This window comes from Colletes gigas, unplaced genomic scaffold, assembly GCF_013123115.1.
Source record: "Colletes gigas isolate AHSC1104 unplaced genomic scaffold, ASM1312311v1 Colletes_gigas_Sc00029, whole genome shotgun sequence".
Taxonomy (NCBI): domain Eukaryota; kingdom Metazoa; phylum Arthropoda; class Insecta; order Hymenoptera; family Colletidae; genus Colletes; species Colletes gigas.
Window position 1 is genome coordinate 2305386 of NW_025106658.1, and position 71011 is coordinate 2376396.

At 38.4% G+C, this 71011-nt stretch overlaps 5 protein-coding genes across 17 annotated transcripts in view; 4 read left to right on the plus strand and 1 right to left on the minus strand.

The window, feature by feature from the left end:
* Positions 1-21305: 21305 nt before the first annotated feature.
* Positions 21306-24878, minus strand: LOC122401857. 2 transcript variants are annotated; one of them, XM_043404271.1, is made up of 5 exons: positions 24735-24876; positions 23505-23634; positions 22870-23431; positions 22399-22704; positions 21306-21825 (listed from the first exon to the last, which is right to left on the minus strand). In XM_043404271.1, the coding sequence occupies exons 3-5, from the start codon at positions 23383-23385 to the stop codon at positions 21424-21426; spliced, it is 1224 nt and encodes a 407-aa protein (XP_043260206.1). In that variant the 5' UTR covers positions 23386-23431; positions 23505-23634; positions 24735-24876; the 3' UTR covers positions 21306-21423. The 2 variants fall into 2 exon arrangements, with proteins under 2 accessions (XP_043260206.1, XP_043260205.1); XM_043404270.1 differs by lacking the exon at positions 23505-23634 and having other exon boundaries at positions 24735-24878.
* Positions 24879-38054: 13176 nt separating this feature from the next.
* LOC122401872 (peroxiredoxin-5, mitochondrial) lies at positions 38055-39464 on the plus strand. The gene is made up of 4 exons (XM_043404291.1): positions 38055-38296; positions 38498-38632; positions 38789-38920; positions 39068-39464. Exons 1-4 carry the CDS (start codon positions 38195-38197, stop codon positions 39257-39259), a joined length of 561 nt encoding a protein of 186 aa, XP_043260226.1. The 5' UTR covers positions 38055-38194; the 3' UTR covers positions 39260-39464.
* Positions 39465-39729: 265 nt separating this feature from the next.
* LOC122401834 (structural maintenance of chromosomes protein 1A) lies at positions 39730-46030 on the plus strand. Of its 4 annotated transcripts, none has more exons than XM_043404217.1 (20): positions 39730-39923; positions 40011-40131; positions 40706-40805; positions 40894-41072; positions 41394-41532; positions 41658-42122; positions 42258-42686; positions 42766-42977; positions 43075-43243; positions 43318-43440; positions 43520-43651; positions 43738-43803; positions 43894-44051; positions 44176-44273; positions 44374-44678; positions 44765-45040; positions 45132-45311; positions 45383-45561; positions 45686-45863; positions 45950-46030. In XM_043404217.1, exons 1-20 carry the CDS (start codon positions 39812-39814, stop codon positions 46016-46018), a joined length of 3690 nt encoding a protein of 1229 aa, XP_043260152.1. In that variant the 5' UTR covers positions 39730-39811; the 3' UTR covers positions 46019-46030. The 4 variants fall into 4 exon arrangements, with proteins under 4 accessions (XP_043260152.1, XP_043260153.1, XP_043260156.1 ...); XM_043404219.1 differs by having other exon boundaries at positions 39907-39923; positions 40039-40131; XM_043404218.1 differs by lacking the exon at positions 43738-43803.
* Positions 46031-46200: 170 nt separating this feature from the next.
* Positions 46201-58861, plus strand: LOC122401833 (collagen alpha-1(I) chain-like). Of its 2 annotated transcripts, none has more exons than XM_043404215.1 (33): positions 46201-46475; positions 47034-47144; positions 47260-47430; positions 47501-48792; positions 48891-49041; positions 49228-49761; positions 51025-51081; positions 51353-51457; positions 51591-51637; positions 51716-51781; positions 51865-51978; positions 52178-52316; positions 52391-52515; positions 52584-52790; positions 52881-52979; positions 53052-53160; positions 53236-53423; positions 53519-53735; positions 54245-54333; positions 54438-54599; positions 54677-54838; positions 54918-55115; positions 55222-55366; positions 55433-55693; positions 55773-55906; positions 56017-56286; positions 56464-56679; positions 56840-56929; positions 57019-57400; positions 57482-57700; positions 57807-57979; positions 58132-58353; positions 58455-58861. In XM_043404215.1, the coding sequence occupies exons 6-33, from the start codon at positions 49566-49568 to the stop codon at positions 58599-58601; spliced, it is 4539 nt and encodes a 1512-aa protein (XP_043260150.1). In that variant the 5' UTR covers positions 46201-46475; positions 47034-47144; positions 47260-47430; positions 47501-48792; positions 48891-49041; positions 49228-49565; the 3' UTR covers positions 58602-58861. The 2 variants fall into 2 exon arrangements, with proteins under 2 accessions (XP_043260150.1, XP_043260151.1); XM_043404216.1 differs by having other exon boundaries at positions 48542-48792.
* Positions 58862-61617: 2756 nt separating this feature from the next.
* Positions 61618-71011, plus strand: part of LOC122401849 (sialin-like) — a 35675-nt gene continuing 26281 nt past the window's right edge. For 2 of the 8 annotated variants that reach the window (XM_043404249.1, XM_043404250.1), the window contains exons 1-11: positions 61632-61910; positions 65706-66058; positions 67154-67350; positions 67565-67695; positions 67853-67958; positions 68309-68393; positions 68462-68682; positions 68990-69136; positions 69208-69340; positions 69450-69691; positions 69892-70117. In XM_043404249.1, the coding sequence (XP_043260184.1) occupies positions 66034-66058; positions 67154-67350; positions 67565-67695; positions 67853-67958; positions 68309-68393; positions 68462-68682; positions 68990-69136; positions 69208-69340; positions 69450-69691; positions 69892-70113 (1509 nt within the window). In that variant the 5' untranslated portion in view covers positions 61632-61910; positions 65706-66033 and the 3' untranslated portion in view covers positions 70114-70117. Of the gene's footprint in view, positions 61911-65705; positions 66059-67153; positions 67351-67564; positions 67696-67852; positions 67959-68308; positions 68394-68461; positions 68683-68989; positions 69137-69207; positions 69341-69449; positions 69692-69891; positions 70637-71011 lie in introns of those variants that run through there. The other 6 variants (XM_043404251.1, XM_043404252.1, XM_043404253.1 and 3 more) reach the window with 6 other exon arrangements.

The following is a 71011-nucleotide window of genomic DNA, read 5'->3' on the forward strand; positions in this document are numbered from 1 at the left end:
CCCGGGGGCCGATGGTGGGGAGCGCAGCCGCAACTATACTCGTAGCTGCGAGACCAGCGTATACAAACAAATCCAAACGCGATAGCTGCGTTTCTACGCCCTCTTAGGATACGCGTGCGCGCGCGCGCGCGAATACGCTCTCCGCCGGGGACCGAATTGCTCGTCCACGCGTGAACACAACCCAACGAGAGGAGGTAAATGCCCTTTGTTGTTGCTGCTCCAGCCGCTACCAATGCTCCTCGATCGAATCGTAGAACAGTTGAAATAGAGATGCCACCCTACTGCTACGCGACGCGACGCGACGCGACGCGACGCGACGCGACGCAACTACCGCAACGCCGAACGAGTTCTCGCAATTCTCGAGACTTCCTCGAGACTGTCTGAAATTGTTCTCGCACGGTTTCTCAGACGACTGAATCGATTAACCCTCCAATTCATTCGAGAATGCACGGTTTAAAAAGTAATTTCGAATTTAAATGGAAGCTGCGCGAATTGTCGATGCATGGGAACCTGCGAGACGGTATTCTTCGACTCGAGTTCGAAACTACGATTCAGGGGATCTTTGGTATATCATTACAAGATAACAATATGAATACATATCATTCCAAGTACATAGATATCGTATTAAAAAATAAATTCTAGAGGGATGATCAAACTTGAGCCCCTTTTTCTTGAGTAACTTTTAACCGTTTCCAAGCGCCAATTAAGTACAGGTATCGTAAACAGGTATCGTTTCACATTCCCAATAATAGTAATTCTAGCATAAATATTGCAATAAACGAGATCGTGCAAAAATTCTTACGAGACCCCTAAGCGAAATTGAATTTCGAAGAACAAACAGTACCTTCTAAGTGGCGGTAATGACCTTCCCCGTAACTAGCGTCTAAATTACGGATATTCTAAGGGCCAGATTACGAAGCGGCGGTGGACGAAGCAGAGGTCGTATAATCCGTTTGCCTAAATCGGATAAACTTAGCCTGGGGCCATTGTTTCCTGGCATTGTGGTTTAACAGGATTAATTCGTCAACATCGAAGCTACGCGTCGAGGTTCTCTTCACCTGCAAGGACGACTGCGACCCTTCCGTTCCTGGGTCCATTGTTATTTAGCCTTTAAGCTCGATCTTACATATCGGTCAGCTTTCGGAGGTAGACGGTACTCGTGGACGTAATTCCCGAATTTCCAGTTACGATACAATGGTTCGGAAATACATTAAGATTTATTAGAGTTACGTCTATTCAATATCAACTTTGAAGAAATAAACATTAACGCGTCCACTGCCACGGATCAAACCCGTATAATATTTTGCAAAAGTAAAAGTTGCCCTCGGTAATAATGCAATACAGAATGTAATTTGCTGTGTCCGTGCGTGGGTGGACCGGGATTATATTATCGCGACGCGAACTGCGAATCAATGGCCGGAATGTTTGCGCGCAACGGTCGTTACAATTTCGTCATTGTACCGTGGCGACCAGTTTAAATTAAAGATCGTGTTTAAGGCATTAATGCGGTTGCAGACAATCGCTTACGCGGCTCAATTGAATCGTCTGGACGAGATAATAGCCACCTGTGAATGCGTCCAAGCATAGTGTCGGCGCGTTTGATGTGTGCGCGTATGCCATTTTACGGGCGTAGCAGCACGCATGTTTCGGACCGTAGATCGTTAATCCTGAAAAAGGCACCGATGTCTCCTCGAGAAACGATGTCTTTTCAGATTTTCATCTCTCGATGGGAAAAACTGTTGGTGGTCGAGGGGAAAAAAAAAACAGAACACACAGGACGTGAACGTTGTTTGAAAGAGGACCCGGTCCTTTCGACAAACTTCCAAACGTACAAGTGCCATTAAGTATCAGCGAATTAGAAACTAACGAGACACGCTGTGCTTTCGAAGAGTGTCGAACCGTGGTCGAATATAAATCAGATTCTTATTTCTGGAAAGGTGGTCTATCATAATCAGAGACCCTACGCGTCGACTCTGCATTGTTTTATGTAATGAATTACAACGTTCGCCCGCTATTAGGGTCGCCCGACACTGGGGGAATTTCCCCTAACTAAACACTCAACATTATACGAGCCATTCATTATGAAAATGGTGTAACTCCGTTTATCTCTGATTCGAGATAGAAAAATGCACTTCGACCGAGAAACGTTAATAGGCGGTAATTAATTTGTCCCGAGTTTTTCATGATCGTTGATAAGCCAATTTATCAGACGTTTAAAGTATACATATATTTTATGCTCGTTGCACTACTATGACTATTGAATTACAAACGTATCAAATTGCAACATCGCGGAAGAAGATACATATCACGTTATGTTCACATAAAATTCTCACAAAATAAAGAAGCTTCCACTCGATGGTAAACGGAAATATAATACCAAAGCACGCTTTTAGAATTAATTGACCATGTTGAATTATAATTTCAGATTGCACAGGACGATATAAATTAATACAAAATGTTTCCGACCAAACATAGAAATATACATCGATGGAAAAGATTTTAGACCTTCGGAGGGCAAGTAGGAGGGCGTGACCTAATTTAATAGCACCAACTCGGTCACATAATTTAATAAAAAAATATTACGACCGTATTTTCGGTCTTCTTCAGGTATACGTTTCCAATTAAAAAAGAAAACACGCATAATCGATAATAATAAACGGGTATTGAAAGAACCATTTAATTTGGAATGTGTAAACAGTAATTAAGGGAATCCCCACTGTGACGCTGCATTTTTACAACAAATATCCACGTAACGGAATTACGTATAAGCCCATTTTACATGATTCGAACAAATATTTAAGATCGATTTGCTCGAAAACGAAGCTTCCGGTGACTTTTTAATTTCGAAGCAGGGATCTGGTAGGTGCAAAACGGAGTGCATAATGACTAGATTCGATTGTCGGGGGCAAGGGAATGCGGCTGGAAAGGGACACGCGGCGGAAAGAGGCACGTGACAAACGCGAAAAAGGGACGGTGTGGAAGGACGGTGCTGTGGGTTTCCAAAAGGAGGCATCGGAAGAAGCAAAGAACATTTCTCGGGTCGCCGGTAGGACATCTTTATACGAGCTGCTCGACCCCCCATTGCGAAGACGTCGTCACCCCGTGGCGAACCATAGATTTAGTTGCATCTTTGCTTGCGCCCACCTTCGCGGTACTTTCGTACTTTCCGTGCTCTTTCTACCGACAGACTCGACCGTCTCTCGATCCTCCAAACAATAAACACGGCCAAACTGATTACTAAACTATTACTAGGATTAGGATTTACCAAATCCCGTCGCAAAACCGGGACGTTGATCCTTTTAAATATAACGCAATTGTCTACCGCAGAAATGATCGTTCGGTTCAAAACACATTGATTCGCTTCACCCATCGACTATTACAGCCCCTTTCCAGCCAGTACAGGTACCGTTTTATGATACCGCTTCTATTATGCGGCTGGTTGTTTTGTTCGTTCAATTCCTGGGATCTTGTCCACGTTTAATTAAATTATAAATTAGGATTAAGTCGGGTTAGGTCGTAAAACAGCTTCGTTCGCTGATCCTTTCTTCGTCCTCTCGCTCTATTTGGTATATTGCTTCGGTTACTTTGATGCAAGTTTCAATTTTAACCGTTTTCGAGACTTTTCGTATTTGTTCGTGCCTGAAAGTTTCTCTAGATTCGTTCGAAACCATCGCTAGCCGGGAAGTTGGACACAGGTTGGACGAGCGTATCAAATCGTAGTCCCAGAACGTTCATTACTTCGTTATCATAGACGAAATTCGTATTCGTCACGGTCTCGGGGATCGACTGACTTGTTACTTTTTCCTGCCGGTCGGAAGCCTCGTCGACGGAATTTCTTAACAATATGGAAGAAGCTTGGCATTTTTATAGATAAACAACCTGTGAATCTGTTATTTGTTCAATGGAAATTACAATCTTTATTATATAATATATACATAAATTGTACCAATTTATTGCACATCTGTTTAATAGCTGAATAATTTAATCGATCCAAGTGATTCAACCATGTTTGTACTTAGGGTTTTGCATTTAGGGGAATAAATAAAAATTATTCCTCGAACCTTTTGTAGCGACTCGTGCAAACAATAATATTCGTTACTTTGAAAAATGCCATTTTCTTTCCTTTTATCCGCGTTTCGGACATTTTTGCGCACTGTTGCAGGGAGGAAGGAAACCGTAGAGTCGAAGACTAAAGGACGTTAGTTCGTTTAAACGGTTGGACTGCACGGAATCGGTCCGGTTTTTTTTTTTTTGACAGACGGCGCGAACTGTAATACGAACTGCCGTGGCGAATCGCGGGCAGCCTGTGCCACTCATTACGTCATTATTGGAAGAGTGCGCCTAAGGTTCCGAAACGTTACCGTCGCCGCTGCTGGACGCCGACCTCCAGCCGCGCGTTTCTCCTCTTCCGTTTCTGGACTACGCGGCTCCACGGGTCTCTCTTTTCCACGGGGCATAGGAAATCGGTTTTCCGGAGCGTTTCCATTATTTCGTCCTCTTGTCGGGTTGCCGCGCCGGGGCCCGGGGGACCGGGGGACCGGGGGACCGGGGGACCGGGTGCCCCCGGATGGCGAACGCGCAGGTACCCGGGGAATGGACCAACAAACGACTCTATTTGCTCAACAAAGCGGGGCTGGCGTGGTGACGAGCACTCCGCGCGAGTCACAGACGACTCTGCGAAATGACAATCCGACCACGTGTCCCCCGCAGACTAGAGACGGCGGACTTGGTGAATCGATGAAAGTCCTATCTATTGTCCGTCGACGCTCCCCTTACGCGCGAACGAACATCTGAAACCTCCCATGGCATCAAAACGCTAACCGCAACATATTTCCGACGCTTCGATCCCTGTAAATAATAAAGGAACCGGGGTTAACCATGCTCGACGTTGCCGCGGAAAATAAAAGAAAAAAAATAGAGGGTGGTACTTTTACTCGCGTGATAATGTCAATTTAATATTATCCAAGTGGGAATTCAATACGTTTTTCTTTTGTATCTTCCGTCACACCCACTAAGTATCCGTACGTTGCAATTGGTGATTCATTGTGAATTTTTTTCCCGTTTATTTTTATCGAATGTTGCTCGTTACACGTACGAATAAATTGACAGAGAGTTCTAGTTCCAAGAATCGAGAAAAAGAAAACAGAAGAAGAACAATAAATTCTTTACGAGGATGCATTTTCCGATATTTCCAACCGTAACGGTACATCGCGATACAAATTTTCCTTTTCCACGAAACGCTAAAATTCGACGTTCGCTTTCACTTTTCCGCGAACAATTTGGTTATTAAACGCTATTGAGACGTGACCGCACCGATGACCCAAACAATTTATAACTTAGGGGCGAAACGGTAGCATGTATTGCAGGCAATGATACTCCGCACATTGGGTCTAACGCTATTGTTCGAACCACGAGGCTCGCTAACCGACGAATAAGTCAGACTTTCGCAGATTAACGGTCGGGTTTCGTCGGGTCAATGTCGCTTAACTTTTCAAGCCCGACAAATCGCATTAAGTACACAGCTTGATTTCGTGGCTCGAGCAACGTTCGATTCCGCTTGACTTTTTTGAGAAACATCGGGCTCTCGGAGCTGGGTAACCACCTCTGGGGCTTTTTTCGAGGTTTCAACCCGTTCTCAGGGTGGAGGGATGATCTCCGTGTCGGAACCCCGTTCCTCGAAACGGTCCAAGATTAGCTTGGTCTTATTTCCCTCTTTTATTCTTCCAAGGCGAAGTTTCGCGCTGCTGTTGCCCTAAGCTGCGATCCACGGATTTTCTTTGGTTTTTCGACACTTTCCCGGGGCCTTGGACGTTTCCCGGGAAAGATCATCCGTTTGACTTGCTGACCGCGGGATCGAGAAACTACCAAAACAGTCATTCTCCGTGGCGTTCGCAAATGGGACAGTTCATCTCGTGACTGGACGCTCGGCAAACAAAGTCGAGACTTTCCACGGATTATCCCCTTGACTCTGCATCGAACCGATCGGATGAACGTAAAAGAAAAATGTGTGAAAAGCAACCGTATCGTTTGGTGTATGTTGGAGAACGCTCGACCTGTTCGTACATTCTCGATATCGAACGTTCACTCGCGATACGTAACTCAAATTCGTATTTCCAAGTATTCGTCGATTCGTGGCTGGAGTATACCGGGTGTGGGAAGCGACACGGTACTGTTCCGTTACGGTACCAACTTCCGTTTCCCGAACCGTCGCGTCGACCCGAATGCATTCACGAAATTCTCGAATTTTCGGATTAGAGAACCAACGTTCTGCCTCTAATCTGGATTAGTTTGTCTCGACTGCTGCCACGGCACAGTCCAAGTGGTTTATAAAAATAATGCACCCGGAGATGCCGAAGGGGACGTCGGTGAATGCCACGGGGGTGGTCTGTTGTCTGGTTACTTTAGCTTGTCTTCTAAACACGGGGCGCGGTGGGCTTTTGTAAGAATTAGGGAGGTTTTATTCGTTCTCGTTTTCAACATAACTCCGGGAATGGCTAGATCATCGGATTCCCGTGCAAACGAGACCCTTTCGATCTTCGAAAGAAATCTATAACCCTTTCACTGCACCGGGTCTAAGCTGGTTATGCGTTAAAGTCAGGATTTCGCTGCTTGGCCGATGCTTTGTCGATCGGCCGAGAAAGGAAATCGAATTGATCCATCGACGCGTTCTTATTTTTCCATGTGAATTTTACTGTATTTTGCTCGATAGTGTGATTCGTGTTACGCGTGACCGATCATTGCGTTCCGTTTATCCTTATTTACCGTACGGAGGAATATTATTGTTAGTAAAAATAAGAGAACCATCGTCCGCTCGTTTCCTCGAAGCTTAGTCTGTGGGCCACACTAGACGCTTAGCCTTGATGAACTCTATTGACAGACAAAGCACTTAAAACGAGTCTCGTTGAGGCTATAAAACGATTGATTCTAATGTAGCCAACTGGCTTGACGAAAGAAAGCCAATATTTGCACGCACAAAAGATGGATCATAGAATGTCGTCCGACTAAGTGATTCAATTCGCTCAACGTCCGGCAACATCATATTCGAACACGTCCACTATCTTTTTCGTATCTCTTTGGTAAATTCTTTTAACGTGTTTTTTATATGGTAAAACTATGGCCACGAAAATTGAGCGTACACGTACGCCAATGATGCGATTCCAATGCACTTTGCAACCCTTATTTTACGAACCAGATAACCCGAAAGGTTCAAATTGGTTTCATTGCACTTGGCGCACCTTTGCTCTCAAATAAAACGGTGCACCGTTCGAGCTTCGAATTCCTTTTCCTCGAATCCATGGCGCGGTTATTACGGATATACACCCTATAGAATATCTGCGGCAAGAGCTATTACACGAAAGCAGGTAATTCAAGGTTCTTCTCGAGACGTTGGCGGGAAGGGTCCGTGCGAGTGCTGATTGGGATGGGCTTATAAATTTTTTCCCTTCGTAAACCAAGAAACGACGTCGTAAATTTTCGTCCCGGGGTTGGTTTCTTTACCGGGGGTCATATTCCCGGCGGTCGCACGGAAACCACAGACCGTCCATTATAAATATGTGACCGATGACCGCGATATCGAGCTGATTTTCGAAAATACCGAGGTAATAGGCTTGAACCGCTTTAAAATTGTGCGATACGCGTCCCAATACACATTTTGCAATTCTATCAAGAATACGAATAGTACTTACACGTTTCATCATTCCGACTACGTCCTTCACTTCCAACGTAACAAAGTGAGTTTGAAAAAGAAATGAAAATTGATCGTTCGAAGAAGAGACGCCGTGAAAATGAGAGTTACGATTCCTACGCAATTTGGGTTGGAAAATGGACGATATTATAGAAATATTGCGACCAGCTCGGGCTTTTTTTACGGTTACGTAGCGAATATGATTCCGGATCGAGCTCCTACGCTGTAAGGTTTCGCGTTTCTCTTCTTAGTGGTGTCGATAATTGGCGTTTGGTTACATCGATAAAAATATACCGTGGCACATTCTCGTTGAATTTATGTCTATGTACATCTCTTGCATCTCTAACTGGTATCAATATTTATAGCGTGCCATTAATTCTGGAATGGATCAGCTTCGCCTCGATACCGGACACTTGTTCGAAATGTGTCAGACTTGCGATAAATGCGAGAGATAGTTTAACTCGAACAGTAATTTGCCTTTCGAATGCAATTTCTATTACCGTTCTTGGGTTTGTAATTAGACGCATTTACAGACGTTTGAACAAAAAAATTAAGCCGTTTTGCAGCTCAAAATATACAGTACGCAACCTCTTTGATCGTACACATATCTTTGTTCGCGCGCAATAAAAACCTTCCCCGAAGCATTTAGCAACCGCGGATGAAAAATGGATTTTATACGACAATTCTGACGAAAAAAAAAAAATTGTTGGATAAAAAAGAGAACCGCAACGCGTACCCCAAGCCGTTTTACATCCTCGTTAAGTTTCTCTATGCGTTTCATCGTCAAAGCATTTTATATTTTGAATCGCGCTCGAGCAATAAAATTATTACTGTCTCTGTATTTATAACTAGTCCGATGTATGCTATAGTCGATCGGAAACGTTCCTGGAATCGATAGGTATTAAACGTTCGATTTTATTGAATGGAAACAACGTGATTTTGAACAACTGCATTGAACAACATTTGAATGAAAATTCAAAGATTTCGATAGTTTTGTCGAAAGAACACAGAGGTGGATTAAGATTGTTAATAAAATCCGGTGGTATGTTTGAAATATTGTCCTAATAATGGCTACTTTAAAAGAAGAGAACAGTTTACCGAGGCAACCTGCTTTTCTTTTCGATGCGTCTCGTTCGCTCGCGCGCAAGGATATCGTAAGATCTGAAACAAGGATCCATTGATCGTGGAGCTTGACGAAAAACAGAATTGTATCGTTCGAGACATCGTCTACCGTTTACACACGCGGATATCAAATTACGAAGCTGTTTGAACGTTTCGGTAGTCACGAACCCGTGCATCAACGCGATCCTATCAACTAAAATCCTCTTTAAAAAATGCAAAATTATCAATAAATTTCTAATTTAATTATGCGATAAAGATAGTTTAAATAATTACCATTACGAAGGATGTTAGATTTAAATTGACAGATTCGCAGACACAATAGATTTTGAATGGTAGAAAAGGCGCGTCGAGGAATGAACGTAAGCCCGGAGGCGTGAATACCGGGGTGATTGGTTTAAAGAGGAAGCAGCCTTCGGTGAGGTTTAATACGATTCTCGGCTTCTGAAGTTACCGGGACAAGCCGCCACAATGATCCACTCTGCGAACACATACATCCTGCTGCGGATCTTACGAAAAGGGAACGCGGTCGTGCGCCTTTTTCGCCCAGAATGGCCGGTTTCGCCCTCAATAGGAACCGAATAGGACATAGGACAGCAACGGGAATGACAACGGAGGATGAAGTCGTTAAATTCGTAGCCGTCGTCGCGCGTACAAAACCGACCCAGACCCTCTCGAATGGAACACAAAAATACAATCTAATCTAAAATTGTTAATTATACATTTCAAGAGTTGGTAGAAATGAAAATAGGAACAAGTTCAACCAGAATATTACGTACGCGTACAAAATCTCGCGCAAATACTTTAGGGAACGTTTCGTTGATTCGAGCATTAACTTTGAAAGTTCAATGGATAAGATTGTTAAAAGCTTTGACAGTTGATCAGCGATGGTTCGCTGTTCTCTGTTTGTAAACGTTCCACAGTAATAGAATAATGAATGCTTGAATCAACTAATCGCCTCGTGAACACATCGCTCCACTCATAACTCAGCTTCTAATCTCGTTAAATAAGATCTACGTCCGTCGACTCGGTACTTCTGCGAAATCTGGCTCAAGTAACAATCGGTGACTATCGCTTCACCGAGCTACGCCACTTTAAAAGCCACAACGTAAAAATAAACCGTAGTACAAACTCGTTTGTTTAATCGAAGAGCATGTTTACACGATACGTTCAAGTCCTCTCGAGTATTCCTTGAACGAAACGTACCATAATAACGCCGATAATATTTTTTTTCTAATCGACCACCAGTAATATTCCATAGAATTTTTCAAACCGCTTTCAAGCGTTATTAATATTTATTGGAAATCATTAAGTGTGCATTCATCGTGAATTCGTATGATACAAAACTATAGTTTTTGGCGACTATATCGAACAATTTCGAGTATAAAGCGGAGTTTGATAGACAGCGGCACACGTGTAATGTCAGATAGACACTAATACACTTGAACTGACAGTACGGCCGAATGAAAACAAACGAGGACGCCGAGTGCGAAAATCTGTTACTGAGAATATCGAAATGGAAAACTGGAGAAACGAAAATAATTCAAGAAATAGGTCGGTACAACGATGAAGTAAGATAGGAAGTAAGCATCGTGCCTTACGTATTATGTACAAAATCACTATCAAAGCTCTCGCTTTTAATCATTGACATACCCGCGATCGCTCAAATCATTTCTGTTAAGTAATTAAATTTTGATCGTTGATATAGTAAATAAAAGATATAAAGAAGAAACAAATAAACAACGATGATATACTTAAACAACAAATGAAGCTGATCGTTCTATTTCCTCGTAATTCAAGAGAAAGTTATTGAAAATAAAAGTTTGTAACTGTTGCCAAGCCCAGTGTCGACTTGGAACAACTATTCGCGTGAAAGAAGCCAATCGTTCTATTTCCTAGTAATTCGTTACGTTCCAAGAAACTCTGGTTCCTCTTTCGAATGAAATCGAAGAAGAGTAACAGTTCTTTGGAGTGTGTTCGCAAAGGGCGATCGAGGCGTAGGTACTCGTGTAGCCGAAAAAGTGTTCTCGTCGGAGGAGAGGCGAGGAGACGGTTTACATTGGTGACTCGCGGTCGGCGGTGGTAGCTTCAAAGCAGCCGCGATGTTTTGTTAACATCTCCGAAAACAAAGTGTAAACTAACTAGACGTCCAGCCGGTGTTTACTCAGCACCGAGAAGCCCGCCGCGGGGGAGCCGAGTCGTTCCCGATGCAATAACAACAGTTCTTGCATCTTTTTATCGTTCAGCCACGGAACGTCGCAGCCGAACGTCATCATGCCCCCCCCCAATTTCTTAACCTGTCGTTGCTAACGCGATCCTATTCGTCACGAACGACGTTCGAACACGTAACGAGCACTCAAAAATAACTTCCTGCCCCGTATTGCAATTATTTCGAGAACACCGTTCCTATACACGCGCGTTTGTATTCCTCGCGGAACAAATACAGTTGGCTGTCAATTCGTCGATGAATCTTTTTAGTTGTCTGGTCGTAACTCGATGATTTCTGGCATTCGTTCCGATTGCAATAAACACGAACTGTTTAAATTTGTGGATTTCCAAGTAGAGGAATATTTTGGCTGGAGAAGGAGTCAGTGTCGATATTTCTGGAATCGATTCATGTTCTAATTGTGTGTCCGAGCGCGAGGATCGACGATTCGACCGACTGGTTTTCGCCTACTGGATTTAATCAACGGCGGAGCTTCAAAGATCCGAAGAAGTTGGCCCCTCGAAGTAGTTTGTTTATCGTCGGCATGGCGGTAGTGCGGCCTGCTCGATCATTTCCCTTTTTTCTCGGCAAGAATTCGTCCGATCCAATAACGCTGGTCGAGCCGTTTCCTGGAAGCTTCTCGCCTCTATGTTCAGTCTACCAACTGACAAGCACCAGCCCTCCTCTTCTGGGGGAGCTTCCTCGTGTTTTTTTCCTTCGACCTTCCACGGTTCTTTCGTTAGACTTTCAAACGATTTCAGATGATAGATCGTAATAAAAGCACCGTTGTTGTTTCGACAAATTTGTAGAAAATAATAAAAAATTTGTACGAACGAGGAAGAATCTTTACAAGAAAACATGTAAAGGGCTGAATGTTCTGCTGGTTGGCGTAATATTGTAACGTAACCAGCCGTCGTCCTTGTCCACTTCCGTCTGTCCTCGCAGCAGGAAGTGGCGAGAGGACACAATCAATGCAGAAGCATTTAGGATGGTCATTGTATCCCGGTACGAAACGTTCATATACCCTGAAACTGCGCATAAAGCGAGATCCGCCGAGGTTGTCCATTTTCTTGGTACCTTTAGGAACGATGGCCCTGTCCCTTCGGGCTCTTGACGCAGCAGGATCGCGCAGAATTGACTATATAGAGACGGTGGTAACGCCTCTTTCCGCCGACAGCTCGATTATCGCACTTCACGCGCGCTTTCAACGCGTTTTCTCTTTCCCATCGGTTCGTGTACGCCAAATTGCGAACAATTCAAATCGATAGCAATACGGTTCGAAACATAGATGGAAACAATTCGGTGACAATGCTTGGAAACATCAATGTAGTGTTTTATACGTAAAGTGGCGGGCGCACACGCCTCACCCACGCATTACTTTGCGCGTCACCATTTCTGATATCGCGTCGAAAAGAAAGGAATTTATTTTTATCACGGTACAAGTGTCAAATATGCTTCTTGCATTTCAATTCAGCGGAAAAAGAGATTCAATGCTTGATAAGCGATTAAATTAAAGAATCAGATATTTCTAGAAACGCGACAGGAACTTGTACGTAAGAAATTCAAAACAATTTACTAGAATTATGTGTATCGAAGTAACCATAGTATTTATATGTATGTATAAGAATAGGACAGATTTTCGAGTTGATTTTACATTCTCTACGTACAATCGAGCCAGAAGAAACAGAACAAAGATGAAAAGAGAAATAGAATAGAAGAGAAAGAGACGAGAGGAGTTTGAGAATTAGGAAGGAAAGATTCACAGAATACATAAGAATGTATCGAAAACGGTGCCAGTTGCAAGAAATTGTTCCCATGGAAGAGACATTCTTCGATTCAAAGGCAATCACACAGCATTCATGTCAGACACGCATGCAAATCGTGCTCTCAAAGCCCTCTTTTTCTTTCCGTAAAATCCCTTCTATTGATCATTCGTTGATCCATCATCTCCGGCAGAATGTTTTAAAATCACCCTCTGGAAAGTTTAACGACAACTATTCGGAGCAATTTCGTGACATTTGTTTGGAAAACCGTCCCTGCCGCAGATCATGCAATATTTATAGAGATTGTATTTAATATTCGCCTGCTTTTAACTATGAACGAGTACTCGGGATTTAATATATGTAATGCCAAAGGAACATACAAAAATATATTAGCGTAGGCTACATCTTTTGAAACTAGTAAAAATTAATAAAAAAAAAAGATACAGATTTAGTGCTATTGTAAATAAGAAATGGTTGAACTGCCGGGAGGAAGTAGTTGTAAAGTATGGCGTACTATTTTCGAAACGGGCTGTACAATGCACGCTCGACAAATGTGTTTCACATTTCGTCGGTCGTAGTACGACAAATCCCTTAGATCTACGACCGAGTGTCGTAAGTGGAACGATATTTTCCACCTTGCTCTGAAAACTGAAACGCCTCTGCTTCGACAGTTGTTTTTACAAATAGACCTTCCAGGAGCCGATTACGCGCCAAGAAAGTTAATTCTTCCAAAAGAACGAACGGGTGCACCCTTTTCGGCGCTCTCGACTAATTAGTTCCTTACTATTATTAGAACCCATACTAATTAGTTTACGTTAGATCGTTCCAACGAATGGAATGCACCACGTGACCTGTCATTCGATCTTTCCATTTGCATATTTTCTTCGATCAACGTAAGTACGAAGCCACTCTCGACAAAAGAGTCTGGTGGAAGAAGATTTCGAAAGAATTGTGCGTTGCTAGTCACCTTGAAATTCCGAAAACGTGCAGCGATATTTTTGAAAAGGGAATCTCTGAAATCGTGCAACCCTGACAGCTTGAGAAATAACGATTTGGAGGTCGGTGTCGGTGTCGGTGTCGGTGTCGATGTCGATGTCGGTGTTGGTGTTGGTGTCGCGTGCTCGCATTTCTCGTGGAGACCACGCGGTGAGCTTACACCCTCATCATATAATGTAAGCATCGGCCTCGTTAAGGGGATCAGCTGCAGCGTATTGTCGACGCTAACAAGCGCTAAATAGAGTACCGGGTGAAATCCTGTGGCGACACCGAATCTCCGCACACAGATAAGCAGAAATCGTTGCCAGACAACCGACGACTACTTTGACGACAAACTTTTTAAAAGCACGGTCTACCGCGGAAACGTGGAAAACGCAGGACAATACCGGAACCAGAGACGAGCCGAGATTTTATTCGAACGATACGGACTCTTTGTGCAAATTTTTAACGATCGAGGAATTATTTAAGCAAGCTAAATTATTTTTTCGATGTAAAACGTTATTTACATTGAAATCTTTCGTCGAAGAAACAATACGTCGGATATACCGTGTGTATAGTTGATCGAAACAGTCGATACCTTTGACATAATTGTAGAAAAGAATTAAGAAGAAAACGAGTGTTTATGCTCGCGATGGACTTTCACGATCGTGGATAATCGTATTAGATTAAACGAAATCATTTCCCCGAACGATGAGAAGCAATTACAGTGTCCCTAATTGTGTCGCGCGTGGATTCCTCGTTACGCGTGTAACTCGTGTAGTAGCCCTTATTTGTCGGCGAAGAGAGAAAAATAGGAAGTAAAAAAAAGGAAAAGAAAAAGCCGCGGGGCGTCTCAGGCGTGTATCACCCCGCAGTGCTACAGTATAAAAAGGGGATGGAAGGAGGGCTGACAAAGGGAGGGTAGTTGTTAAGTTGTCCGACAGATGCCTCGCCACGTGAATCCACCGTATAAATACCCGACTTCCCCTCCCCCACAGATTTCTATTTTCACTCCTACAAATTCAATTTCACCTTAGCGGGCCCCGATCCGTTTTGACCACGACGCGATACTAATAATTTCACGATCGTGAACGACGTGTTAATAGGACTCGATTGGCGTCGAGTCTGCAAGATCTTGCTGGCTAATTGACTGAAATTTTCCAAGGATGAAACCCCAAATTTTGATCCTCGTCTATACGATTATCTCGTGACGAACACGTTAAAAAGAAAATGGCTGGTCGAAGGTGGCCCGAAAAGGGGCGTCGCCTGGTTTATTTGCATAAGACGCCGTTAACAAGTTGAACCTTTGCGTTTACGATCTACGATTCCTGGCACGCTTCGTCGTAAAAGATCCAACACGACGAAGGTGGGAGACTCGTAAGAATGGACGAGCGCACGCCCCATTATAAACGTAGGTAACGCAAATCTGTTCGGCCTTTGAGTGATCTGTAACAAACGGACTTTTACACCGGCTGCCAGGGAACTTTTTCACCTGCCGGTCCGACAACAATCCTCATCGGGGAAACCCGTCGCTAACGAGCCTTTCAGCCAGCCGTTCTTCCATCGGGAGAATATCATTTTCAGCGAGCCTACCGTACGTGACTTTGTCCATTCGAGGGAGGTCCTGTCCGACCTTTTTCTCACCCATACTGTCGATAACTTTCGATTAATTTCCACTTTTAGTACTCATTCTTTAAGTAGGGTGTCCCCCGCATTTACTCTACGATCTAAGCACAATGTTAACTGCCTAAAGATGTAAAATTGAATTTTCTGACACGTACATATGTATTTCGTTCCCAAGGGTTTCCGCGAGCATGGCTGTCGTTTACGAGTCTGGGATCAAATTTTACGATCGATTTCCTGCTTCGTTGAAAATAACTGGACCTTGGATGATTTATTAGAACCAGAGGAGCGCTTAAAATAGCTCGTAAATGATCAAGAAACTCGTAGAAAACACGTCGTAAACGCTCGTATATCGATACATTGTCCATTGTTTGTTAGAAACCTCTGGTTCTTCGAAATTGTTCGCGTTTCCTTAGAATTTAGAAAAAAATTCTTCCAAAACAAATTTCCATAGAACAAAATCTAGTAAAATCTGCGTAATAGAATCGTCGTCGTGTGATCGCGATTATCTTGATGACGAAGGACGAGGGGGAAACGCAAGGCGGGAGGGGTGGATTTTAATAGAAAAATAAGGGGACACTCGCGGACGCTAACGACTTGGAGAATCACGCACCATTGACTCGCATCCAACAACCGTGTGACTTGGCTCGTGTACCTATTTTAACTGCTGCGACAGCCGCGTGTCTCTCGCCCATCTTTCTACTGTTTTAACCGCGGGGGTCCAGGAATATTGCTACGCCGGGCACGTGTCCCCTTTTCTAGATTAATGTTGTTGCAAAAATTTCTGACCAATTTGTAGCGCCGGAAATTTTGCCAACCCTTCACGGTGAATAATTATCCAAATAAATGCACTATAGCTTTCGGTATTTCTAGCGTTGATCGAAGCAAACGAGTAAATTCAACATCGAAACGGTATTTGATAAAACCATCCCTTAAAAGAGGTTACGAGGCTTTCAACGTCGTCGGGAATGAAATACCCAGTATCGTGAAAATGTTACAAAAAATTGCTAACGCCGTTATTTTTCAACGATTCCGACGGGAGTGACCTTTTTCTTTTTTCCAAATTCGATCGTGCTCCGAGAACGTATATATAGTAATACGTAACGGGGTTAAATTTTGTCCATCGACGGAGGCGGATACATCAAAATAGAGAAGAGAGAGAAACTTTCCCCTGACATTCGTGTGTCCGACGTGGACATCGACGATGTCATTAAACTCCTCGTTACGGGAAGCCGAACGTAAACCAACTGGCACCGAGTATAGCCGAACTAACGCCGAGGGTACACGACCCAACACCCGACGGTACCGAGCTTTAAAACCAGACAGACTCGCCCCGATGATTGGTTACATTACCGATACGCGCGTCTCTCGTCACGGCGATGCTGTTACAGCAATCGCGGTGAAACCCTCTGCCCTATCCTCCGCTCGACGAAAACAATACCATGGAAACCGTCTATAGAAGACCGCGCTGGCTACGTTCTTTCCTTCGTCTTCGTACACCCGCTCGCAATACCGGATTATACAAAACTTCCAACGGGGGTAGACTAACAAAAACTAGAAATAGAAATAGTTAAGCTTTAAGGATTTACAAAAAGATAGTTTTGGCGTTAGAAATACTTTGATGGGAGCCGTTTTCTAAATTTTGCTTAAGGAAAAACAGATTCAATTACATATTGTATCGTATGGAAAACTGTATAGTTTGTGGTCCGTCATGTGGGCGAGTGGGTTATCCGTCGTTGCTCTCTCGGAAACCTTGGGAATTGACCGGTCCGGATGTCACATTTTGTCTGTGCGGCATGTTCTCACCCTTGTTGTTAGGGTTTCGTGCCCCGTTTGCACTCAATACACGCGCAACAAACGCACGTGCGACAAACGTACATAATTCCCTTTCCAGCAACCCCACCTTCCAGTTATCGCTCGTCCGTCCCCTCGGTTTTCTTTCCTCTCCTACTATTCTCTGCTCTCTTTCATCGAATCATTTCTCCCTGCGGCTTCCAAAGCAACTTTCGCTACAACTTCATCCACGTATGATTACTATTCGTCATGCTCGACTATTGTTCACCGACAATGAGATAAACCATCGGTAAGGGCCAATTGCGGTTTGCTCGTCTTTATTATCCTTACCGATAACTATTGGAACACAGGACTAAATGTTGCGTAACATCAGAGAATTTTTGTTTCGTAGAGAAACTCGACGAACCGGGCGGTCGGTCTCTTCGATCGGTGCTTTTGTGAAACAGCTGTTTCTGTCGTGGCCGCGCCTCGTTACCGGTTTTTTTTCTCCATCCTGAAACAAGAAGCTGCTGGCATCAGAGCGTCGTTATAGCGCGAGGCGTCCACTTTTCCACAGTCCTCTACGGGCTTACCCTCTTGGCCGCCCCTCCTCTTGTCCGCGGTCGGTCCTTGTGTGCTGCAAATAAACCTCTCCTGGAAACAAACAGGGCCAAACTGCACTTGCACCGGGCAAATTGACACCCCTAACGGACACGTACGATGTCAGAATCGTGACTCTCCTGTTTTCACCATTCGATCATGTTGATCCACTTTTCCCCGGTTATTTAACGACCAAATGGTACACACCGGGACCGTTATTTCTCGTTGCTCTAATATACATACATATATATCTTCGTTTCGCGCCATACGGAAATGTTGTCCAAATGAAACGTAAGCGAAAGTTAATCGACGAATGTATTAAACATTTGTCCCAAACCTGGGTTACTTGGTAATGAAAGATGAAACGAACAGAAACTGATAAACGTACGAGGAAATTTCGTAACCCCCATAGCATGGCGAAGTAAAAGTTTGATACAAACGAGTTCGGTATCGCCAACATGATACGATATACATATACTTATAAAGTGATAGTCACGTGGCAGACAGTGATACAATATCAGAGCACGATTCGCCACGTGTCACGCGACGTGAGTACTGTAACAGCTCTCTCGTTTTATTATAATACACTCACCCTTGTTCGTGTCCCCAGCGATCATAATCGCATTTGGCTTCTGCCTTTCACACAAAAATCACGTCCGAACACAAATCACGTTATGTATTCGTGTCTGTACAGTGAAGTTGTATGGCATCCGTTGGCGAAAAATAAACTCTAGACGCCTGCCTTGTTCGTTCTAATTGCCTCTATTATTCTACTTTTTCTTTTTTACATACGAAATAAATATAAATAAATATACATAGCGAATTTAATAATTTTAACTTGCGAGAAATCGAGGTTTCTTTAACTACCTTTAAATAAGGCAAGTGTTACGGGATGAATCTATGGGCAAAAATAATTCGAAAATTAAGAATAATGAAATTGCAAAAAGAAAACTACTAATTCGTGGATGAATTTTATTCAAACCTGATCAGATCTTATCAAATATACTTGAGAATGTCGAAATTACTTTTGTTCGTCTCGTTCTTGATTCGCGTCTTATTTTAGTCTGTACTTACAGTGATACTTGAAACGGAGTACAATTAGAAGCTGAACACCCTGTATGTATAATACGTATACATAGTAGTGTCATCCAGCATACAGTGTAAGTATCGAATGTCCCCGATAATACAACTAACTGCGCGGATATACGCCAACAATTGAATATTGAAAATAATAGTAAACTTGTTGTAGAAAAGGAAAGGAAAGATTGAAGGTATTCGTGAAACGTGGCGAAACGTGAAAACGCAAAGATGCAGCGGTGAAAGAGGCAACGGCGAAGAGAAAGCGCCGAATGGTCAACCATACCTTCAGGCCACACGGAATTGACCCATAAATCCGTGTTTCATGATTTACTGTCTTTACGAACAGCAGACCAAAGGAATATTCGGTCGACTTTGAATGCTGCTGCGGCCGCAGATTCCCAAAACATCGTGGAACCGCGGCAATTGCACCGTCGAATATTTCTTCGAACGTATCTACGGGCCCTACGGTCGATCCTTATGGTTGTTTGCGATTGGCCCCCATAAATTTTCGTTGATTCAAACCAAATGTTCCGACGGATCTTTCTACCTTCGACGCAAGAAAGCACGGGGACCCTTTCACGAGTACAGGGACAAAAACGTTCCGGTTCGAGTAACATTCAAACGAGGATTTATTACAATTATTAACATTCTAAAGTGTCTGAAAAAACAAAATCTTTTCAACCGTATCTGTGCTAATTAAAATTTAGTCCGATCATCTACTTTGAAAAAAAAAACCCTCTATTCGTACCGGCGTGATTTTCACGTAAAATCAGTGAGAGTTGATTTATCAGCTATCGATCGAAAAGATTGTGTTACACATTGTGATATTCGGAAAGGGCCGGGCGACGAGAGATCCCACGACCGAACCGAACCGAACCGAACCGAACCGAACGAGGCCCGCATCTTGACATCCGCTTGTACACCATTTAGCAATAATTTACTCGAGGTCGTCACGGAATACCATCGAAACGTTCAGAATGGTGTGCTCATTGACACCGAGATCGGGCTTTTAGTCCCACGGGTATATTGTTGTCCAATGGCACGTTTGTATTTACACGTCGCGCGCCAAAATTGCGTGTCTCGCCGGTGTAAATACGCCCGTATGAACTTCGAACCCATAGGATAATATTGATATGTGGTTTCTTTCTTTTGGTCCGATGCGCGGCCGCTGCTTCTCATAATGCTCGGTTTAATTTCATAGAGAGCGCGAGACAGGTTTGTAACTAATGCACCACGATCCTTTAACGAACCAGGCGCGTCGATTTTATTTCTTCTATAGAATATCGGTTTCCGTTTCTAGTTCCTCGGCCATTCACGCCCGTGAAAAAGCACATCAATTTATTTATTAATCTCACGAGAGTTGGAAAAGCTTTTTCCCCCGTCGTTTAGCGTCGTCGTTCTCCAAGAAGGCGGATAAAAAACAGACGTTATTCAGGTGACGGACATTGACAAATACGTCGTCCAACGCGTATCAAACCGAAGCACCTGAAAAATCGTAGGATTAGTTCGTGACACCCTTCGCTGTTCGAAACGATTTTTTCTGCCCATTGATCCCGAATTCCTTTATTCTCGCCGCCTAGATACCGCGCGTCTCTTTCCATTATTCCGATTACAAATGACAGTTCCCCCCGTTTTAGTAACTTAATTAATGACAATGTCCCGTACTTACAATTAATCGCGCGAGTTCTGTATCGAAAGGCATGGAAAGCAACCGGAGAAAAAGAAAATACGAAAGCGTTGAGAATCACAAGATTCGTGAGTGATCGCGGTTCGCTGGAAAGATTTTCTGCCACTGACGACCGAGTAATCCAGATGCGAACGGGCCATTTTCGAACGGGCCATTTTCGGCATTGTTCCACAGTTTCACCCCCGTCGCTCCTTCCCAATTCCCGACTTTCTCGAACCTCGTGCGGAGAACCGAAAATCGGCTACCGGATTTTTCCAATTCACCTTTCTGCCATGATTTACGAATCCTCCGGGGCTACGTGCATCTTCCAGGTCATTGGCAAACAAGAAAGAAGGAACTTGAAAGACAAGAAGCGAGAGAAAGAGAGGAGATTTGGGAAATACCTTCGACTCGTCCAAGATGCAGCTCCCTCGAGGCGAGCTCACTCTTGTTCCATCGCGTTTTTCCTTGTCTAGTAGCTGAGATTCTCCTCCGGGCAACAGCCACCCCATCGAGGCTTGCCACAACAATTTCTCTGTTCACGATGTAGGTTACCGAGACGACGCTTTCAGAGACCTTTTAGCCTAGTGGTTTACTGCCCTATAATAAATCAATTGCTACCGTCTGACCGCCAAGTCGTTCGACCTCGAAGGATCTTTTCGAAAGTTCATCTACCGCCTGGATGCAACTTGTTTTTCGTTCGTCCACGACCAACTTACCAGCTGACTGGAAACTACTTGCTACCGACAAATACATTTAGAACGTTCGACCAACGAAACGTTATACGCGAAACCAAAGTATTCGATACAATGTAACACACAAAAACATTTTATGCACAACTTTACTTTCTATCGCGGCGTATTCCTTAAGCGATCGATACAAATATTTTCGTTTACATGGTATGTAGTACGGTATAAATATGTCAAAAATAATTTCAATCCAAGTAGCCTCTTTCTTCCATCACCGGGATCATTTTGTGCGCCAGTTTCACCGCGTCTGGATTTTTGAAAACGTTCATCTTAGTTTCGCCCGACAATTTCTGAAGCACTTCCGTAAAATCCTCCGTGTCGTCAGTGTTCGCCATCATTCGTAAATAAAGTACGATTCCAGAAAAGACTGCGTACACTCTCCTTTTGTGCAATGCTTCTTTCAATCGTTGCATCGTTAGCGGTTTCTCTTTGCAACCGATGTATTCCATAGTTTCGTTCAGCTTCTTCAAATATACTTCCAAAAAGTAATCGTCCTTGTCGTATTTTATATCGAATTCCGGGCAAATATTGAAAAAATATAACAGATCGATGGCTGGAGACGTGTACACAGCCATCTGAAAGTCGACCTAAAAAATGCATTCAACATTTTTACTTCTCCCTTCGATGTACAATTCGAAATAATTAAACAAATGTATTCCTTGTTCTAAATAACTTTTGACAAAACCTAAACAGAATGCGAATGTTACGAACAAGTATCATCGAGCTTCTACGGTTTTCGTGGAATAGGCGAGTCGGGGCTATTAATTTTATGACTTATGCCCTCGGGTCAATTATTTCTCATTTACCTGCCGCTACAATGAAATGAATATTCTGGAAACTTGTATACTCGCGATAACAAGCTAAATCACCGTTCGAAGGGCTAATTAAATAAAAGGTAGGTCAAATAAAAGAATAACGCGACTGTCAAGAGAGCTATTCAATTTTACGATTCTTCTTGTTTGCGTTGGGTAAGGGTAAATTTTGAATTACTTCGAACGGTTTGCGTATTCGTTGATAAATTTTCAACGATCGTGCGTATATATGTATATGTACTTCACTAGCGCTTTAATTTACAATTTCTACCGATGAAACTCTTGTAAATCCAGCCCCTCTTTCGAAATACACCCTACATATCACGAGAGATCAAAGTAATGCATTACCAGAAGCACATCTTCGGGTTGAGCTTTCTCGTTTTCTCGAAACATTATATTATTGATCCAACAATCTCCATGATTTAACACGCAGAAATCGTTGGAATCGTACTCGTACACCTTTACACATTGCGTTCCGATAGTTTTCGCCAGATTAATTAATTTAGGCGCGGCTCTGGCACACTTTTCATCCGACCACGTTTGGATTTCATTAGCTATCCGCAACAGGCTCACTTCCATCAGCCGAAAGAAAGCTTTTGGACATTTCGTCGACACAATGCCACCGTCTTTGAACGATTCGATCAGTTTTGGATCCTAAACAATTACGAAACGTCACTAATTTTCATTTTAATATCGAATTGGATAAAATTTTATCAAACGACGAACGAAATTATTACGAAACAATTAAAGGAAAGATTTTTCAAATGAAAATTCAATAAAGTCCAGGCACAATGTAACAATGTAACTTTGATCAATTACCTTTTCACGAACGGCAACAGATCCTGCGTGAAACTTGGCAAGTAACTCGATAACGCGAACGCAGTGTTCCAACGACAATCCCTTCTGGCGATCTTTTATAAGAAATTTACGCGTTATTAAATTCTCCATGATGAGAACCTTTGGATTAGCGGAACAATACCATAGTTGCGGTCCGATCGAACGACCGACGAGCTTTTTTATTTTTGGTACAACGTCGCGTAGAACGATCAATTCCGAGATAAAAAGATCTTGCTTGCGAACGAGATACCGGGAAAACTCCGACATTGGTTCCATTTTGATAATCACGTCCGTCGAACGCTTCGATTTTGACTTTTCGTTCTTGGACGTCACCGTATACTTTATAGTGGCTACGAAGAGATCGCTCAAAAAGTTTAACCCCTTCTCGGAGAGGCATTGTTTGCTAATCTCCAATATCTTCACCGTGTCGTCCGCCACCTGACGCCGAAGAACCTTCTCAAATATATGTTGGTCGATTTTCAAATTCTTCACTTCCATTTTCTTCCACGTCTTTCACTTCTGACCGTTCGATACTTATTTACTTCTGGAAAGAACAAGGACTCGTTGTACGACGGTTGTAAGTTTATCGCGAGCCTAACTTTAAAAATACAACAGACCTCGATAAGATACACGTAATTTTTTTTATAATTAGTTACCGATACACCGTCCAATGCAACCGGCATCTATTCCTTTTCCTTTTATTATCATTCTTCGTTACAGGAGGCTATCGACATTTCTTTCAAATATCTAATAAATAGCACTGTTATTTTCAAAGCTATTGCAATTTAGTTACTTCTGTTATCTAAAGATTTCGCGAAAAGGCATTTAAACTTCCTTCGGTTGCAACCGCGACTCTCGAGACGAACGAGAAAACAATCTTAAACACGTCCAATTGCAATCGACACGTGACAAGATAATTCCAAACAACAAAAAAAAATATTCCATTGATCTACCCCATTAAGTGCTACCGAAGATCACTTCTATTACGAATATATGTATATTTTGAGGAGAGTGTTATTCTCCGGAACGGCTTTGTAAGCAATTGAAAGTAACAACAAGCGATATTCTATCTATTTTCATATTATTTTTTCCGTTGCATTCAAAGAATCGCCAGATATAGCGATATCGCAATTACAAGTTGCGATAAAAGTGATAACAAGTTGCAATAACTGCGCGTTGTACAATTTTAGTTCGAAAAATTGTTTTCTATATTTGAAATATACATATACCAAGTACGAAACATTGAAGAGACTTTACCAGAAATTAAATTAGTTTTATTATTTACGTTGCTTTTAATTAATTACTCGTCTATCGACCCAATGGAAGTTTAGAAAGAAGCATTTTTTATATAGTGGTTTCAGTTGGTAGACACAATGGGTCAATTAACAAATTAAATAAGATGTTGGTTGTAAAGAAATTCCAGTTGTGAGAAGTTAATAACGAAAAATGAATCGATAAGTGTGGAGCAGCGTCTTTCATTACACATTACACTGTTATCGGTGTCACTTCCTTATTGCGTTCTCAGACACAGCCGTTTGTAATTTACCAGCAATTATCACTGCGTGTTTTAATACGCCCACTAAAATCCTGCTCGTTATCCATTATCGCCGTAAAAAGTATTATCTTGAGACAAATTGCTATTACGTTAATTATAATAAACACATACAATTGCGTACTGGATACGTTCGATCAAACGAGTCACCAATAATGTTTCCCTACTCTGATTCGACTTTACTCGTATTGGAATATAAATTACAATGTTTTTTTTTTTTTCTAACTATACTCAACATCGAATGCACACAAACTACATATAATGTACAATATTTGAACCAAGCCCAAGCCCATACCTTGATTCTCAACACTGTACGCAGCGTCTAAACGATGAACACAACCGTCCCGCGTTCTTCGATCCTCTAAATTAAACTTGATGACAGTGTGGCCAGATTTGGCATAATTGAGTACATCGTCGTCGTCGTCGTCGGCACTGGAAACGACGAACTTCCTTAGCGTCTAACGGAATGGTGGGGATTAGTTCACGACCGTTTGCAAGTCCCCCTCTTCGTTAAACGGAATACGTAATACACACAGCGTCCCATATCGAATGATTCATTTCACGTATTTGTATAACTTTCGAACTGTAAGAGATCGTTGGATAAGAGGTGTTGATTTTGAAAATGAGAGGAGAAACGAGCTATCTGCCGAAAAGTCGAAAGGGACAGCTCTGCAGTGTTTCACCCTTTTGTCCGCCATAGAACTATCAAAGATATCGAGATAAGAGTAGAGCCTCTATTTTTATCAAACTCGACTGTTATTTTTTGCAACGAGAAAGGAGTCGCTAATTATTTCCTATTGTTTTTCAACAGCTAAACAAGCTATACAAGACGTGACGTAATCGGTAATTGTTGACCACGCGATGCTGCGATCATCGTACGTTTCTTTCCGCGTATTTTTAGCGCTTACTTCGCGCGAAACACAGGTCATATTAATCGTGCATCGAGATCTTTGATAAAACAACGGCGGCGATTAATTCTTGAAAAGAAATTGATTTCCAGGAAGAGGCGAAGGAATAAAGGGGAAACCACTGCGAGGTCCGATCCGAGAAGTTTCACAAACCGTTCAAGGACGTCGATTTTTCCAAGTCCTACGGCCCGGTACCCATCGTATAACTTTTATAGGGGGTCACAAAGCGGCTACCGTACCTCTCATCTCGCCATCGCTTTTCCTTTTTTCTATCTTCCTTTTTTTTTGTTTTTTTTTTCAAAGATTCCTTCGAATCTTCGTGAACGTAAAAACTTTTACGACACATGCGGTAAGCCAAGAATCGTTTCGCCAGTCACCGCAGTCACGGCAGACAGGAAGCATACCGAAATGCACCAGGAAATTCAAGAACCTCGGTACAATAAATCATCTTCGTCCTTTTTTTCGTCACTTTGTCTTTACTTTTACGATACTCCGTGTTTTGTTTGACCAACCGCTAGCCAGTTGTGATTTCGAATTGAGAACCCAACTCAGGTTTTACATCAAAAGAGAGTTTCACGTTTCCTTTTCGCTTCTGCTTCTCTTTTTTTTTTTTTTTTTTTTTTTACTTTTAGTTTGCACCACAATGGCGTAATCGTATTAGAAACTGTCGTAAATAAGCACAAATATTTATTTTCACAGTTTTTAGCTACATGAAAACGTGTTACAAGGAAGGGTTAAAAAGTGTCCGTAAAGTTCTAAACGTTGATTATTTAATTTAGACGTGCAATGATTTGAATTTGTGTCAGAAACGAATTAAATATCTCCTTGAAACTGATTTTTGTATTACACAAAACTTATCTTCGTCAAATTTTGTTGCGTTTGTTCTGTTACGTTTCTAATTATACCACTATCGTGTGCAAATGTTTGATTTCAAAGATAAACAGAGATTTGTATTCCTAGAATGCTTAACAATCGGCAAATATAGTGTTTCCAACGCATATACTACGCATACAAAACTGTGAAACTAGAACGCGTAAAGAATCACATTGACCTAGAACGAAGAATGGAAAACTGCGTAATATTTTCTGATCGGAATAAAAATCTAAATGATCCTGATGAATTTAAACACTACTGTCATCACGTATGCAAAGTTGAAACCAAATGCATAAGTAAAATTTGAAAGTAATTAAGTAAGAAAGGAGAAAGAAAGATAATAAAAGATGATAATGAATAAGAATAACAATATAGAAGATCTAGAAGAAATGGACAATAACACTGGTACTTATTACGATGTTTGGGTAAATCTATTGACTAGTTTCAGACGATGAGTCAAAGTTCGTACGAGCGTATGGCCATTGTTTTGTAGCAGATTGGCGATAAGATTGTTTTCCTCGTGACTGAGTTAGAGAAGATATCGTTTGCTATGGATAATTTACATACGATCCTCAGGATTTTTTATTCGAACCTATGTAACAATTCAATGTTTGATGTACTTTGATGTACTTTGCGCAGCTGTTCGAAACTTTAAACGCGAATAACTTTTTAACAAAGTCCCGATCGAGAAATTGCTATTCTTGATTTTCGTGTTATTTTGGTCTATAGAATCTGTAATTAAAATTTGTCCCCGAGGTGGGCCGAACAACCTGCGCACGGGCCGTATTAAGGCGTCAAACTTTCTCCGATCGTTTGAGAAACGAAACGCGAGAGAAGATACATATACGTGTTGATGGGAGGGTGCGAGGTGGCGTACGATGGTGCAGCGTGCGCGCGTCCAAACTACCCCCTGTGGCTCCCTGGCACCCCTACCTCGCAAGAGCCGTTTGTTCGGTTCGGTACGAGTTTACGACCCTGTTGGGCCACAAAATTTACGGTGCCCTCTTAAAAGCGATCCAAACACGTACCGGCCTATTCCAGAGTGTACGGCGCGCTTCGCCACGCGCTTTGCCTGCGAACCAGGATTCACGCTCCCAACCTTCAATACTCTAATCCTACCCACCCCTTCTCCTTCCTACCTTTCCATCTCTCCCTCTCTCTCCCTCCCGCCCTGATATCCTTCCTACATTGTTGCGTTTTTTAACCCTTTTGCCCCGTAAAATTACTATCTTACCTCGACCTGATTTATCACCGATACGAGCGAAAAGAATTTCAATTACGTACAGAGTGGTCACAGCTACAAAGCCTAAAAGACGTCACATTATTCAATCAGCGTAATAGGAGACCTCTCATGTGCATGCTCCTTGTGTGTAATCAAATTTATAGAGGGTGTCCACGATTTTCTCGGCATTCACGTTCTTTCGATAAAAAATCTTTCCAACGACAATTACTCGGTACTTCCCTGACAATAAATCGCGATAGTAAAAATCCCCAGAGAACTTTTTATCGAACAAAAGACTCGGCGCACCTTGATTTTTTAAAACGAGTTCGACGACCTACCATTCGATTGCTTTTTTAAATTTTGTTTTTTTTGTATATAAATATGAAATAAATTGTAAACTGTAGCAAGCAGATTTTGTTCGTCGAGCTGACACGAATGCTGAAAAAAATCGTGTCGATGGTTACGACGAACACCTTGTATAAAATATTGTTGGATGATCGTGAACGATGCCAGAGCAGAGTGACATAAACTCGATTACATAAAATAAATGCACGAACACGCGAAAGGGAAGCCTCTTTTGTATCTTTGTAGCCCAAGTGCCGCGGAAGAAGCCTTTTCAAGAAATCTTTACATATGCATGGACCATCAGTGATACCATACAAGATCCTCATCCCCTACATCGGTCAGCGTAGCCCTTTTTCTCTTCGCTACGTCATAACACGGTACGGTTCGTAAGAACATGAAACGTGTAAGTACATACTCTCTTCCCTCTATTTTCCTTTAACACGTGCATACGTCCTACGATCCTACTGTTTTCTCAAAAACCTGACATTTCCTAATCTTTTTAAACACGAAAATAACAATAGAATTGAAGTTTTAATATAGGATAGTTATTGTATAAATAATCACGTAAGATTTAAGAACGTTTACGAATTCGTGCGAGTAATTGTTGAGAACCTTAATTCTTAAAGATGATCTATGTCGGTCCCCGAGTGCTTCTTCGAAACTATTCGTTAGGAGCGAGAGCTAATGTTTCAGGATTATGGAAGGGATGCACGATAAACGAAAAATATCCGTAACATCCGGCAGGGAACGCTCGTCCCGATAATCCTTCTCGCGAAACTAGCTGGCTTACCACGAACATTTTCACCCACTGAGTTTTGACCAACTGTCCATAGAATAAGGTCCACTGGGTGTAAGAGAATTCGGGAAACAGAAATACGACCAACGACAATAAATTGGAAAGCGGAGGACTTTCACCCTAAAACTTCCTGGCGAACCTGACCGACCCGATAGCCTGGGAAGAAACAACACCGTCACAGACAACTTCGTTCAACCGTGCATTTTCCTCCAGGTAATGGTGGTCGTCGTTGAATTATTCGAAATCGTAAAACGAAATCAGCAAAACCGTACTGGACAACCATTGTTCCATTAATTATGTCTACAAACAATCTTTATTGACGATGCAACGTGGAAATGCGTCCTAAGAAGCGTTCGTTCGATACGTCGTAAATAAACTTTATTCTTACATACAGAGTGTTCGGCCACACCTGGGAAAAATTTTAATGGGAGATTCTAGACGTCGAGATAAGACGAAAATCAAGAATACTAATTCGTTGATAGAGGCTTCGTTAAACGGTTATTATTTTTTTTCTAGAAAATGAGTAGGATTTCCGGGGTAGGTCTATTCACCAAAAATGCTTGTAATTGACCCCAGCGAGCAAAAATAATTTTTTCAGAATGATTTGAAATTTTTTAATTTCGTCGAAAAATTTCACACCTACTCGAATTTTTTTCTCAAAAGTGGTTAGGATTTCGGGGGTATGTGTATTCACCAAAAATGGTTCTATTTGACCCCAGAATCTAGAAATAATTTTTTTAGAACGATTCGAAACTTTTCGATTTCGTTGAAAAATTTAGGCACCTACACCCCCCTTGTCGATTATTCTTAAAAATCAGTTTTTCATTTTTAATAAATTTATTTGACGCGCTACAGAAAAGTTGTTCAATACTTTTTTGTAGGTACCCATAGGCTCTACTTCAAAAAAAAAGTTTCATTGAAATATATTCACTATTATAGGAGTTATGGCGGTTTGAAAATTGGACCATTTTTATGGGGTTTTTGTCACTTTACGGGGTCAAGGATCAACTTTTCGAATATTTTTGCGATATGTACATATTCTCCACTAAAATACGCGTAGTTTGCTCTTTTAAACATTAAAATCGTCCAATCGGTTCAGGAGTTACGACGTTTTAAAGATTCGCATGAAATTTCGAAGGTGCGTTTCTGGCCTCGCATTAGATTTTCTGTAAGGAATTTTTTTCTCGAAAATGGTTAGGATTTCGAGGGTATGTCTATTCACGAAAAATGCTTGTAATTGACCCCTGTAACTAAATATAATTTTTTTGCATGATTTGAAATTTTTTAATTTAATATTTTAATAACTTTTTAACGAAGTCTAGAAATTTATATTCTTCATTTCCATCTTATTTTGGCCTCTAGAATCTCCCATTAAAATTTTTCCCAGAGGTGGCCGAACACCCTGTATGTATAATATTTGACGATTCATGAAGTGAATTAAATATCTACGAAATCTTGACCAAAGTGATACGAAAAAGATTTTCCTACGCAGCTATTAAAAAAGGAAAGAGCTTTCATAGTCTTCTTAAATGAGAAAATAATTATTATTAATAATAGTTGAGGTTTCACCGTATTGCAATGATAAATATAACCAGTCGATCATGAAATTGTTGTTGTTCAATGGGCAGATTTTTTTCGCGAACGCTAAAATCACTTAATAGCCTCATTAGACTCGTATACGGAAACTGATAATGAGCTGGTATGCTCGAATGTTCCAATTGGCTACGCAGTACATACTGCGATAAAGCGACTATTATTACTTCGAGATACTTCGTTCCGTCTTAACGAAGCGTTTTATTAAAGACATTCGTTCACATATTTGATAATGTTTATCGTCAACATGTTTGCGTTAATTGATATACTCGAGCCCTCGCCTACACGCTAATAAGTTCTATTATCCAAATTTTAATTGCTTCGATTTCTTTATTCGACGACAAATGTTAAACGGTCGTTAAAACGTTGATTCGTATTTTTATTTATATATATAATTTCCAAATTTGTTCGTAAATTTTGTTCATATTTCGTCCATCCTAAACAAAGATTCGAGCTCGACTTTCTTATTTACGATGCAACGTTTTCATACAAGTTAAGAACTAACTTTACGTGTGTATATTTTTGACGAAATTAAGTACGACAGAGACTTTTTTTGCACTCCCTGAACAGGTGAAACAGGAGAAACAGGAGAAACTGAGGCAATCCTATTGCAAGGTAGCGTTTATATTATTTAACAAACAAGCCGGATGAAGAGCTTACCTGCGTACTGTTACCACTAATCTTTGTAACGACTTTACCACGACTGCACGCGGACCTATTCCTTGGTAATTAAGAGATTAAACTCTGTTGCCTGACACCGTCTCAACCTCCCTCACTCCCCCTTTTCTTCTTTACTACCTTTATTAGATTACGTAGGTATCCGTTATCTCGATCGGTTTACTCATTGTACGCTTCATCCAGCAAAATACACGACTCTTTCCGTGTCTACGCGACATTGTTACGTGTCACAGAGATAATACATTTTATACAATTATTTTTTACTATTCGATAAGAAGAAGCAAACTATTAGAACAACGTATCCTAAATAGGATCCAGTGTAAGGCCACTGTAGTAGCGAAAAGTTTAAGGTTTCGACGGAAATACGGATATTCTCGAGTTCCCCCGTAAATACACGAGCATTTGTGTAACAATGTTTGCCTTGGCCCGCGAAATACCGAAAAAGAAGTAACATTTCGGGGGTGTGGAAAGTCCGGCAATTCCGTCAGCCGGGGCTATGGATGTCGACGTCTCGATTGGTACGGATGTACGAGCACGCACATATTCGCGGTACAAGACTGAAAGGACACGTCTCGAATATTTTACCCCGGGACTTTTTCCTCTTTAATTGATTCAATCGGCGAAAAACACGGCAGGACCGCTTCACCCTCCGGGGAGTTTTCATCCACCGCCTCACGCCACCTCCACATCATCCACACTTTCAGCAACCAACCGCTGTAACGAGACGCCAGAACCAACCTTCCTTTCCGATGAAAACGCCAACCCCTCTTCGTGGTTATTCGCTCTTCCCTCTCTTTTTCTTCCTCTCACTCTCTCTCTCTCTCGCTCTCTCGCTCTGCCTTATTTCCTCTTTATTATTATATACACCTGCTTCGCGTCTACCTTTCCTTCCGCGTCTCTATTTATCATTATTATTCCAGCCCTTTACGATCATTCGAAAACGTCTTCGTATCGTTTTACAAATCATTTACAAAACTGTTTGCTTCCTTTCGCGTTCGAGACTATTCATCGCCGATTTTCCTTTTATTTACGTATTCGTTCGCGCTCCTCGTAAATACCGTTTCGTTGGCCACCCCCCCGTGCTCCCTTGTTTCGCTCATTACGTTACGCGTTTCGCTCCTTTCGCGAAATTAGAGTGTCGAGCGAAACTCTCGCGCAACTCCACATACACGCGAATCGTGTAAACGTGTCCATACAGAGACGCGAACTGAAACATTGTTGGCGTTTTCACGGGTTCTGAGGGTCGTAGGCGTCGCGTCGCGCCGCTCGTTCCCGCGAGCCCTCTGGAAACAGAACTTTCCATAAATGACGGAAACTCAGAAATTTTCCGTTTGTTATTTTAATTAGAGCCTTCGGGCCACACTTAACGAGAATCTGGCTGTCTACGTTTATACTATGTACCTTTCTAAAACGACAATGGAATATGATATTATCGGATTCCGTGTGACGCAAGCACAATCGTGCAACAGAGAATTCCAACCGGGCTCCTTGTTCCTTTGTGTATCGCTTATTTCGTTGCAAGAAATCCCGCGACAAGCAATTTTCTCAATTTTGTTTTCCTCCTTTTCCTTCTCTTACCTCTCGGTTCTTTAACGACACGTTCAACCACGAACAAATACAGCGAGCAACTTCAACAACCCTTTCTACTACTTGCTCTTTTATCACGTGTATCTTTTACTTCGCTTCTCCAGATACAAAGTTAAATTTACATAACATAAAAGATGTATTATATCGAGATGAGATCGTTTGCAGAGATGGGCTCTGCTCCATGGTAGTTTATAATTTAAATATTCTTTCCGTGGACGGAAGCTTCGTTTAAAAATGTCGCCGCGAGAAGAAAAACTGCGCGAAAAGAACTGTCGCGATTGTTTTTTTTCCTGACGGATTTTTTGTTCGGTAGTGCCCGGCCATAAAATTGTTCCTGCTGGCCGAAAAAAGTCCAGTTTTTTCCGTTAACTGTGACAATAGCAGTGGTAGCGGTTTTTTGCCGTTAAAAGATACCGTTAAAAAAGCCCGTGAACGAATAATTTACGGCGTTAACGTTTTTTTCACTCGGTCAGTCGAGAAAAGGGGATAGGATCGTCGCCCAGACGTTTCCGACGGCTATTTTTGTGAGAATATTATGCAAAAAATGCACGCGACAACGCGAACGTTTCATGTTTGCTCGAAAACAGCCAACCCCTGCTATAAACGAAACCCCGTTACTTAAAAACCTGACTTTTCTCCAAGCATGGTACCGTTTTTTACTCCCGATGGAGCAAACAGTTTTTCAGTCCCCGGTTACAGTGGGTTTACGATGCTCTTTTACCTCCAAAATTCTAACTGTTTTTTCTTATTGCAAAAAACTGTCGACAAACCTTAAAAAGGAACTCGTAGAGCTTCGCGTCTTTATCTTTTATCCGTTTCTTTTTTCAAGTTTACGGTGAATTTTTTGTATCGCTCGTGAGAAAGTAAAAATTGTTAAACGATAGCAACGTTAACATCGACGTTTTTCATTACGAATGATCGAGTCTTTAACGAGGAAGAGATCGAAGGAGTTGCAAACACCTTTTTGAGAAAATTGTTTTGATCGTGTAATATAAATTCGTTTTCTAGACACTTGGTGCTCAGCAACCTAATAAACCAATGAACTCGCTATAGACGAAGAAAAGGTCGTTTTTTATTAACTAACCGAGGCAAGTTTCGAGGACTAATGAAATTGTATAGAGAACCGTAAACCGTGGGCAAAGCGCAGATGGAGCCAATATTGGTAAAATACTGCACGGACTATTTTGAAATCGGATATTTTAATTTGTAAATAGAGCGTATTATTCCCACTGCAATGCATTGTGACGGCGGTATACGTAGGGATCAGAAGAACCGCTTTTAATGACCCGGATGCGGATGGTTTCACCTAGCAGTGTCGTATTCAATTCCAACCTCTGTACTTTTCGTAATCTCAAGGCAATTCTCCTTCCGATTATTCGACCCCTTCCCACCCCTAAAGTCCAAAGAGGTCTCACGTTACCGTACCTTTGAGGTATCGCGCCGATTCCTGCAGCGCATTTTTTTTCATGTCGCCAACAAGAACAAAATCGAATTAAATGAAAAATGAAAAAATTAAATGTATTTTTTCGGCCCGTTTCTCTGCCCTCTCTCTCGAGACCCCATTACCATTTCCGTGTCACTCGCAACCTTACCAACCGATTTGGAAATCAACACAACAGAGAGCGAAACAGAAAATGAAATTACAGAAATTTTAGTATTTTTTAACGAAACGAAAGCTGTATTTCATTGGAGTAACCGATCGATTAAGATTATTAAAATACCTAAGGATGCACCTAATTTATAAGTACATACACCGCGAATCCTCTGAAATCGGTGTTATCAGACCACATACCAGGGTGAACAAGGTATGTGGAACTATAAGAAGAACGCAGCCATTAGCTCATATTATTTCCTATGTAATTAATAATTGTATTAATTAGATAGGAAATAATATGACCCAGGTCTCACCACGAGGAGGTTGCTGCGAACGGAGACCCGCCCTAGCCTCGCCCCAACCACCCTTCCTTTGGCGAGGAATTCGAATACCTATCCAAGGGAAAAGCTATCGAAAAGTTCGAAACGAGCTAGAAAAGGAGCGTTCTTAAAAGAACTGCTCGATCAAGAGACGAAGAACCTAACGAAACGTCAATACATGTGAGATGATACACATGTTTTCGAAAAACGAAATTTAAATGTGCAACTGCACGCACGAACTCTGACCGATCAAGAGATGAAAAACCTAACAAAATGTCGATACATGTGAGATAATCCATCACATGTTTTCTAGAAACGAAATTGGAATGTGCAACAGCACGTACGAATCCTGATTACTAAAGTATCAATATGTACTTTATTATTAATTGTTCCTTCTTAAATAAATACTTGCATTATGACAATGCCTAACAAGACACTCGTACAAAACGAAGAAAGGATCCTGAAGATCCAACCAGAAATGTGCAACTGCACGTATGGACCTTGCATATTAGAACACTAATACGTATCTTAATATTAATCATTCCCACTTAAATTTACGCACGCGTTTCGGTAATATTTAATAAAGGGCAGGAGAACGCTTTTTTATCTTATAATCTATATACATTTGTACTTATATTCTAACGCAATCTGTAGAAACACGAAGAAATACGAGGAAATATTTTCTTCATGGTGTCTTCGTCGATCCCACGATGTTTTTCTAAAACATACACTAATATACAATAAATTATAACCGACACGAAACAAAGAAATACGACAAGATATTTTCTTCTTGGTGTCTTGATTAATCCCACGATGTTTCCCTGAAACATAAATCAGACGATAAATAAAATTGTATGAAATATTTCTCTAAGAGGGATCAAGATGGAATCCGTGTACCATTTCCAATCCCATTCTTCGATGATTATATGTATAGCCTGTAACAAGAACTTGTTCAAAGGATTAATAGCTGAAACGAAAGTGTATTAATGGGCACAGAAAAAAATAATTAATATTTCAACTAAAGCTTCCACGAGTAAAAATTGATATTGAAAAGTTTAAAAACATAAATATTAAGTGAAATTAAATGAAAAGTTAAGTTCGTCTCGGTGTTAAGATAAATACGAAATATTCATTTATCGAATAAAAAATTTTTCAAGCCGTATACATTGCAATAATTATATTTGACTGTATTAAAAACTAAATTAGGTTCATAGAGAAAAAGCAATAGCGAACGAAAATGTCGATTCTACGCGGAAATGAACTCTCAATATGAAATATCGAATTGCAATTTGCATACCCTTTTGATACAACCATTCTATTTTCCATCGATTAAAACAATGACCGCGAACAAACTTTGATTTATGCAAAGAATACGGAATATTTATAAAAAAATCCACTATTTATAAATAACAATTAGGTTGAAAAGATTATTATATCCCGTAAAAATTATCAACTCTAATAATGAATAATTGGTGATATACATATATATATATTGGAATCATGAATTTAATCTATGACACGATTAATTACAATACAGCATTTTTAATGTATATATTTTTAATCTGTGATAAAAATATATTCATAAAAATGACAGGTTTTAACACGTTCTGAAAAAGGAAATAATTAGTCTATTCACAACAGTACTTTCAAGCAGTGTTTTCATTGGCAAACATATAAAGAAAAGGATATATTTTCCACTCATAAATTCAAAAAACAACCCGTGAGTGGACCATTCTTTCTTTCGCAACGCTAATTTATAAAATATAAAAGTATACGCGAATGGTGCTTGTTATTCGGAAAATGAACCACGCAGGGTTCCTTTATTAATTAAATCGCGTGCACCCATATTCGATCATACGCAACACTAATTTTAATAATGACGTTGAGCCATTCGAGGCTTTGCAGAATCTCTTCTTGCTTCTTGATGATCCTGGTGCAGTGGGCAGCGTTTTGGCCAGCTTTTTGGCATTGGATCGCAACTCTAATTATTAAAAAACGCGACAAGTCAAGATCGCAACGCTAATTTATAATAGAAAAATTCCAAACGCGATTTCTAATGATAAAAGCAACCGCGAATGGTGATTATTCGCAACGCTACCCTGAAAAGCAAACGCGAAAAATAGTAATTCGCTACTCTAACAGCAATCGCGTTTACTAATAATTCGAAACGCTATTTTTAAAGCAAACGCCCGGTTCCTAGGTTTGCATAAAGACAATCGCGAATCGTATTTATTCGCAACACTGATATATCAACGCGATAAATATTTGTTCGCAACTCTACGAGCAAACGCGAACATTGTATATTATTCGCAACTCTAACTTTAATCAGGGGCTATTGGTACATGTACATAGACATGTACTGGCCACAAAATAAACTAACTACTACTAGTACTACAATTGGGGTAGAATTTGGGCATTGAAAATATCGCAACTCTAAAGAAAAAATCGCACGATTGATCAAGATCGCAACGCTAATTTATAGTATGAAAATTGCAAACGCGGTTGATGCCCATCATATGTATAAATGAGTAAAAAAGCAACGCGAATCGTGATTGTTCGCAACACTACCCTGAAAAGGAAACGCGAAAAATGGTAATTCGCAACTCTACGAGCAATCGCGTTTATCGATAATTCGCAACGCTACTTTTAAAGCAAACTCCCGGTACCTATGTTTGCATGAAAACAATCGCGAATGGTAATTATTCGACGACATGTCTTGATAGGTTTCGACAAGTCTTATTATTTCTTCATTTCGAATTCCAATGGGAGACTGTAACAGAAACGAAATAACGATGCATTAAAGTAGACGAACGATTATTAGAATTAAGTAATGAATTGCAAGAGATCGTAATTTGTACGCGAGTAGTAAGAGTGGAAAGATCAACAGGTTATAAATGCGTATTGCGTATGTATGTAAGTAAGTACCTCGGTCGCGGAACGCCGCGCGCCGATACGTCTTGACGTCGAACGTAGGTACTTACGAATGATGATGGCCGATCGCTGTGCTCGTTAATGCTCGCGAATTAGGCGGCGGGGTGGGGGGAGCTCCGATATCTCGCGAAGCTTGGACCGATGTTTAGCGGATTATTCACAACTTTAACTAATCAAGGAATCGCGAATAATTCGTACTTTTCAACCGATATGCATTTACACGCGCTAGCTGCTGCTATTCACTGACTTTCTCAACTGACCGCTATCCATGAGAAGAGGCCGCTAAAATCACCTCCGAATTGTGAGGTCGGTATGGCAGTCAGATTCGGCCATGAAACTCCATAAGGTGAAAGCACAGACGAGATATACGCGTAGACCTATTACCTTATGGACTTACCTTATGGTTATTTCTGAATCTGTTGGTAACGTTGCGAATTACACGAAAATGGTAATGGGGCTCTAGAGCCCCATAACAATGGCCCAAAAAAATCCATTTGATGTAATGTCTACTCGTATACCTCGTCTGTCTTCTTACCACAAATTCTCGACGAATAATTCGATGACAATGTCGTTCGTTGCATCGCTTCGATCGGGATGCTAAAGTATTGTAAAGCATCTGTCATTTCTCATGACAGCAACATAAATAAATAATGATTACACGTCAAGGAGACTGATATGTCAATTATGTTCTCACCAACCTCGTACTACGTAAATAAAATGAGCGGGAAAAAAAAAAATACGTGGAAAAAGAAGACCATATTTATGTAATGACTCGAAAGATTGCGCAATACCACACGTTCGTCGTGCCGGCTACAGATTAGTGCTTGAACCGAACGAACCCTTTTATATTTTATTCCATCGAGAACAGTACATTATCTGTTTCACGGTGTTAAGAGTCATAGGTATAGATGAACCAAGTCATAAGTCGTACGATTCTTGGCGGCGAACGATCGTCGTTTAGTTGTTTTGTCAGAAATTTTCGTGTATCGTCACAAAACATGGTTATCGCAGTAAGTTACTCGTACAAACGTTATTTCACGTTTAAAAAACACCAAAATAGGAAAAAATAATTTTATTTAACTGTCCTGATTATTGTAATATCGGTATTCGATATTTTTAATAATTCATTTTAATGGAAAGAAAACAATTTATGTGTTCGACGTTGCTCGATTATCGACAAAAATTAATTACGTATTCACTGATATATTTAGGTAGGAGATAAGCTACCTGCAGTTGACCTCTTCGAGGATTCGCCTGCAAATAAAGTAAATCTTGCAAAAATTGCAGCAGGTAAAAAGATTGTGGTATTTGCAGTACCAGGTGCCTTTACACCAGGATGTTCAAAGGTATATATTGCGTTTAAATGTCTACTTTCTAATGTTCTTCTACAAAAAAAATCAGCACAATTTATATTAAACATCTTTGGTTTTCAAATAACTAAATGATGATAAATGTATGTAGGTATAGTATTGGGTTTATGCACAAATATAATACTGTTTTAGACACACCTCCCAGGCTTTATACAAAAAGCTGGAGATTTAAAATCTAAAGGAATTTCAGAAATCTTTTGTATTGCTGTAAATGATCCGTTTGTTATGGCTGCATGGGGTAAAGAACAAGGAGCAGAAGGAAAGGTACTATTTTTAATGTATCGTCAGAAAAATTGCTTTAAACTTGGATAATTTCAACTTGAACTTAATTGATAGATACAACAAAACTTTTTGCTAGCGTATTACTTGTATAGAAACTGTGACACGTATATTATGTACTTTGCCAAACAGGTACGCATGTTGGCAGATCCAGCAGCTCGGTTCACAGATGCGTTAGAACTCTCTGTAGATTTGCCGGTATTGGGTGGAAAAAGAAGCAAGCGCTATTCAATGATTCTTGAAGATGGTGTAGTTAAAGCATTAAATGTTGAACCAGATAATACAGGACTTTCTTGTTCTTTAGCTGATCATATCAAACTCTAAATTGCCTATTATCGAAAGTCGTGTAGTAAGTTCACTATTTAAAATATAATGGAGAAACAGTAATTAATTTATTAATTTTGTTACACAATTGTTACACGTTTATATAATAAAATGCGTATTCACTATGTAAAACTATAAATTATCTTGTCACGTACAATATGGGTTATTACTGTAAACACACATCGTACATATTATATGTTTTATCCCTGACAAAATAAAGGTTATTTCTGTAAAGAGTATTTCTATATTTTTTGTATTTAATAATATTGGAAAAAGTGTTTACATCCCTACTTCACGAAGAACAAAGAAATTTCATTTGGTAAAATCTATTTATAGGGACTCCCTTGATAGATAATCACTAGCAAAGAGACGACATAAACGCCACTTGTGACTAGATTACGGAAAGAACGCACGAACCCGCTTTTTTAAAAGAGTACAGAGTACCCAGACTCTAGTTATCTTTTATTTATGGTTCAGATTTTGGTTGGAAAGTTTATGGCGCCAATTATTCCAGTGTGCTGTTGTTTGTGAAGTTTTTTAATTACTTCCAAAATGCCGGCTTTTCTAAAGCATATCGAAGTAGAAAATTTCAAGTCCTACAGAGGAAACCTTATTATCGGCCCCCTGAAATCATTCACGGCCGTTGTCGGACCTAATGGATCCGGTAGGTCATGTTATTTTTCTCTTGTTATCACAGTTTTTCAAATCATGTAAAGATGTATGATCGATTATAGACACCTTTTTAATACAGGAAAATCTAATTTTATGGATGCCATCAGTTTTGTCATGGGAGAAAAAACAAGTAGCTTGCGCGTGAAGAGGTTTAGCGAGTTGATTCATGGTGCATCTATAGGACTGCCAGTTGCTCGAAGGTATCTTTGACTTTCTCTATCAAACTATAGATTCGTATGACTTTCTATAATATTTACTAATGGTCATGGTTTCCAACCTCTATTTAAGATTTATGTTTACACACGCACGTGTGTATTATCTAATCTTCTGCGAACAGGCGTCTTGCTATACTTATGAACTTGGGTTTGCTATTCCGAATAGTGTCTAGATATATTTACCATATCCTGCACCGATGCTTCCATGATTTACGTATCAATTTCTATTATGTATCATATTCTCCTAATGTATACCACGAATTTTTTAACATTAACATTTTGCTGTATTTTAAGCTTACTAATTCATTTTCCAGTTTTCTTACTTCTACAAATGAATTTTATAATTTCTTAACGTTGTCGAAATTTTTTACAAATTTTTACACCGTCGTGTCGAAACAAACCAGAAGCAATAAATGTAAATTAATTTTTATGTTTTACGATTTACATATGTACTTACATTAATGTTTAAGGTTATATAGGAATATATTATAGAATAAAATAATTATAGACCTTAATGAGAAAGTATGACGTGTTAGAATTAAATCTGTATGACTTACAGTGCATCTGTAACCGCAGTATTCGAACTAGAAAGCGGCAGCGAGAAAAGTTTTATGCGTTCCGTGCAAGGGTCTTCCTCGGAGCATAGAATAAATAATACAGTTAGTTTGACATAACTTTGTATAAATATTAAATTATCTAGCTATTTATAAAAAGATTATGTAAGCTATTTTTACGTTTATTCTGTAGGTTGTCACCAGTCAGGTATATCTTACCGAATTAGAACACCTTGGCATTAATGTAAAAGCAAAAAATTTTCTAGTATTTCAAGGGGCTGTTGAGTCAATAGCTATGAAAAATCCAAAAGAACGTACTGCACTTTTTGAAGAGATCAGTAATTCCGGAGCATTAAAAGCAGAGTACGAAAGGTAATTAAGGTATTTAAAAGCGGCGATGGTATGGAATAATCAACAAAGTCGGAAAATGGCAAAGACTCGTCGTGTATTTATGTACACACAGTTTTCAATAGAATCAATTATACTAACTGAGATTATGATTATGAATTACTAGAGTACAGAAATGATCAAGTTAAATAACTAATATTTATGTGACATAACACTTTTTGCATTGCTTCCGCGTCCTGTGTTCATCATTAAATTATATATCACATATTATAAAACTTTCTCTCTTCACACGCTCGCACGTGTATATGTATAATTGGCTAGAATATGCAAGGCTCTATATTACAGATTGAGGACAGAAATGCTAAGAGCGGAAGAGGAAACGCAATTTTCATATCAAAAGAAGAAGGGTATCGCTGCAGAAAGGAAAGAAGCAAAATTGGAAAAAGAAGAAGCCGAAAAATACCAACGTTTGAAGGAAGAATACGTAAAATCATTGATTTCTTTCTATTCATTAGTATCATAGAAAAAACACGTACCGAACTAATTAATAACTTTTATCATAGAAATAAACATTAAAGTTTTCTTATCGGATGATCTGTTGTATTCTAGGTAGAAAAGCAAGTTGAATTGCAACTGTTTCGTTTGTTTCATAATGAGAAATATATAGAGAATTTCGAAGTTTCACAGAAGAAGAAACAACACGAGATAGAAAAAATTGAAAAGAGAAAAGAAAAAGCAGAGGAATTATTGAAAGAGAAAAAGAAGGAAGCTGGAAAATTAGGAAGAGATCTTGCCAAGATAGAACAAGATATCAGAGAAGTGGAAGTAGAAATAACAAAGAAAAGACCTAAATTCATTAAAGCGAAAGAACATGTTGCCCATATGCAGAAAAAAGTAGAGTCTGCACGGAAATCTTTAACGCAAGCACGCACCGCGGATGAAGCACATAAGAAAGATATACATGAACTTCAAGAAGAATTACGTCAAGTGGAGGAAGCTAAGGCCGCTTATGAAGCAAGTATCGCAGGACAATCGCAACTGCAAGGGAGAGATGTGCAGCTAGAAGATGAACAGGTATGAACAGTTAGTTAGTTTAAATAAGATTTCCTCGATGAACGTATTATTTCAAAATTTCTAATACTGATTATAATAAAAATATAAATTCTGTAATAATAATAATAATAATGATAATGATAAAATAAAATCAAGGTTAAAGAGTACAATCGCATGAAAGAGGAAGCTGGCAAACAGTCGGCAAGATATCTGCAACTTCTTGACTCCATTAATCGCGAACAAAAATCAGATCAAGATAGGCTCGACAACGAAGGCAGGAAAAAGACGGAAATAGAAAACAAGCATAAACAAAAAGGTCATATGCGAGACGAAGCTCTTAAAAGAGTAGAAAAATTGGAGGAACACATAAGATCGTCCGAAGCAGCTTTAGAGGATCAGAAAAAATTGCGAGCTGACTTACAGTCCGATGTCGGCACCTCGAAAGATAAAATACAGAACATTCAGCGAGAATTAGAAAGCATCTCGGAACAACTTGGCGATGCGAAAGTCGACAAACACGAAGTATCGAGAACCAAAAAGAAAACTGAAATTGTAGAAAATTTCAAACGTCTTTTTCCTGGTGTAGTGAGTAATATAATTCATTGAAATGTTTCTTCCATTCTTGTAAACGATCTATTTTAAAAGTTTATGTCTTCGTTCTCAGTATGATCGTATGTACAACATGTGCGAACCTATTCACAAGAGATACAATGTTGCAATTACGAAAGTTCTTGGTAAATATATGGAAGCGATTGTTGTTGATACCGAGAAGACAGCTAGACAATGTATTCAGTATCTTAAGGAACAGTATCTCGAACCAGAAACATTTCTTCCGCTCGATTACATTCAAGCAAAACCATTGAAAGAAAGACTTAGGTATAGAAGTAATCATTAATTTAATACCTTGTTATTTGTTGGTATTCGAAAAATGTATTAAATTGCGATGTCATATCATGGAGAATGTTACTTTCAGAAACATACAAGAACCAAAAAATGTGAAACTGTTGTACGATGTGTTACATTTCTCTCCTAAGGACATTGACAGAGCAGTATTATTCGCTACAAATAACGCTCTCGTGTGCGAAACTCCCGAAGATGCAAACAAAGTAGCTTATGAAATGGATAAGAAAGCAAGATACGATGTATGCATTAACTATTATATATTTTTTAATCGTATAGTTTGATGCATATGTATAATATAAACATGAACTTGCAGTGTGTTGCATTGGATGGAACGTTTTATCAAAAAGCTGGAATTATATCTGGTGGTAGTTTGGATTTAGCAAAAAAGGCGAAAAGATGGGATGAGAAGCAAATGTCCCAACTTAAGGCACAAAAAGTAAAGGAAATTTTATTTTCACGTATCATTTACTTTTCACATCAAACTATAGAGTAATAACTAGAAAAATTCTTTATAGGAAAAATTAACGGAAGAATTACGTGAATCTTTGAAAAAATCGCGAAAAGAATCTGAGTTAAATACAGTCGAATCACAAATACGCGGTTTAGAAACACGTTTGAAATATAATAAAAACGATTTGACTGCCACTGTAAGTATCGTAATACATAATAGAACAATTTTAATGTACCTTTTCTATATACGCATAAGCATTCAAAGAGCGAATTATAATTACAGCAAAAGCAAATTGCAGAACTTGAGACGGAATTAGATAATCTTCAAACTGAATTAAATATGTTTGGTGTAAGTATAGATATACGTATACATATATATGTATATGTACATTGAATTTAATAAGATAGCATGTTAAAATTGATAAAATTGTATATGTAGCCATCGATAGCCGCAATTGAAAAAACCATGTCAGAAAGAGATCAAGAAATACAAAATATCAAAGAAAAAATGAACAACGTCGAAGACGATGTATTCGCCAGTTTTTGCGAACAAATAGGTGTATCTAATATTCGTCAATACGAAGAAAGAGAATTACGGTGTGTAGTTTTTATTAGATCGCCAAGATATTTCTTAACGTGTATGAAAATAAGTATATTGTTACGATGTGCGTAAATAATGTTTTAAGCCATAGAAAGTCTAATTATTAAAATGAAAATTTAGATCTCAACAAGAGAGAGCAAAGAAGAGAATGGAATTTGAAAATCAGTGCAATCGCATTTGCAATCAATTAGATTTTGAAAAACAGCGTGATACGGAGAGTAAGTGAACGGAGAGGATAAATTTCTGTTATTTTCGAAGATTGAATAATTATTTAAATAATGTGAGAAGGAAATAAAATGGTGGTATATAATTGATTAGATAACGTTTTGCGTTGGGAGCGCGCCGTTCAAGATGCGGAGGATAAACTGGAATCTGCACGGCAAACTGAATCGATCCAAAAAGCAACGATAGATCACGACGAGACTCTGATGGAACAGCTGAAATCGGCACGAAATGCAAAGAAAATGGAAGTGGATCAAAAAGAAGATGAAATTGGGAAAGCAAGGCGCGAGGTTGGAGCAATTGCGAAGGATATACAAGCCACACAGAAGCAATTAAATGGCATCGAATCGAAAATTGAACAAAAGAAAGCCGAACGCCACGCTATTTTATTGCAGTGCAAGGTGCGATAGAAACTATGATTTAATTTATGGATTATACATATACATATATGTATGCTTAACATTTTCTAAACAACAATAATATTTAGATGGAAGACATTGCAATTCCAATGCTCCATGGGAACATGGAAGATATAGCTCGTGAATCTAGTACGAACAATAGTTCGGAAAATAATACTGACTTATCAGTAAGTACACAGCAACAATACGAACGCGAAAGACGAATTACCATAGATTATGCCCTTCTTCTTGATAGTTTAAAAGATGTTGATGAAGAAGATATTAAAAAAACCACTGACAAATTAACGAAAACAATTAATGATTTACAAAGTACTATTCAACGTATTCAAGCACCTAATATGAAGGTAAGATAGAGAATTCTTTAAAACGTTGATGTAATTTTCTAACGATAAAGAAATAAATTTATAATGTCGAAATACGTGTTGCTTCGTTTAGGCAATACAAAAATTATATCTTGCCAAAGAAAAGTTGCAAGAAACTAATGAAGAATTTGAACAGTCGCGGAAAAAAGCAAAGAAAGCAAAAACACAATTTGAAAAGATAAAGAAGGAAAGGCACGACAGATTTATGGCCTGTTTCGAACATGTGGCTAATGAAATCGATCCGATTTATAAGGTCAGTTTATATTTACGTGAGACAAGTTTTTTATGTGGATATATCTTGAACAGAAATTTATCTTATTTTAGAGCTTAGCAAAAAATCAATCTGCTCAAGCATTCCTTGGCCCTGAAAATCCGGAAGAACCCTACTTGGATGGTATTAATTACAATTGTGTTGCACCAGGAAAACGATTTCAACCAATGTCTAATCTTTCCGGAGGAGAGAAAACTGTTGCGGCATTAGCTCTATTGTTTGCAATTCATAGGTAATTATATCTATACATATTATTTACTTTTTAATGTTAGCTGTTTCGACGAACAATTGTGAAACGTGAAGCTTAACCTTTTTTACTTGCTTCTAGTTAGAATTTTATTTTATGATATTGACAGTTTTCAACCGGCGCCATTCTTTGTCTTGGACGAAATCGATGCTGCTTTAGATAATACTAATATCGGAAAAGTTGCGAGTTACATACGTGATAAAACGAGCTCTTTACAAACTATCGTTATATCCTTGAAAGAAGAATTTTACTCTCATGCTGATGCGTTAATTGGCATTTGCCCCGATGTATGTACACGTATACGTATTTTCTATCTTTTTTTCATTTATACGCGTGCTTTTTTTTATCAAGATTACTTTTCTCGAAATTACAGGTTGGCGAATGCTTAGAGAGTAAAGTATTAACAATTGATTTAACTGCATATCCTACACATATTAATTAGCGAAACATGTTCCGAATTTAATATTTAATATTTATACATATATTTGTTTCGTACTAAAATTTTAATAGATAATAATCAGTTTCATAAAAAAATTCGTGAATTACTTCTCCAAAAAATACTTGGCAATGTGTTTCAAACATTTGTCTTTTATTTATATTTTAATCGCTTAAATATAGCTTTTTTTCTTTTGTTCTTAATGGATATTAGCATAACTTTATTTATACTTTGATTACCGATATAGTAATATAGTAAGGAAAACGTTCGAAAACTTTATTATTATTTAAATTTAATTTACTATGGAAAAATTCCCTTTTACGATGTAAAACGAGTTGCAGCTGTTAAAAAAAAAAATGCTGGAGATTTAAGGTGTAAAGAAGTTGCAGAAATCTTTTGTGTTGCTGTAAATGATTCATCTGTTATGGCGGCGTGGGGTAAAACGCATGGAGCCGAAGAACAGGTACTGTTTTTTATACATTATAGAGGGTGTTCGGCCGCCCCTGGGAATAATTTTAATGGGAGATTCTAGGGGCGAAAATAAGACGAGAATCAAGAATACCAATTTGTCGATTGAAGCTTCGTTTAAGTTGTTAACGTTTAAAGTTCCGCGCCCGTACTGAATTTTTTTTCTCGAAAGTGGTTAGGATTTCGGGGGTATGTGTAATGACAAAAAATGATTGTAATTGTCCCCTGCAAACGAAAATAATTTTTCCCCGAGATTCTCGACTGGCCAGGCATTTTTACTTTCCGAGCTATGTGGGCGCACATAAGCAAAGTACCCATAGTATTCAGTCCAGGATTAAAAAATAATGTACAAACATGCGTCATTGATTTTTCATTATCATTTGAATTTAAATCGATTATCCATTCGCATTTATCGAACTTATTTTTTAATGAAATTGTAAGGCAAATATACCATCATGTTCAGTTTTATTGCATAAGTTGTTCCATAACAGAGATGTAAAGTGTCTCTGAATTGTTCAATGTAAAAGTTGTTCAGTTTATTTGTTCAGTTTAGGTGTTGTTCCCAAATATGAGATTTTCTTGGTCTTTAAAAAGACCGGTTTGTCCCTTGGCCGCTGCTCGTCAATCATCGCATTCGAGCAAATCCATTGGAAGAAAGGCTTAGGTATGTTTGATAAATAATTATTAATTGTAAAGATTAATTTAATACCTTGTTATTTGTTGGTATTCGAAAAATGTATTAAATAGCGATATCTTATCATGGAGAATGTTACTTTCAGAAACATACAAGAGCCTAAAAATGTGAAATTGTTGTACGATGTGTTACATTTCTCTTGTAAGGATATCGACAGGGCAGTATTATTCGCTACAAATAACGCTCTCGTGTGCGAAACTCCCGAAGACGCGAATAAAATAGCTTATGAGAGATGGATGAGAAAGCAAGATACGATGTATGCATTAACTATTTAATATTTTTTAATCGTTTAATTAGAAGTGTATAAGATATATGCGAACTTGCAGTGTGTTGCGTTAGATGGAACATTTGATGAAAAAACGGGAATTGTGTATACGGCAGTAGTTCAGATTTAGCAAGAAAAGGAAGAAGATGGGAGGAAAAGCAAATGTTTCGTCGTAAGGCTCAAAAAGTAAAGCAGATTACCATGAATTTAATGATTCAAGTAATCTGAATAATAAATAGAGGAAAAAAAATCGTCCCTGAAGAGGTTAATTTATTAGATGTAGGAAGAACTTGATCATTGGACAACCTAAACATCTTGTGTTTTTCGTCCAAACTATCCACTTGACTCTTTTAAAATTAAACAGAGAGGCGAAAGCAATTTTCCATCTGTAGATATAATAAGCTCGAATTGTGTAACTGTAAGTGGTTGGGGATATGAACAGTACTTGAATCGTTTTTTCACCCCGTACGGTTCATGTTCCTGAAGTGTAGTTCTAGATTCAAACTACTTTCGTCAGAGTTCAATACATTTCCTATTTAAAAATTATTAATATTCGGTTTCCCTTTGGTAATATTTACTAGACATCTTTTATATCCTCCACACACACTCATGCCTTCCCCCTATTGCATCGGAAGCCATCGTTATCCCTATGATAGTTTAGTTTTGCCTGCATACATACAGTCTACTTCAACTGTACGGAATTTTTTTATTTCTTGTCATCGAAACTTGTAAGGTGTAAACTTTTTTATGTAAAGCTCCATAGCCATAGCTTGTTTGTACATAAAAATAGAAGAACGTGTTGCGGATTATCTTCTGTAGTTTTCATCTTATTTAAATAAATTCTATCGTTGTTATCGGAGACCCCTGCATAATAGTAGCGCAGAATAGTATTGCGCTGGCCCAGTTATACTATTAGAAATAGTGGCAGCTCTGATTTATAGTTGGTTGTAACGAAGGCAAAGACGCGGGTCAATGTAGCTTATTACGGTTAACGCTTTGTAAAGTAAGTCGCGCTTCGGGAATGCGGCCAAAACGATGATTGTCATTTAATAAAGTTATTAAGTGAAAACGACGCATCTCTGTATCGAGAGTGGTGTTGCAGAATTAACTAATAAAAATGAGGAACAACGACGAAGTGGGTCGACGGACTGTTTGCGTATTCTGTGAATTGGATTCACATTTGAAGGAGGATCGCGTGTACTAATTGACATCATCGCCTTTATGAACTTTACGCACGAAACGCGAATCTTCGATGATCGAGACCAACTTGTTCGCCAAGTTACATCGATGGTACCGCAACAAATATTTCGACGTTCTATCTGCATTTCAGATATTTTAGTCATCAACCGTTATGTAAGATTGTATTTATTTGAAAAATTTCAAAGGCTCGATAGAAAATTATATGTTGTTTTAAATATTCGAATAATTTAAGTTACATATTACACTTTTAGTTTTATTGCATCCCCTTCGTACAAGGTATTTGGATCCACCCCTATACAGCAATGGACTCCCCTCAGTTATGAAATTTTATGCAAAGATTGAAGAAAATGTCGAGTATTTAGTAAATATCGAAATTATATTTCGAATGTCTAAAGGAAAAGGGTAATTGTTCTTCTAAACGTTATAGACTTGTACCATCTTTTTACTTACAACAAAATACTGCATTAATTAATAAATAATAAATAGAATCGATATAGAAAAATTTGTTTTTTCTAACTTAATGATTCCTCGTTCCTCATTTCTCATTTATAAATAAATAAAAATTCATAAATATTCTGTTATACATAGATAGTAGACGGAATCCCAAGACAAGATTTTCACCCCTTCGTGGTATGCACCAAGAAGGGTAGAGAATTATAGAGAGCAAAGGCAGGAAAAATGGGAGAGGAAAAAAATCGTATAGTGAAAGAAAGGGAGCAAAGAGGAGGGATGAGATGAAACCTCCAGGCAGTGGGAGGACTGCATCTACATCGTAAAACGGAGGATGATGACCTGTCCTGAGTTACAAAGCATCTGCTAAATAGATGACACGCCGGTTGTCATAAGTCTAGTTTGTCCTCAGCTTCGGACGAAGGCGAGTTGGTTCTAGGATCGCGTAGCTGGCTTTTCGTTGTCCATAATTCTTGATGGGGCCGAGGGCCCTTCAGCTGGCCACAGCTTTCGTGGTGGTTCAGCTTCTTCTGCCGCAGGTCGATTCCGTGAGGACCAAGCTCAGGAAACAACGATCGAAACCGCTCAACAACCTGCAGGCCCAACAACCTGCTGGCGTCGATTACGACTACGATTATTATGGAAGCTACGATGAATACGAAGACAGAAACGGTAAGTGGTTTTGCAACATGTAGTAAAGAACGCGAAACCATGTGTGCATAATGCTCATAAAACTCTGTACCATAAAAAGCTTAGCTCGAGCAGTTGAAATGGAACACGATGTCGAGTGCACCTTGACGTCAGAGTGCAAAGGGTTAAGGGGTTCTATGGAAAATATAATGGAAAAACTAGAATATTTTAGAAATTTTATAATATTCAAACTGTTCCTGATATTGGATTAAAACTTTCTATCGCTATTCATACATATCTGATTAAGTTACGTGAATTTTTTCACTCGAAAATACGTAATAGTTTTAAAGATATAAATTATTTGCCCAACCGTTCCAACAGTCCTCACTGTTTACGCGATTTCGATATTTCCAGCAGTTCGAATAAAAGACATTAAGTAAATAATGACTACATTACTGTTTTTCTTATCGATAAATCTTGGTAAAATGTTCTGTAAAAAAATTGCAATAAACTGTACTCGTTAAAAAATTTGTTTAGAATAATTACGATATAAGTAATTCTATATTAAACGTTTAGACACTATCGATAACTAAACATTTAAAACAACTTGTGTAGAATTAATAAATTTAATCGTTGATTATTACTCTTTCTATTCAACGAGGAAAAATGTTTTAGATCAATGTTGTTAGAAATAGCGTAAGTTATTAAAAAAAATTGTAACGTTGGATCCCTGCAACCCTTAGGGGGTTGCACAATTATGATTTATTATATTCTTTGTTACGATACAATGATATTTATTGCATTAAGTACAAAGCGAAGTACATATTAATAACCGGCGTAAGTAACACCGGAAGTTTTAAATCGGATGCTCTTCATTAGCACTTCGTATAATGCAATTAATCAATTGCGTTAATTGATAAAAATTAACAATAGAATTACGGTTTTTATTGTAGCCTATTAGCTGATATGCGGTTTGATGATGATCGTATACTACTGCTTTCCGGTTCTATTAATTCTTCTAGATCGTAATCGATATTAATTCTGCTACTAATATTTAATCACGATGATTGCGTTCCAAGTTTCGGACGTCACTTTCATTAGCATCGTTTGTAATATTCGAATATTGTAAATATCATCGTTTCTATATTTCTATAAATATTATTTTTATATTGTAGAAAGTTCATTAATTTTTCTTTAAAATTGTTACAAAGTAATACTTTACTCGAACAATGGTGTTTTCGTGTTGTATTTTTAGTACAATTCGCACAAATCAATATTCATTTATTCTATTATTTTAATGTTTAGAAACAACACCGATAACTACTTCGTTACCAGTAACTGCGCTTGGCGTTGGTAGTACCGGTAAGTTCTTTCATCTCGAGGAATTACATGATTCGTTTCATCAAAATGGCTATTAATCCGAGTTCGAATTTCATTTGAAATATTTTATAATAGCATTAATAATATCGAACATATTTATCTGAATCGAATAAAATGGAGTATCATATATATTTGTTAAACGTAAGATCAAGTGTTAAAAATGTCCATGGACATACAGTTAACTACGTGAATATCTAATTTAATAATTAATGAAAAATGAAGATAACAATCCGTGTTATGGTATCGTGTGAAGGCAGAGGTGGTGAGTCGCCGGTAGAAGGATCACCACAATCCTTTTACAGAACAGTATTGCCTACAGACTTGCCGGCTCCAACGACGACTCGACTACTTCATCAAGGTAATTAATAGTTTATTAAATTGTCAAATATATTTTGATAATAACAGGGAAAAGAATGAAATCTAGTGAAACGACATTATAACATTATTTTATGAGCGAAGAAGCACCTAATTTACTTATTTACTTTATACAGAATTGTCGCAAGGAGAAGTAAACATTACTCCGGATAGAATTCATTTAGTGAGTATCAAAGAGAATAGAAAATAAAAAAAGAAACGTAATGAAAAATGTGTATGGGATTAAACGAATGTTTTCCAGTCACCAACGGAAATTACACCTGGCGAAAGTAATCAAATAAATGCGGTTGCTGTACCTGGACCTAGGGTAAATGTACTATTTTTCCTGATTAACAATATGCTTTGTAATAAAATGTTGCCTGAAGTAATATTTTAATAAACAATATTTAGGGTGAACCTGGTCGACCAGGCGATGCTGGCCGTCCAGGTGATGCTGGATTTCCTGGACAACCTGGTTCGCCCGGATTTCCAGGTCCTCCAGGACCACCAGGATCCGTGCCTGACGTAAATATTCATGAAACAGTTTACTCGGAAATATTTACCACAGTATGAAGTCACTCGTTGCATAAAATGAAGAGCAATTGAAAGAAATAAACAGAGTATTTTCGAGACTAGTTCTTTTCACCATTCAACGAAATTATTTCTCGTGATTGATATATATTAAGATTTTAATTCTCACGATTAAACAAATATTACTTGATAGGTATCGATGTACTATCAACAATTGGCTTTGACTCAAGCAAATCAAGATAAAGGTCCAACAGGAGCAGCAGCACCGTTGTATGGTCCAGAAGCTTATTTACAAACTCAAATAGGTCCCGTTGGTCCACGTGGTTCTCCAGGTATTCTTTCTTCCTCAGGAAATATTCTTTATTCCGCGATATGATCGATTTTAAAACGCTTACACGCGCAATAGGTCCACCTGGTCCACCTGGACCACAAGGCTTTCAAGGAGTACGAGGAGAGCCTGGAGAGCCTGGATCAGTTGGTCCTCCAGGTGCTCCAGGTCCACGAGGACTACCTGGTTTGGCTGGAAAAGATGTATGCGATATTGAAACGAATATTTCCCGAAACCGCTACACGATTGATATTATTGATATTTTAATTAGGGTAGTACCGGTGAAGATGGAGAACCAGGTCCACCAGGATCGCCTGGTCCAATTGGCTCGAGAGGTCTTCCGGGGATGCCTGGACTGCCTGGTGTAAAAGGACATCGCGGTTTTCCAGGATTAGACGGAGCAAAAGGAGAACAAGGTGTATCCGGAGAAAAAGGGTCCGTAGGTGGATCCGGACCAATGGGGCCCGTAGGTCCCGTGGCAAGTATCAAACGACAATGTTAAAATATATGAAAATTAAATCATTTCGAACTACTGTACTTAATTATTTAAAGTCTGTTGTTTGAGCAGGGTCCTGCAGGGCCACGTGGCGAAAGAGGCAGAGAGGGCCCACCGGGACCACCAGGAATTAGAGGAGTGGATGGAATTTCTGGACCACCTGGACAACCTGTAAGTTAACGCAATCACGAGTTTTCTCACAATTCGTGAAATTGTTATAAAATCCTGCAATGATTGTTGTAGGGCGCGGTAGGGAAATCAGGACCACCCGGATATCCGGGCAATCCTGGTATAAAAGGGGATCAAGGTGCACAAGGGCCACCTGGAAATCAAGGTTTACAAGGTCCACGAGGTACGGCTACGATTTTATAAGTAATGTTTACAGATTCTTTATAAAAAAATAAAACATGTATTTACTGTTCTTTAGGAGAAACTGGTCGTCCTGGTCAGCCTGGGGAATCAGGACCACAAGGTCCACAAGGAAGGGATGGAACACCTGGAGAAAAAGGAAGCGCTGGAACGCCTGGTTTAGCCGGTGCACCTGGTTTCACCGGAATTCGTGGACAGCCTGGAATACCTGGAAATCCTGGTACTCCGGGAATTAAAGGAATGCCTGTGAATATTCGTATTTCGATCATAGAATAATTTCAATTGATTGCATTCGATTGGATGTCGTGAAAGAATATTCTTTATACGACCATGATTTTCAGGGAGCACCTGGCGACAGAGGGTTTAAAGGAGATGCTGGCGTTAAAGGCGATACAGGAATGCAAGGACCACGCGGTTTACCAGGTCCCCCTGGAAACGAGGGAAAGCGAGGGAAGAGAGGAATGCGCGGTCCAATTGGGTCCCCTGGTTCTTCCGGTGAACGTGGAACACCTGGAGCACCGGGTCTTCCGGGCCCGGACGGACCCATGGGCCCTAAAGGTACATTCTCTAGACAAGTATACAGGGTGTAAAGTAAAATATAGGAATGCAAAGGATTTTTAATCTTTTCGCTAAACTAATTTCCACTAAATTATCAAAATAATAGTAAAAAGCTAGACGATAGAATGACGCACTGCTGCAGTCGTAGGCTGACCGCGCAACTTGCAGGTCAACACGCTGACTCTTGCAAATCAAGTGACTATCGTCGATTCGATTCTCACACCTAATTAACTGACCCACTGACATTCGATCCTCAATTGTTCTACATTTGTACGCTGACACACGCTCGTGTTACGCGTCGCGTAACGAAAACATAATTCATGTCAAATAATTCAATCAAATTCGATAAGATTTTCAAGTTTCCAAATAAAAAATCTCTTCATCGAGATAAAATCTGTGAATCGAGATGGCAAACCACTTCATGCATCGGTATACTGATAAATACATATACAATTTATCAGTATGCTTTTCGATAACAATGTTTTAAATATGTATTTTATATTGTTTAGGTCAAACTGGAGATCGTGGCCAAGTTGGACCATTAGGACCAAAAGGAGCTACGGGAGATCCTGGTCGTCCAGGTCCATCCGGATTACAGGTTTTATTCTTATTACTGAATTAACTCTATACTGACTCTACGGTCAAGTTTAGATAAATGGTAGACGGGAGAATAAAAGTAAATCTGAAAAATAATATTCACAGGGTGCTCGTGGATTAATGGGTCGTCCAGGTGCTCCTGGAAAACCAGGTAACCCGGGAGAACGTGGAATCCAAGGTGCCGATGGGAAACCTGGCGAACAAGGCCTACCTGGACTGCAAGGCTTGCCTGGCCAGTTAGGTTTTCCAGGGGAGAAAGGATATCCGGTATATATTTTTTCTCTTTCTGTTTATTAATAAACTTGACAGATTTCTTGATCCATCGAGATTTTATTTACGAAAAGGGTGAAACTGGCAAAGCTGGAGAACCAGGAAATCCCGGACCACCTGGTCCTAGAGGCGATACGGGAAAAGAAGGAGCCCCCGGGGTACAAGGTTCACCTGGACCGTCAGGAGCAGACGGTGAACGAGGTCCTCCAGGTGCTCCAGGTCCTAGAGGTTTCCAGGTATGTTTCACACATACGTTATAAAACAAATATCGTTATAACAAAATTACAATGTCGTTAAATAATTTGATATAATTAGGGATTTCCAGGTACAATTGGAAACCCAGGTTCACCGGGAAAAGACGGAGAACCAGGTGTACAAGGACCACCAGGTATACCAGGCACACCTGGAAATAGGGGTGAGCGTGGATTTCCTGGTGAAAGAGGCCAGGCAGGAGTACCAGGAATGGTAGGCTCGAAAGGAGAACGAGGAACGCAAGGATTGGATGGCCCTCCTGTAAGTTTTTCTTACTAAATTTCCTTTTCCTTTACAATCTCTTCCACATAACTCTTTACACGTAACCGTTGAAGCCGATATTATATTATAACCGATGTCATTCTAGGGATTACCAGGGCCAAAAGGGGATAGAGGAACCCCAGGTCCATCTGGATTACTAGGGCTGCAAGGAATACGAGGTCCTGCAGGAGAAGCGGGTCCAAAAGGAGAGAGGGGATCCGCCGGTCCGGCTGGACCTGAAGGTCCACCAGGTGTGTCTTCGATAAAAAAAATATTCGTTACCTTATTACTAAACCATTAAAAATATTTTTTCGCAGGACGGATCGGAGAGCGTGGAGTACAAGGGCAAATTGGTCCACCTGGGCCACCAGGTGAGCCAGCGGAAAGAGGAGATGCTGGGTTGCCTGGTCCCCCAGGAGAGGTTGGAGCTTCCGGTAGCCCAGGGGAAAGAGGCCCTCAAGGATTGCAAGGTTTACAAGGCTTTCCAGGACCACAAGGACTTATTGGCTTGCCAGGATTGAAGGGTGATCGTGGATATCCTGGTTTGAAAGGAGATCAAGGAAGCCCCGGTCCATCTGGTAACATTAATATAATAAAAAACATACATTATATGTATAATTACATTATTACTTCACATGCCGCATATTTCAAATCTAGGTAGTCCTGGCGAAACTGGACAGCAAGGTTTGACTGGATTGACCGGAGCTAAAGGAGTAAGAGGTGAACCGGGTCCTAGAGGGGAGACTGGTATTATGGGACCACCTGGAATGCCAGGGGCAATTGGAGCAGTAGTAGGTTTCCATTTCCCATCGACTAATTGTCTTCTAATGATCTTTTCATATCACATAAACAATTGTATGCAATATTGGTGGAGGAAATTTGTAATTTACAATGATTTCAGGGTCCACCAGGTCCGACGGGACCGCCAGGGATACAGGGATTACCGGGTACTAAAGGTAATGCTGGAGAAACAGGACGAACTGGAAATCCTGGTCCCATTGGAAATCCAGGTATACCTGGCGTGGATGGAAACAAAGGCGAAAGTGGTTCTCAAGGACAACCAGGTCCACCTGGTCCTCTAGGTCCTCAAGGTGCATCCGGCGAAAGAGGTTTACCGGGTTTGCCGGGTCCATCTGGACCAATAGGAGCTAGAGGAATACGTGGACCACCTGTAAGTTCGATTAGAATTCTTCATATTCAACGTGTCGTTTCGTTTAATGGTTTATAAAACCAACAATGATCAAATTACACACAGAAAACAGTCTTCTTTAACAATTTTAGTTAGTTTTTCAATAGAAACTGGTACAGTTTCCAGTTTATTGTTATATTTATTCATAAAATTTAATAGGGTGAAACTGGATTGCCTGGAAAACCAGGACCAGAAGGGTCAGTTGGATCTCCTGGTCTGATCGGACCAATGGGACCACCCGGCCCCCCAGGAGAAATCGGATCGGAAGGACCCATTGGTAAACCAGGACCTCCTGGAATATCTGGTCGTCCTGGAGATAAAGGACCCCCTGGAATGGCTGGGCAAACGGGCTCACCTGGTTCACCAGGTTTGCAAGTAAGACAATACGTTGTAAACCAACGTAAGTAAATATTTCTTGCATCGATATAATTTTCTTCGAACGACCTTGATCTTGCAATATTATTCACCAATTAAAATTTAAAAAAACATTTTTTATGCGTAAAATAAATACAATAATATGTATTTACATAATTAGGGGCCCCCCGGTCCAGCAGGACCTGCTGGACTAGTTGGAGAAAGAGGTCTAAAAGGAGAAACAGGTCCACAAGGTGTAGAGGGACAACAAGTCAGTTTTATTATTCGTATAAAGACTATAAGTCGGTAACAAGAATTTGTAACTGTGCCCGTAATTACGGTAATTTACTTTCGCTTTAGGGACCTAGAGGAAAACCAGGACCTATAGGATTAGAAGGTCCGAAAGGTGATCGTGGAGAGGAAGGTCAAAAAGGTATCAAAGGACATCGAGGATTTACAGGTTTACAAGGTCCGCCTGGACCCTCCGGTCTACCAGGAGAAAAAGGAATTACTGGATTCCCTGGAATACCTGGTAAAGATGGAGAACCTGGGCCTAGAGGCAGTCCAGGCAAAGATGGTAGTCCCGGACCAATTGGATTAATGGGAAATCCAGGACCGAAAGGCCCTCCTGGTGACGAAGGTCGTTATGGACCTCCAGGACCTCCTGGTTTACCAGGTCCTCCAGGTCCACCGGGTGAACTTGGATTGGGATACGATGCTGCGTCTTTGGCTGCTTTCTTAGGTGCCTATTTATTACGTTTTAACTAATTCTAGCCTTATTCTATCCTTAACACTGTACCAATTAATTAAATTGAGCGTTTAGGGCAAGGCCAAACTAAAGGACCTGATCCATTAATCGGCGACGAGCCACCTAGAATATTCAGTCCGGACATGACAGAAGAAGAAAGACGAGAAGTAATTTTGAAAGCGTACAAACAATTAAAATCATCTTTCCAAAAGTTTATAAAACCAGACGGTGAAAAACAATCGCCTGCTAAAACTTGTCGGGATCTTTACGTAGCATATCCAAATAAACTTTCTGGTTAGTTTATCTACCAAGAGCTTATTTATATTAATGTGTTCAAGAAAAAAGAAACGTCAAGCTCGTTGTCAATTGTTCTCATTTTGTGAAAATATTACTACTCTAGGAGAATACTGGGTGGATCCGAACGAAGGGGATCCCAGGGACGCCATTTTGGTGCACTGCGAAGCTAAGACACGAGCAACGTGTCTGTTGCCAAATCCTGTCCGTTCACCAGAAATTACATACATTACCGAGCAACAAGAAACCTGGTTAAGTGAAATAGAAGATGGAATTAAGGTCTGTATAATGGAAATATTACGCTGCTACGCATAAATATCACGCTTATAATTATTATAAATGAAAATTTATTATGGAATATTAAGAAAAACCTTGTTGGCTGTGTCAATAGTTCCGTTTCTATTACATATATTATTTTTTTCTTTCTTTAGATTACATATAAAGCGGACAGTAATCAAGTTAGTTTCCTACAATTATTATCGAAATATGCTTATCAAAATATAACGTATCACTGTAAAAATAGTGTAGCATATTTCGATTCTGAACGAAAAACATATAGAAAAGGTATGAAACTGTTAGCATGGAATGATGTTGAATTAACACCGCGTGGAAATCAACGCCTCAGATACGAAATGATAACGGATGATTGTAAGGTATGTTTACGATTAGTAAATTTTAACATATTAATAATAATCGGACATTCACGGCTACTTTAATCTATCATTTTTCAATCTTAATTTATCATTTTTTATAGTTACGACCAGATGGATGGGGAAAGACAGTACTATCGTATAAAACGGATAAACCGGTAAGATTGCCCATACTAGATATTGCTTTACGAGATATTGGAAAGTCTGACCAAAGTTTTTATATTGAACTGGGTGCTGTTTGCTATGAATAATAACAAAGTATAATTCTATGGATATATTTCTATGGCATTATTGTATGTACATCACTACTTTCGAAATTTACGTTTCTATATTTTGTAAGACAAACTCGGTATTTCGTTATGAATGTTATTTATAGATACTATTGCAACTTTTCTACTTGTATTCATCAAAAAATTACCATTAGTTGAAATCTTAGTTGAAATCGGAACTATACACACCTGTGTATCAGAAACAATTCAAACCATTTCATATTTGCAAAAGCAAAGTTATTCTGAACCAAAACATATTATACATATACGTACTTACTATAATGGAAATAAGAAAGTCTTCCAATACTTTTTAAATTGAAATATATATTTTATATTTTACAACTGTTATACATATACATACATGTATAAGGGTGAAATACTTAAAAAATATTTTAGTATCAGATAGTTACATAAGTAATATCTTATTTTTTATAGCATCAATTTATTCCGTCTATAAATTGGAACTATTTATTAATTTATTAATTTGGATATATATTTTCGTAAATTAAAGAACTATTAATATATGTATTACAAAAATAGTCTGTGTTTTCACCTTGAACTTTAAAAATAGAATGCACAGTATGTGAATATTTCACTTACGTAACTTATAGGTGACCATTACAAGCTCAGTTATATTTCATATACCGAACCTGCTAAACCTATTTATTATTTTAAATCTGATATTTCTTATGTAACATCTTCATAATTGAAATTTTTATTTCGTGTGTCTTGCGGTAAGATAATATTACTTTTACTCTTTTCTAAGAAATCATATAATAATGAAAGACATTTACACATGCATGACATTCCGAAAATTAAGTATAAACTAATTATAATACACATTTTGTGTATTAAAATAATTATACAATTTTGTTCTTGTACACTTGGAAGTAATTTTACAAAATAGTTTACGTTCAATGTAATTGTATGTAAAAAATATTGTTTTATGTAGTGTACATATATCTATAAAAATTTTCATGTCGTAATGTTATTAATAATTGCAATTTTTTTAGCGACTTTATAATACTCGTATGTATTATGCCACAATGAACTTAATTGGTTATAAAATTAATTTATAACAATGAAAAAACAAATAAAATTATTCCTGCATGATAAATATTATTTTGTATAGAATTTGTTTATTATTTTGCGGTTATAATTTTTATATAAAATTCATTTTTCAAAGTAGTCCATTGCATTCGTTTCCGGGGTAAGTATTACAAATTTAACATGACAATTGTAAGACTAAATTTTCATGTATGATTTATAATATGTATAAGTGTATGTATGGATAATACGAATAAATCATTAATTATTAATTATGAAAACTATGTATCCGTAAGAGAAAGATTACAATTAACATGCATGAAAGGTATATGTATTCGAAATAAATGTTGTTTGTGTAATACATAGTCGATGCAAGGTTAATTATCGTAAATTACAAGAATACTAGATTAATTTTATTATTATTACTAATTGTAAGTGTATAGAAGAACAGGGGTAATATCATTTAGATTAATTTGGGCCTGTTATGAGAGGCCCAAATCCAGATTTTAATTAGTCTTTGAATCGCGAGTAAGTAGGATCGCTGTGTGAAAGTTGGTAAAATTTTATGCATTTATTGTCCTTGCTAACAATATTTACGTCAATAAAAGTAAACCTCTCGGCTATTTTCTTCTTTGTTTTACTAGACAATGGGCTAGGTTAGTTTGTTTTATTCGTAAGGAATTGTAGTATTATGGTATTTATTATTATGAAAAAACATTCATCGGGCATGAATTGTCATCGGAATACTATACTATCAAAAAGTTACATAGACTCTGGACTAATGTGTCGAACAAACGTGACAAAGAAATAGTAATTACACATGTTAAGGCCATAGTAGTTACATTTATCGGTTTTACGTAAATTAACGGTCGTTATTGTCATCCCATGAATATATCACATTAAGCTACTAGTTACGAACATAATTGGTGGAACAAAGCATTATCTGCGTGGGCATAGTAATAGTAATAGTAATAGTAATCGTAAATTGGCGGGAAGTCACTCGTATCGTAACAAGTTATTATTTATTTTTGTCCAAGTACATTCATTCAAGCCTAACTGTGTTTGTTGTTCGAAATACCTAGATGTGTATTACAAATCCAATATACATACAATGTAATTACGGTGTAATTACTTTCTAGAAATAATCATCATAAATAGTCAAATTAGATTTTGCCCAACAATAGCTAACACGATCCTATCGCAATGACGAGCTTTTTCTTTACTAGTACATAATACTAGTAAAGTGTTAAACTAGTCTAGTATTTCTCTTCGAGTTGAATCGAGCTCAACCGTTGAACTTCTACGAAGAATATTACGGTTAGGTTAAAAAGCTTGCTCGTATTACCGTAAGCGCGCTGGAATCATCGTGCATTCAATCGCATTCTACCAATCAGAAGTCGTGGATAAATTTCTGTTGTAAATGCGTGGATGTGACTGGCTTGAGAGAAACACTTATCCATGTTACACGATGTACAACGTGTTTAGATCTTGTTTGGATGCACACGTTAATCGATGATGACTCGAGTGCATTTGTATATTGTGTATGTACAAGTTTTTTGAGGCTATTGTATAAAACATTCCTGGTAGATTCGATGGTGCTGATGAAACGAACCAGTAGGGTTTTCTGATTACTATTTACATCCACTCTATCTTTAAGATCAATAAACGATAGGTTTCCTGTTAATATTAATTTTATATTTGTTGTATTATAGTATATCGGAATAGTATTTATCGAATGGCATTGAATAATAGTAAATACGTAACATATATAATACATATAAATATATATATATATATATATATATATATGTAAATTAAAATTTACGAATAAAGAAGTTTGAGCATAGTCGTGTTAAATTCGTACATATACGTACATATACAGTCAACAGGTGAACGGTGGTAGGGGAAGAAATACGAGTTGTGACCGGTGGGTGGAGAGTGGAGACTAAAAAAAAGTCAGCGGCATTGAGTGTCTGAATCAGTCACGTTAGTGCGTGGCGTGTGTGTAATTGAGTATTTTGTGTGCACAGTGTGTTGTATTTAATCATGTGATGCAATAACGGTGGGAATGTAAAAATTATTTTTATAACTTAAATACTATCATATCTAGAAGGAAACGAAACGTGTTCAGCTTTCCGTTTTAACATCGAAGGTTGGACGACTTATTCTTCCGAATATTGACCGATACGATAAATTGGCGCGCAAATCATTCCTGTCACATTATCGAAGGAACGTTTAGAAGAGGTTAGTCCGATTATGAATCATATAATTAATCAAATTTATTGATATAAGCCAATGATGGGCTGAATTTTATTTAAACGATAGACCATTAATGAAAACACCGTGCAGTGTAATATTTATTTCATTAATGTTTTTCAGATAAGCCTTCATTTATTTAATGTGCAATACAATTTCAATTTACATTTCAAATTGTAATTTTCATTGAACAGGTTAACGAATCAACGGTTGATCATCTATTCGTTATTCGAAATTGTTATCTAGACAGGAATTTTTCCCATCTATGATACAAGCACTGATTGTTTCATTTTATTCATTCGATCGTTTCAATTAAAATAAACGTTATCGATGCAATTTTTAATTTAAAAAACTTCTATTATAATATAACACGATATACATACATATAATACGATGTGATACGTGTATAAAAAATACGTGTATATCGCTTAATGCTGTCTGTGTTCTTTTATGGATCTATTCACTATGCACAAAGCAGTAATTCATTACTTTTATCACTGATTAATGCAATCTTTTATGTTTCTCATTATATCGCCGTGAGAGTATTATCAATGGACAAGTGAATTTTTTTTACACACGTGTGTCCGAACACGATTTCCATTGGCATTTTCTTTAACCGTAGATGCTTGTTGGTGTTTGTACATATGTATATCCAGAATCTAAACAGTAATTTGAATGGCGTATATTTAAAAATAGTCCCGATAAGATCGCGTTTGCGGTTATCTTCGTCAAGGAAGCCTTGCTATTGATCAGTAATACTTTCATAGGGATGTACCGATAGTATTTAAATTTTCATTTTCATTAATGGATCTGGGCATTCCGTTCACCGCGTATTAGGCGGAATACAGATGGGTGTAGCGCAACATACATATAATGCCAACATGACTTGGCTGGATTTAAATTGCAATTCCGAAGTAACAATTTTCTTAATTTTTACGATAATTATATAAAAATGTTCGAAATGAATTAGTAAAATTTTCGCCGATGAAAATAAAAAAGGTCTATTTAATTTCGACGTCGTGGAAAGGAGAGTAAGATAATTTTGAAATTATATTCAACTGGTTGTACATTCGGGAAGAATGATTTGTGCAGTGAGAGGGGAAAGTCACTGGGTCCACTATCAATTAAGAGCAGATGTTGTGTGGTTGTTACTGGTAAGTAGGTACATACTTACTAGCGACTTTCCTCTCTCATAGTAATACTTACTACATATGATGACATAAATTCGTCATTTAAGAGGCAAACGTCCTTTTAAAACCGATTTAGTAATTCCAAGACTATTTTCCAACAGACTTGGAATCAATATACATCGATGATATAACTTGGTAAACGTATTTAAGATGCTTGCCCAACGAAAAGGAACCTTGGTTGGTGTCAAAGCTGGTGATTTTCCACTCGTATGGCAGGAATCTGTGTCGCCGGTTGAACGCCCGTCTACATTAATTCGTTTCCGGTTCAAGGAAAGTACTTAACTAGTGTTCGACAATTCAAAATGTTCTGTGAACGAGAAGGGGAAACCCTTCGGTAATAAACCTGGCGGTAAGCAACGTTATCGACCTTCCCTTCAAGCGGAAACAAATTAATACGGCCGAGTGTGGTGTAGCGCCGAGTTGTTTACCGTGTCTATAAATGTTTCCCACGACTCTTTTAACACGCTGTCACTGTATGATCCAAATCTAAATGAACAAAATATCAAGTATTAAATAAATAACACTTAAAAAGCTTTTACGTATATCTCGGAAACTAAGGCCGAGCGATGATCAGACATATGTGTCTAGGAAACATTTATGCATAATGTTGACCTCGACCACGCGTATTCTAACATCACTGATATCGCAAACTTTAAATTCCGAATTTATGTTCGATCGAATATTAACTGACATTTTTCCATTCTTTTTTATTATTATTAATTTTTAAACATATATTCTTGTGTAGTAATGTAGGCTTTATTTATTTAATTCATGGCTGATAACTGTATTTGTTATATTAAATTTTGAAGGAATATTTCGAAATATTGGATAATGTACATGAAGTAAATTTTTCTTGGAATATAGTCATTATATGTAGAGTGATAAATGGATTTACAGCGTTAATTCGAGCATTCGACCGCTATCACAGCTAGAAAAGTATTCAGACGCTCGACTTTGATGCGCTATATCTTAGTTAATTATAACATATTAAAAATGAAATGAGGTCGTGCACAATTGTCGCGTTTGAAAATTATTCGAATACATTACGAAGTTTACAATTTATCGTCCATTTCTAATTAACGTTTATACGTATATTTAATATTTGATGGGATTCTTGCTTCATCGCACATTTCAATCATTTAGATACATATATCGAAAATGGGTGAATGTTCTTCGTTTGGTCCCCTACTGTATAGGTATAAAATAAAAAGCACCCTGTACAAAAGATAACGTAGATTGTATTCTGCATTAGGAATTTAGCAATCATAATTTCTCTCTCTGTTTCATAATTTTGGTTGACTCTTGCCGATCTTATGCGTGGCCTTCCACATTTTGGACGCCTCAGGAGGTTATATCACACATGATAATTAGTAATTATGTAATTCACCGTTGACTTTTGACTAGATAAAGTCAAAGCAATCTTTCGAAAAGACTTTCTATTTTCATGGAACTTTATAACTTTCTTGCGCAATTTGATTAATACATATATGGCGAGACATATGTATAACACAACGTTTGTAAACATTAGCATTTGGCGTTATATAGTTACTAAATTAGTTGGTTGATGATCTTTCCACACGCTGTTATACAATGTTCGTCAATATACGCGTTATTATCGACACGTGAGATTTATCACTTCATTGTTTACCTTCGTTGTACATATTGTACTTGGACCCAAGATTTAAAAAAAGAAGTTAATTTTAATTTTTCACACGAAAATGGGAAACTCGGCTGATTTTTTGATAGTTCGAACAAAGTCGATTCATTACGTAATTACTTACTGCATATTTCAAGAACAATATTCCTTCGATCGATCAACAGAAGTGGCAATTATGTGCTGATGTAATTTTTTAATAATCTGCCTTATGCAACAGAAACTATTTACTCTTGTTCCGCCAATTCGTTATTAGGGATAATAAGATAAGATAAATAATCGTTTTTTCTTCTCTACGGAACGTTCCTTTTTCAATAGAATATTCGAATTGAAATTAAGGTAGAACATTCTAAATGGATTCTTGATCAGTCGTTAATTTTATTTGTTTGATCCAACAATTCGTAATTACATCTGATAAAGTTTCTCTCTATGTTTTATGCAATCGTGAAAAATAACATTTGAAATGGTAAATTGTACAGAGAAAATGAAGCGAGTACAAAATCCTTTTGCCATAATTTAATCAACCAATGTAATTTGTATCGATTATTTCGTAGTATAGATTAAATAAAAATGTAAATGCTCGTTGCAAAGTGTAAAGAAGGAACGAACGCAGTTGTGCAAAATATCGGAAGCATGTTTATCGTTCGGTAAATCCGAGAATACGACGTTGATATTATCGATTCATCGATACGACGATACTCTTTGCGTAAGTTGCACAGTACCGGTTATCTTTACGACATTATCGATTATTATCGTATTCGTGCATATTATGTACAACGCGTTCAAAGGATTTGTACGTCGGTAAAAATTTTTTTTTTTTGGAACGGACAATCGTACGTTTCTTGTAGCGTAATGTTGCGTCAGCTCGAGTAACGTTAACACACCGTGGCAGATTAAATATAGAATTTGAATGTAGCGGCAAACACGTGTCTTTTTCAGCGTTCCTCGCGGTGCTTTACGATTTCGAAGACGAGGACGTCAGCAGTGACGAGACCGAAACTAAAATGAGACCGTAACGATTGGAATATCAACCACTTAGAAAACCATGACGTAATACAAGTGGACCAATAGCTTATAGAGTTGATTAAATACCGAACTGAATTTACTAACCTTCCAGCAGTCCAAACCAAACTGTCGTTGGTTAACGATTATTATCGACATCGATTTCAAATATAGGGTTTGTGTTAGCTGTTGGAAAATTACTAAGGACTGTAGACCACTTTCACGCTGACACCTATAGCGCTAATTGTGTCTCCACGGTACCAACATGTCTTCCTTCCGCAAATTCAAAGGTATGTGCTTTCAAATTTAAACACACACATAATGACTGAAAAATATTTGTTCGTGTTACTTATGTTTGTTCGAAATTTAAATAAGTGGGTGTACTCTGTACAAGTCACGAAATCAGTACGCATAAAATTTAAATTATATTCGATGTGACGTTGAAGAGCTGATGAATGATCGATCGAATTCGTTGTTTATCTTTGTATCAAATTTTGGAACCCAACGATGTAACAGAACGACAACACTGATACAGAAAGGTGATATACGATAATAAGCAACAAGAGGATTGCATAGCTTAACAAGCACTCTAAACACTTGATCCAAGACTGAAGATTTCATGATAATTCATGATATAAAGTCGCACTGTTGTCTGTCGATGGCACTTTATTTATAACACTTTCACAATGGGACAATAAATACAATAATATTGATAATATTTTTATTTATTATAAAATTTAGTACACGTTTCACTTTCGCGTCTGCGTTATTCGTTCCAATTAACATTTTCTTCAGATTACCGGTTTCTTTTTGAAAAAGTTAGGTAAAATTTACTCACGAATAACGAAGAAAAATTTTAGGATTTATATATTCCTAAAGTAGCTTTCGCTTTTCGATTCGTTCACCTGGGTATCGATTTAAAACATCCACTCACGAATTAATTTACAAATGAAATGTACACAGAAGTTAGTTTATAAATTAATCCAGTCCAAGTCTGTCACTTACGATCAATCGTTGATAAACGCAGTTGCACAAACGCACAAAGTTCGGATTCGATAATAGAACTTTCGTCCCAACGTTTTACTTTTACGCTTCTGATTTCTTCATATGATAAGAATATTTTGAGATCCTTATCACGACTTGTAGTAGTTGAGATGATATATTGCTCGTTAGTAGACGTGCACTTGACAAATAATGATGCTTTATCGTTACTAGATATGGCATTGGCCTGGCCCTTGTATTCTTGTTATAGGCGTTCCATATTTTCGTCGTTCGTGTTAAAAAAGTACAGAATGTCCCGTATTATTTATAACAATAAGATAGAACTCGTTCTAATTTGGATGCGAGGTCGAATAGAACACATGTTTATACGAACTTCATTTCAGAGAGAATACCTAGGAGAGGAGTTTTAGGAGCAATGATGTTTTTAGCTTGTATGTTTTCATACATGATACGTACAAATTTATCCATTACTATTGTCGCTATGGTAAATACAACTAGTAAACATGGAGGGACTACTGGTCCAGCATGTAATGCTCTACCGATAAATAGTACCGTTAACAGAACTACAGTGATCAACGACGTGAGCCTTTTTTCCGATCACTTTCTATTTTTACGTACGATAAATATTGACAATTGTTTATTTTTCGTAAGACATTTGAATTTAGTAGCTTGACCAAAGCCAGAAACCACTTGATCGAACCAAACAAGAAGCGGTTCATTATATTATAGTTTTATTTATTCTTTAGATTAATACTTTATAAGATTGTTTCTGTATATGTATGTATACTTTTTAGTACGGCGAAAGGTACGAATGGAACCAACATATACAAGGTCTGTTACTTTCTGCCTATTTTTGGGGGGTTCTTCCATCAAGCGTGCCCGCTGGTCTTTTAGCTGAAAAGTATGGGGGTTCGAAAGTAGTAGCGTAAGTGGAATTTTATTATACATAGTTAGCAATTATAGAATTACGATACACATTTTGTTCCTTTTTTTTTTTTTTTTTTTTTTTTTTCCCCCCTAAATTACGTTCGTCGTCCATTGATGTGTATTCTAACTCTCTCTTGAACGATATGCTAATGTAGATTTGCGACACTAATACCTGCAGTATTAAACCTTTTGATGCCTTGGGCAGCTGGTCTCCATTATGGTGTGGTGTTTGCACTGCGTTTTCTGATGGGTTTCTTTGGTGTAAGTTTAGCTTAGTTTCATTTTTCATAAATTATTTTTATTTCATTCTGTCTAAACTGAAATATTTTTGCAAAAATATATGCATGTACAAGTGGTTGGTTTTGCATTCCAAATAAATCCTTTTACAGATCATATTCACCGTTTTGTAAATAAAGTAATTGGTCGCCTTTTCAGTGATAATACGAACGAAATCAAAATGACATTGTATTAGTTTTCTGTTTAGTCACCCATAAGATGAATTTGAAGTGCAAAACCTATAACGTACATATGTATATACGTATGTATATGGGTGTCCAGAAACAGATGTTTGAACTTTAAGTAATTTCTTAAAAGAAAGTACGCGTTTTTAGGCAGCTGTTTATCCTGCTCTTCATGCAATGATCGCTAGATGGGTACCTCCTAGCGAGAAGGGCATGTTTGTATGGACAATGCAAGGTATCTAAAAAATTTCGCAAGTAGAAAACACCATATTGAAGAAAAAATAATACAATATTGTTTCGAAGGTGGTCCTTTCGGTACGGTAGTAACATTTACTTTATGTGGTCAAATAATCAGTGCTTATGGTTGGAAAGCCGCGTACTATGTTACAACTGTGCTTATACTGATTTTCTATGCCTTATGGGTTTATCTTGTATACGATACACCCGATCGACACCCAGCGATTACAGAAAAAGAAAAAGCTTATATCAAAGAACAAATAGGTACAACTGTTTCGAAAGAAAAAGTAAGTAAGATAACTTTTAAATTAAATTAAATATGTAGAGGAAGTGCGTTATAATTGGAATACCGAAGTATTTAAACTCCGGAAGTTGCATCCGCGACTACAGCAATCGATAATCATTTAAGATTATTCTTCCTGTGTTGTGATGTTTATGAGTACCTGATGAGACCTCGGGAGAAAATAATTTTAGAAAGTCCTATTCCCGGTCGTGATTTTTTAGTTCGTCTCAAAGAAACTGGTATTCCAAATATGTATGCTACACTTACTCCGCAGATCAATTTTTGACTCGGATGGCATTTTAAAATTGTAGGTGAAACTGCCAGTAAAAGCCGTCCTTACCTCGGTACCATTCTTAGTTTTGTTATGGGCACACTTTGCCAATATGTGGGGTATTTATTTCATAGCTACGAACGGACCGAAATATACTTTAGAAGTTCTTGGTTTTAACATGAAATCGGTAGGTACTGTTCTATTTCTATACGTTCTAAACAATTTTGATAGAAATGAAATTTGTTAAATCGTATTTAGGGAGGGTCGATTACAGGATTACCTTACATAGCTAGACTTGGCGCTGGAGTACTGTTTGCTGCGGCTGGCGATTACGTCCGAAGGAAGAAGATGTTAACATTGTCGTGGATTCGAAAACTATTTATGCTCTTCTGTAAGCAAACAGTAATAACGAATAACCAGAGAAACGTAAAATTTATGTAGACAATGTTAAACAAGTACCATTATTTTCTACAATAATAAATAGAAATAATTTTCAATAGCTCATATCGGGCCAGCAGTTGCCCTAATTATAATGACATATGCTGGCTGCGACGCAGTAACCGCAATCATTATGTTAATATTGGCATTAACTTTCAACGGAGCTTCGTGCCAGACTAGTTTACAAAATCACCAAGATCTTGCACCAAACTTCGCTGGTTCTTTATACGGAATCATGAATACGTTTGGCAGTTTTCCTGGCTTTATTATTCCGGCAATTATTGGTGCTCTAACAAACAAAAGGGTACGTACAAAATCAGGTTCAGTCTACTCATGGTAGGTTCAGAGTACAACATTTTTCAACAAGTTATATGTAATAATCGAAATGTTCACGATATTTCAGCCAAGCGCAGCTCCATTTGTTGCGACAATATAGAATCAGCTTAATAGTACCTATATTAAGTTCCGAGCAAAATATTATATAATTTATCATCATTTTTATAGAACGGTGTGGAAGAATGGCGTATCATGTTTTGGATTTCTGCAGCGGTATTTACGTCTGCAACGATATTGTTCTGGTTCTTTGGTTCGGCAGACATTCAACCGTGGAATAATTTCGACCAAAAGAAAGAAATGGAACTCGCGGATGAAGGTAAACAGATGACAGCGGTGTCTACGAAGGAATCATCACAGTCGGAAGAAGAAGGAGAAAACGAGCGCCTGTAATTATGTATGTAGCTATAATTTATAAATCATAGTAGATATTGAATACAAATAATTTACTACTAAGGAATTGCATTTTTTTTTTTTTTTTTTTTTTTTATTTACTGACCAATTTTTCTACTTGTTTATCGCAACATAAAATATGATGCAGGAACTCAATTTCCTAAGTTATGTACAAAACTGTTAGATTTATACATTTCGTATGTAAATTTTGTCATGATTCACTTGTAACTGCATACAAAATACATAATAATACGATTTTTCAATTTTTTCTTATAAAACGTGCATCGTTTCGATGTTCATGAGCGAATTCATTAATTTAAAAATAAGATGAGATAAATTTCTTTTCGAACATTCTTTAAATTCTTTTCTTCATAGCCCATTCGTTGCGCATACATTTCATGCGAACGACTTGGTGTTGTGTCTGAATCAACACTTCTACCATTTCCAGTATGCGACCACAGTTTCTTTGTTTGTGTGCGCGCGCGCGCGTGTGTGTGTCTTTTTTTAATATGTATACTAAAGAGATATTACCACCTCGATTTCCATTATTATTATTATTATTATTATTATTATTACAAGTAGCGAAAAGTGTTTAATTTAGTTGAATGGTTTCGAAAGAGGCACAATATTCTAATGTTACTAGATTCTTTGTACTTACATAGGTGGATGGTAGGTAAATCCTTAATTGGGAGGAGTGGGAGAAGGTAGTATGGTGGGGGCTCCGCGTAAGCGGTAGATGCGGCCCGCTAAGTAGTGGTTCAACCGTCGAGAGTTTGGTATAGTAACGCCATTTGCTGTCCACGCCAACATATAATATAATCGTATAACAAATTGCACGCAATTTCTACATTGTTCGGTACAATACTGTGCGTATTCTTCATCCTAAAATGTTAATCCA

Bases quoted from the DNA above. Each gene is read 5' to 3' on its own strand.
- LOC122401833 (XM_043404215.1), top strand. From the start codon at position 49,566: ATGGGGCCGAGGGCCCTTCAGCTGGCCACAGCTTTCGTGGTGGTTCAG. The intron at 51,979-52,177 runs GTAAATATTCAT...ATTACTTGATAG, and splicing joins CACCAGGATCCGTGCCTGAC to GTATCGATGTACTATCAACA. The intron at 56,680-56,839 runs GTAAGACAATAC...TTACATAATTAG, and splicing joins CTGGTTCACCAGGTTTGCAA to GGGCCCCCCGGTCCAGCAGG.
- LOC122401872 (XM_043404291.1), top strand. From the start codon at position 38,195: ATGAACCAAGTCATAAGTCGTACGATTCTTGGCGGCGAACGATCGTCG. The intron at 38,297-38,497 runs GTAAGTTACTCG...TGATATATTTAG, and splicing joins CACAAAACATGGTTATCGCA to GTAGGAGATAAGCTACCTGC. The intron at 38,921-39,067 runs GTACTATTTTTA...TTTGCCAAACAG, and splicing joins AACAAGGAGCAGAAGGAAAG to GTACGCATGTTGGCAGATCC.
- LOC122401834 (XM_043404217.1), top strand. From the start codon at position 39,812: ATGCCGGCTTTTCTAAAGCATATCGAAGTAGAAAATTTCAAGTCCTAC. The intron at 40,132-40,705 runs GTATCTTTGACT...TATGACTTACAG, and splicing joins GGACTGCCAGTTGCTCGAAG to TGCATCTGTAACCGCAGTAT. The intron at 45,562-45,685 runs GTAATTATATCT...TGATATTGACAG, and splicing joins CTATTGTTTGCAATTCATAG to TTTTCAACCGGCGCCATTCT.
- LOC122401857 (XM_043404270.1), bottom strand. From the start codon at position 23,385: ATGGAAGTGAAGAATTTGAAAATCGACCAACATATATTTGAGAAGGTT. The intron at 22,705-22,869 runs GTAATTGATCAA...GTAATTGTTTAG, and splicing joins CTGTTGCCGTTCGTGAAAAG to GATCCAAAACTGATCGAATC. The intron at 21,826-22,398 runs GTAATGCATTAC...TGCATTTTTTAG, and splicing joins AACCCGAAGATGTGCTTCTG to GTCGACTTTCAGATGGCTGT.